The sequence below is a fragment of the Podarcis erhardii genome (genome assembly GCF_964252035.2).
Source record: "Podarcis erhardii genome assembly, chromosome: 13".
NCBI lineage: Eukaryota > Metazoa > Chordata > Lepidosauria > Squamata > Lacertidae > Podarcis > Podarcis erhardii.
Window position 1 is genome coordinate 17104017 of NC_138502.1, and position 69577 is coordinate 17173593.

At 47.3% G+C, this 69577-nt stretch overlaps 4 protein-coding genes across 15 annotated transcripts in view; 2 read left to right on the plus strand and 2 right to left on the minus strand.

Moving 5' to 3' along the window:
* Positions 1–2864: 2864 nt before the first annotated feature.
* LOC309327894 (suppressor of cytokine signaling 3-like) lies at positions 2865–11466 on the plus strand. The gene is made up of 2 exons (XM_081837515.1): positions 2865–3683; positions 10680–11466. Exon 2 carries the CDS (start codon positions 10731–10733, stop codon positions 11343–11345), a length of 615 nt encoding a protein of 204 aa, XP_081693641.1. The 5' UTR covers positions 2865–3683; positions 10680–10730; the 3' UTR covers positions 11346–11466.
* Positions 11467–13709: 2243 nt separating this feature from the next.
* On the minus strand, positions 13710–18291 carry RPS9 (ribosomal protein S9). Of its 3 annotated transcripts, XR_014150492.1 has the most exons (7): positions 18145–18290; positions 16549–16668; positions 16329–16451; positions 14920–15106; positions 14748–14772; positions 14578–14703; positions 13746–13979 (listed from the first exon to the last, which is right to left on the minus strand). XR_014150492.1 is itself a non-coding variant. In XM_081836471.1 (5 exons), exons 2-5 carry the CDS (start codon positions 16643–16645, stop codon positions 13802–13804), a joined length of 585 nt encoding a protein of 194 aa, XP_081692597.1. In that variant the 5' UTR covers positions 16646–16668; positions 18145–18287; the 3' UTR covers positions 13710–13801. The 3 variants fall into 3 exon arrangements, 1 of the variants encoding a protein (XP_081692597.1); XR_014150493.1 differs by having other exon boundaries at positions 13857–13979; positions 14578–14772; positions 18145–18291; XM_081836471.1 differs by lacking the exons at positions 14578–14703; positions 14748–14772 and having other exon boundaries at positions 13710–13979; positions 18145–18287.
* A 9594-nt stretch (positions 18292–27885) lies between these two features.
* On the plus strand, positions 27886–56684 carry LMTK3 (lemur tyrosine kinase 3). 7 transcript variants are annotated; one of them, XM_081837335.1, is made up of 15 exons: positions 27886–28949; positions 33000–33133; positions 34300–34450; positions 35342–35418; positions 36409–36527; positions 37522–37609; positions 37889–38037; positions 39403–39487; positions 39930–40051; positions 43307–43456; positions 44822–47280; positions 48273–48643; positions 49134–49245; positions 51526–51786; positions 52659–56684. In XM_081837335.1, the coding sequence occupies exons 1-15, from the start codon at positions 28862–28864 to the stop codon at positions 52673–52675; spliced, it is 4383 nt and encodes a 1460-aa protein (XP_081693461.1). In that variant the 5' UTR covers positions 27886–28861; the 3' UTR covers positions 52676–56684. The 7 variants fall into 7 exon arrangements, 6 of the variants coding, with proteins under 6 accessions (XP_081693461.1, XP_081693462.1, XP_081693459.1 ...); XM_081837336.1 differs by having other exon boundaries at positions 27888–28949; positions 37525–37609; positions 52659–56683; XM_081837333.1 differs by lacking the exon at positions 27886–28949 and adding an exon at positions 31410–32079.
* Positions 56685–61365: 4681 nt separating this feature from the next.
* The window catches only part of LOC309327844 (BAR/IMD domain-containing adapter protein 2-like), a 20724-nt gene continuing 12512 nt past the window's right edge, over positions 61366–69577 (minus strand). For all 4 annotated transcript variants that reach the window (XM_081837416.1, XM_081837415.1, XM_081837417.1 and 1 more), the window contains 8 exons: positions 67435–67587; positions 66722–66916; positions 66226–66454; positions 65383–65584; positions 63869–63940; positions 63303–63468; positions 62970–63010; positions 61366–61924 (listed from right to left, as the gene is read on the minus strand). In XM_081837416.1, the coding sequence (XP_081693542.1) occupies positions 61852–61924; positions 62970–63010; positions 63303–63468; positions 63869–63940; positions 65383–65584; positions 66226–66454; positions 66722–66916; positions 67435–67587 (1131 nt within the window). In that variant the 3' untranslated portion in view covers positions 61366–61851. The remainder of the gene's footprint in view (positions 61925–62969; positions 63011–63302; positions 63469–63868; positions 63941–65382; positions 65585–66225; positions 66455–66721; positions 66917–67434; positions 67588–69577) is intronic.

Here is a 69577-nt window from a genome sequence, read left to right on the forward strand (position 1 = left end):
CATGTGCACACAGCAAGGGGACACACACACACACATACGTACACCTTACATTGCAATAATATGCACAGACAAACCATAGGTATGCATTCGCATTATTTACCCTTAAGGAATGATCCACCCAAAGAGACACACACGAATAAATGGATACAAGACAGCACAGATTTATGCATGTCTACTCAGAAGCAAGTAAATGTGCATCGGAATACAGCGCTATGCCCACACTCCAGGGAAAATCCACAAGCTCCATGCACATGCCAATTTTGCACACGCATCCACCTATACATATGGGAAGGTATACACCTGCATGTCTGCACCTGCCCAAAATGTGTATACTTGGTACTGGTGTTACAATGGTTCTGTAAAATCGAGAGGTACAGTACAATAGAAATATATTAAATAAAACTAGCAAGTGACCCCCCACCTATATATTGCATTGATTTCTTTTTCACATTTGTATCATATCACGGTCAAGGTGGCAGACATGGGACTGTCGCTTCTACATCACAACAGCCCTACAAGGTAAGTTACGACAAACAGAAGAAACTGGCTTGTATAGAGTTGACCCACCTAGCCCAAGTACACTGGCTGGCAGTGTAGGGCTGGCAGTGGGGTGTCTAGGGTTGTGAACACAGGTCTCTTCCAGCTGTACCTGGAGATGCCAGGGGTTGAATCTGAGACCTGCTCAATGGAATGCATGAGCTCAGCCATGGAGTTTCAGCCCCTTCCTAAATTAGGCTCAAAACCAGCATTAAGCTAAGGATAATCTCCAAGGCTCATTCCAACCCAGGTATCTCCCTGGCCCAAGTGCACCGCCATATGTGTAAGACTTGCAGCACTATAATCCTATATCCAAAATCCACAGGACCAAACGTAATGTTGCTGCATAGTGAGCAAGCTTTGGAGCATTTTCTGAACCCTTTCATCAGCCTAGATGAACACAATACAGTTGTACCTTGGTTGTCGAACGCCTTGGTACAGGTATGCTTTGTCTCCCGAACGCTGTAAACCCGGAAGTAAGTGTTCCAGTTTGCGAATGTTCTTTGGAAGCCAGAAGTCCAACGCAGCTTCTGATTGAGTGCAGGAAGCTCCTGCAGCCAATCGGAAGCTGTGCCTTGGTTTACGAACATTTTCGGAAGTCGAAGCGACTTTCAGAATGGATTCTGTTCGAGAACCAAGGTACAACTGTACCTGCAGGTTATAACAAATAATGTATGTGTAATGTATATGGAGCTTTAGGGGCAAGTGAAGGCCAGCAGATTTATCCTCACACAAACCCTGTGAGGTAGGTTGGGCTGAGAAACGGCAAATGGCCCAATGTTACCTAGCCAGCCGAGCTTGAATTTGCACCCTGTACTCCCCAGTCTTAACGAAACACCAGACCACCACACTGTAAAGTACCGTTTATGTTAATCTCCAGCTTCACTGCTGAACAGGAATATGAACCCAGGTCCTCATTCCATGCTCTTCCCAGAACACCACTGTAAAAGTAGTAGTAGGTAAAAGTTAAAGAACCCCCGGACGGTTAAGTCCAGTCAAAGGTGACTATGGGGTTGTGGTGCTCATCTCGCTTTCAGGCCAAGGAAGCCGGCGTTTGTCCACAGACAGCTTTCTGGGTCATGTGGCCAGCATGACTAAACCGCTTCTGGTGCAATGGGACACCATGACAAGTGCCAGAGCGCATGGAAATGCTGTTTACCTTCCTGACACAGCAGTACCCATTTATCTACTTGCACAGGTGTGCTTTCAAACTGCTAGGCTGGCAGGAGCAGGGACAGAGCAACAGGAGCTCACCCCACCCAGCGGATTCGAACCTCTGACTTCTGATCAGCAAGCCCAAGAGGCTCAGTGGTTTAGACCACAGCACCACCAGCTCCCCTTAGTAGTAGTAGTAGTGAGTAGCAATAACAATAACACATTTGTATTATTTATTACATTTATGAGATGCTTCATTAAACATCCCTATAAAATTGCAATAAACTTAAGAGACAACCAGCCTACGAATTCAGAAAGCAAAACCAGTGCTGATATTCAGCAGTAAAATACTATCTATAGCACTTCCAAGTGTTCAGAGCGTTTTTCCGTGCGCCAAGCAGTTCTAACCCCTTTAACAACTGTTAGCCAGGTCAGTATTATTACCATCTCTCCTCTCTGAGTTCACAGCCTCGGCCTCTATTTTACAGGGAGCGATGGGGCGGGTGGAAGTCAGTGCCTGGGTAAGACCGCCTAGCGGTTAGCTCACGGCAGAGCCGAGATTCGAACCGGGTACTTGGTGGCCCGCGGTCCCGTCGCTTAGCCGCTGCGCTACACCGGCTCTCATTGGATGTTCCTCTCCATGTTCCGCGCACAAGACGCTCTACCTACACCGCCTAATAGGTGCGCACGCACAAAAACTCCTGCTCCGTGCACGCGCGTCAGTGCAAACTGCCCATGTGCAGAGAGCAACCTCATGCGCAAAGTGAAGGCGGCGGGCGGGTGGCCACGGGCCACTTGGGGGAAGGTTTTCCCACTTCGTCTCTTGGGACGCCCGGCCGCGAGGGGGTTAACCGGGTCTCGCGTGGCTGTTGTTTTTTTGCTTTTCGGCCCGCGGGATCTCCCTGCAAGCCCCTGGATCACCTTACCCAACCTCTCTTCCCTCTTCTGCAGCAGGGATAGGCGGGGACCAGCTCGCTTTCCCCTCCTCCTTACCAACAGTCCCCTCCACACTTCCAGGAATCACCCAGGAAAAAAAAAAAGGCAGGAGGGGGAGGGAGCCTAGCGGGGTTTACACAGCCACTTCCTGCCAATCAGGAGCCTGCCAGCCACCTCCGGCGGCCAATGAAAGTTCTGACCATTCATAAAAATAAATACTCTTGCCACACTCCACCCCAGCCACACACAGGCACCAGGAATCCAAGCCTCTCTTTCCCCCAGCGTGTCAGTTTCCCCGTGAAACATACAAGCTCCTCTTGGAACCGGAGCAGCTCAAATATTATTCTTGTAGCTCTCGCTCTCTTTCCCGCCCTTCTCCGCCCCTCCAGCTCCCAGCACGATGCAGCCAGCAGCAGCCACACGCTGACATGAGATGCGAGTTCACCGGCTCTCGCTCTCTTCCTCCTCCTCCTCCCACCGCCGACCAACCCCGCTTTACTCCGCTAACGGGAAAAGCGCTTCAGAAACGCGCGCGCACATTCACACGCACTTCCAGGAAACCAGAAAGACGCTGCGATTCTTGGCGAGAGGAAACGGATCGGTCGGCCTTTCTGCGCGCACACTCCTCCCCCCTCCTCCTCCTCCGCCCCGAGCAACTTCCACCACTTTCGACTCCTCTTGAGTAGTCCTAATCCGGGAGGTATCCGGTGTGTGTGTGTGTGTGTGCGGGGAATGTGGGGGGGAGAGAGAGATTAATTGGCCCAGCCTGGGAACAAACCTCCCATCCGGTGCGCCCCAGGCGCGCGGGGCGTTTGCAGACTCTGCTCGGCGCACCGTTTCCCCCTCCCGACCACAACCCGCCCCCCTCGCCGGCGTTGCAAGTATGGCAAAGGCAGGCGATCGGACTGGGCTCGGTTTCGGCAGAGGATCCCGCAAAGGGAAGAGCATTTTTAAATTTTGATCCCCCCCACCCCACCCGTTTCCTCCCTCCCTCTCTTTTCTTCCACTCTTGGAGAGACACACACAGGCACCTCGCTGCTTTCACGCCGCCAAAGGTAAGTGAGTTTAAAATAACGACGACGGCGAGAGCATTAATAACCCCCATCCCACTCCCTGTTTTATATTGTTGATGTCAGAAGTGGGGGGACAGGGCTGAGATTGCAAAGGTGGGGAAGAAGACGACGAGAAGACAGGACCAGCCCGCCCAGAGCTAGAAGCGAGGAGTAGTCAGTGCCAGGGTAACTTTGGCTCCTGCAGTATTGTGGTGGTTTTCATGTCAGGCGCTGGTCAGCCTAGGAGAAATAACTTTCTCCAAGTTTAATTTTGTTTCCTCGTCATAAAGGATTAATTATTATGACGGTTATTAATTATTTAGGGAAATAAGGGGAATCCAGATTATAGGCAAAGCAGCACGGTGGTTTAGGTTGGTTGTGGGGGGGGGGGGTAAACAAGGACTGGAATCTGTACAAATTGGAAATCTGACAAAAAAAAAGAAAAAAAAGAAAATGCAAACTTCCAAAACATTTAAGATTTTGCTTTTGAGAGCTGGAGGACATTAATGTTCTATCTTTGTGGCTGTTGTAATTAAAACAAAACAATATGCACAGCCAACTTGCTACATTCAGGACTTTTCCATTTCCACCACACACGCCTTAAGAAAACCTAGTTGGATTGCACAACTGGGAGTATTGGGAAGGAAGTGGAAAATCAGCAGGATTTTTAAATTCAGCTAACCCAACAGAAAATTTATTTAGGAGCTGGTTTTCGAACCATAGCAAAACCTTGCTTGGAAGCCCCAGCTTATTTCCACATATTCCCCTTGTAAAGATGAACAGTGTTTCTTTGCTATTCTGTGGAATTCTATCCCTAGTATCATCAACATCATCGTTATTTGTTATCACCATCATCAAAATAGGTATTGATTGCCTTTCCGTAAACCATCCTGAAGGCATTGTTGCTGCTTGAAAAATGAAGGAGACAATAACATGTAATTAAGAGCAGCGAGAAAAGGAGGGGCCTTTGGGGGTAAAGGCTGCAACTCAGAGAAAGAGCATCTACTTTGCGTTGCAAAAGGTTCCCTGGTTCAGGTGTGGCTGGGCATGTTCCGTGTCTGAAACCCTGGAAAACCACTGCTAATGGTGCTAATACTGAACTAGACGGACTAATTGTCTGACTGTGTTTAAGGCTTTTTACTGTGTTCCTACAGTCCAACCCAAGATGTGCATGGTATTTAAGTCCTGTCTATTTAAGTGGAAAACTTATGCCCATGCTTAAGCCTTCCGTTTTAAATGTGATCCCCTTTTCTAAAGCCTTCAAGTCCAAAGCGATTGCAAAAAAGTTTTGCTAACAAGAGAGAAAGAGAGAGAAAGAGATGCAATGAGGTGTGGCCAGCTTGGCAGGGTGTTCTGCCGTTGCGATGCCACTGTTGAGGAGACTCTTCCTTAAGTATAGAGGGAAAGGTGTGTGGGACTTGGAGTAAAACTGCCTTAGAAGATCACCAGTGCCAAGTATGCTCATATGTGCCTCTTGTTTATGGTTAACCATCAAGGACTTGATTTAAACCCATGCAGAGATTCAACAGGTAACCTCCACCAGGGGACCATTCTGCAGCCCCCCCCCCTTGGGAGTGAATTGTCCAACTGCACCCAAGGCAGAAGGAAAACCCAGAGCGCCGACTCACACAGAGATATGACAGGCAACACCCATCTGACATCTGACAGCAGCTTTTGTATGACTGGAAGCTGCTAGCATAGCTGATCCAAGGAGGATCTCTCTCCTCCAGCAAAGACTGGAAAGCTAGAGCAGTGACTCACAGAGAGGCAGCCTTATTGTGGATGGGTACTTCGGGCTCACAAAAACAGTCAATCATTTACCGTATTTTTTGCTCTATAAGACTCACTTTTTCCCTCCTAAAAAGTAAGGGGAAATGTGTGTGCGTCTTATGGAGCGAATGCGGGCTGCGCAGCTATCCCAGAAGCCAGAACAGCAAGAGGGATTGCTGCTTTCACTGTGCAGCGATCCCTCTTGCTGTTCTGGCTTCTGAGATTCAGAATATTTTTTTTCTTGTTTTCCTCCTCCAAAAACTAGGTGCGTCTAGTGGTCTGGTGCGTCTTATAGAGCGAAAAATACGGTACTTTCTTTTTTTATAGGGGGAAAAAGAACATAGGAAGCTGACCTATGCCTGGTCAGGCTTCTGATCCATCCAGGATGTAGATCTACCTACTGCCTTTCCCATCACCTGCTACCTGATGTTTTTAAGTGGGGGTCCAGGAGTTGACCCTGGGACCACCTGCATCCGAAGTTTATGCTTCACCCACTGAGCCAGTGTCCCCTTCCCCAGTTTCCTAATGGCAGGGCTTGCAGTTTCTTCATACTGTTTGTTGCACTTAGGTAATTTTAGACTCTGGACACTAATGGGCTCGCAGCCTGCCCCACTTTAGGCGGTCATGTGTTTTGCTTCCCTTTCTTCAGAATGTGGCAAGCCTTTCACCCCCTGTTCCTGCTGCCGAGGGAGACAGCTGGACCTCTGGCACAAAGACTTGCCCCATGGCAGCCACTGTTTGCTTGTGGCACCCAAGTTGGCAGGGACATTGATGGGTAACTTAACCGTTTCAAAGCCTGGACACAAAGGCAAACATTAGCATAACGTTTCCATGTGCTAATGTATATGTAGAGATGGGAACATCTCTAGGGATTGAATCTGAGACTCTCTGCGGGTGCTGCAACCACTAAGCTGACAGCCCTCCCCCCTTAAAAACAAAACAACCACCCACAGATTTCTCACTCAAATCATCCCAGATAAATTTTTCAGTTAATTTGGAGCAGAGGTTGCCTCTACTCAGTTCCTCTTCAGATTCATTTATCCCCATTGATTTCTCACAGGCCCTTCTCCAAATCAATTCTTTTTGCCCAAATCAACTCTAGATAAAGTAGTCTTAAATTAATTTATTTCCCCAGGTGATTATCCTACACAGTAACCTAGAGCTCTCTCACACGCATGCATTCAATTTCCCTTGAATTCATTACCTGGCTTCAAACACTAGGGGGCATTAGAAAAAGGTTTGAACCCCCGTATCTCATGGGCCCACCTGTATCAACTCTACAGTTTGGGAATTACCGTATTTTTCGCTCTATAAGACGCACCAGACCACAAGACGCATCTAGTTTTTGGAGGAGGAAAACAAGAAAAAAAATATTCTGAATCTCAGAAGCCAGAACAGAAAGAGGGATCACTGCGCAGTGAAAGCAGCAATCCCTCTTGCTGTTCTGGCTTCTGGGATAGCTGCGCAGCCTGCATTCGCTTCATAAGACGCACACACATTCCCCTTACTTTTTAGAAGGGGAAAAGTGAGTCTTATAGAGCAAAAAATACGGTACCAAATTCCCAATGTTCGCGTGTGGGTGTGGGGGTTTTATTTCTGCATCAGAACCTCATCACAGCCCTGCCAGCCTGTACAGGGTGCTTTGGTGGTGGTGGGTGTGATTTCTGCCTGAAAAACGATAGGTGCAGAAAGCACCGCTCAACTCATTTTTTTTTCAGGAGAGATTGGGGAACAGGGTACTGTACTAGAATCCTGCTGCCACATCCAAGCCCATGTATCTGAACAACAGAACTGTGCTCTAATGTAATATAAATCCCCACCCTCCCTCTCAGTATTATTCACAGATGCCTCCTTTAAAAAATAAGAAGAAGAAATTCCATATATTGTTTAATTTTTCTGGAGTAGCATTCGCCACGTCGATTCTGCTGTGGGAATGAAGGCTTCCAAAAGCACTTTTCTGGCAGAGGTTCTTTGTAAACACTGGCATAGCATAGCTTCCCTCCCGCCCCCCCCCCAAAAGCAAGTTAACCACACCCATCCCAGTTAGTCTCCTCCCCCTAACTTTTGCAGAGGGTCTTGGGAAGCAGCTACAGTGGGATGATAAGATCTTCCAAGATGGTGTCCAGCAGCAGAATGGTCACTGCAGCCTGATGTGTTCTTGGGGCTGTACCACTTCAATATCGAGGCAGGAGGAATTGAACGATGGAGTGTTTTCTCTTGCACTCTGACCATGGAAGCTAGTATGTTGGGGGAATGGTTCTTGATTTTTGAATGCAGGGATGTTTTGGTGTGGGGAAACTTGTCAAATGCGCAGCCTTCAGCTTCCAGTAGTACAGCCCTGAGGAGGCTTTACCAGGCAGAGCCTGGATATTAGCCCTAAAACGGGGGTTCAGACCTCGTTGTTGCTTTTTATGCTCACAAGCAGATACACATCGGGTGAAGTTTCCCTATCGCTACAGCTCTCTCAAGGAAAAGCATTACCTGTTGAATTTCTCCCCACACACAGCTGGCAGAGGTATATGACGCCTACCAGAGGGGAACCAAAAATATGGCAACCCTGGTCTAAGCCACACTTGAGTAGGCTTTGAGTCCTTATTATAGGAGACTATCAGGAGGTTCACACCTAGAAGGCACCAGCATATATTGTTCTGAGATGGGCAACAACTTTGGGGTTCTTAATGTGTGCAGTTTGCAAATCCATGGGAAATCCTAGACAGCTGGACAGTTCAAATTACTTGAGAATGTGCAATGAATATAACAGTGATTCCTTTCCAAAGTGACAAAAAAAGGTCTTTGCTTCCGCTTTCCCAGGAAGTAAGAAGTTGCAGGGTATGGTTCCTTTTAATGAAATATCAGTTACAAAGGCTTTGCAGCAGGTGTTTACTTATAAAAAGACAAAAACATTTTGGGAGCAAACAGGCTTATATTTATCAGGCCCTGCAAGTGCTATTTTGGGTAGTAGACTCTCAAGGTGGTACTAGGTGAACTGCTACAGCCCACCCCAAGACTTCACTGCCAGCTCTGTGAGATTCCTTGTATGGCTCCCTATCTCCACCCCAAACTCTGGTGGGTGTTGCATTCCAAAGGAAGGAGTGTTTTCCATCCATCAAGGATCAGTATGCTGTTTTGACTACCATAGGTGCCTCATACAAAATCATTTTATGACCAGTCATATCCATATCATTAAATGTTTATCACATTTAAAGCACCTGCCTTTCCCCAAAGAATCCTGGGGACTTTGGGGGAAGCCACCTGTTGAACAGCTGTAAATATGCTTTAAACGTATGGTGTTAGATGTGATGTCAGTAGAGGGATTTGAACCCAACTCTTGCAGGTCTGAATGCATTGAAGCAGGCCTGGTTCTAGGATAAATAGCACCCTGGGGTGAGGGATGCCTGCAGCACTCCCCTCTGTGGCTGGTTTTGTAGGGTTGCCAAGTTATGTACCTTGTGCAAGGTTGCAAAACCCAATGGTATAACATGCCCTTGTTGCTCCCAGGCGTTCCCAGAAATGCTCATGAAAAGATCCCGGAGCTACCTGTCAATGATTTTGCCCCAGCAGTGTAGACAGAACAGTCAACAAACTCTGAACTTAGCTGGACAACAACACACACACACACACACACACACACACACACCCCTTCTTCAGCTTGGCACCCAAGGAGAGCAATAGAGCTCATCCACCACTATGTTTGAGCTACAGCCATTAGTTCCAAGTAATCACACAACCAGATTTGCTGCGAGATCAAACAGTCTTCTATGCTTCTGTCCAGTTTAGTAACAGGACAAGCTTTGGAGATGTGTCAGCAGAACAAGGTGGGAGAGGGGTGAGGCAGTGGAAGGGAGAGTACCACTGTACACTGCAGATAAGAGATACAAGAGCATCTTCTCAACACTTCGTCCCTGCAGCCTGTTTTGGATATACAATCCCCTGGACTATGATACAGTGGGGGAAATATCATTGCTTCTTAGAATGATGGGATTGTAGAGTTGGAAGGGACCCCAGAGATCATCTCTGCAATGCAGGAATATCTGCTGAAGCATCCACCCAGCCTCCACTTAAAAACCTCCACGGAGAGTCTGCCACCTTCCAATACAAGGGAGTCTGTTCCACTGTTGAACAATGCTTGGTGTTAAAAAGTTCCTCCTGTAGAGTCAGGATCTCCTTTCTTGTCACTTGAATCCACTGGTTCCAGTCCTAATCTCTGGAGCAGGAGAAAACAAGTTTGCTCCATCTTCCATGTTAACAGCCCTTTAGATATTTGAAAATGATTATCATATCTCCTCTGAGTAGAACTTAGTTGGATACAAGTCATTGATTTTAATGGGTCTATTCGCTGTATGACTAATTGGATATCACCCAGGATCCTAATATGTCCTCCCTGCTTTGATATCTGGGCACCCAAATTTGCCTTTGTTCTTCTGGGTATAACTTTGATGAATGATTCCCATAGTGGCAAAGGTTTGTGCAAGAGCTGAGTTTGCTCAATCAACACTGGACAACATAGCTAAGGCTTCCTGCAAGAAGTTGAAAGCTGTGAAGTCAAGTGCTCTGACAAGCTTGGCGTACTGGAATGTCAACACAACATCCTTGGTTTGATCTGGTCAACCAAAGAGGTTTTTTTTCTGCCCCCACCCCAAGGCCTTACCAATTTTGATGACGTGGCAAAAAAATAAAAATTAGGTACAGCACTAGAGTGAGCAGAGAGACCCAGCACCCTGGTTAGGTTGCAAACCACCTCCTGCCCAGTTGGCAGATTGATCTGGTGGCCACAACCTCCCATCTCAGCTGATCTGCATGGAGTTGTGTGTCTGCAAGTTTGTGAGGTGGCCACACCCACACCCACACCCCACTGATGGACAACACCTGGAAGTTTTTGGCCAAGGGTGAATGTGGCTCTCAAACAAAAAAAAAAAGCTCTGCTTTGCATAAAATGCCAAAGCTACTTTTCAGACTAACTTTGCTAAACCTGCTTTGTTCAGTCGTGCCGCTCCGAGATCTTTCACAGCAAATGCACAGGAATAATATGAAGCATTTTTAGTTAGTGTGTCTCCATTTAGGCGCATATTGAAACAGACCTATTTCCCAAGTTTCTTGGTTCTGCTTTTATGCCTTGTCTCCAGCAAAGAAGACGCGAGTCCAGGGGAGAGACCTGCCCTGCACCTTTCAGCTGGAGTTTGAAAGCCTGCAGGTTCCTGCTGCATGAACCGTCTCTGTCTTCCTTTTCAGATGCTGCTCCGGTAACCGACTGAGCGTCTCTCCCGGCCAACTGGAGGCGCAATGGTCCCCCTGTGCTGGTGCTGCCCGCCAGCACCTGCACCAGCTGCGGCGGCCATGACGGGCACGGCCACAACCTCCTACCACTTCAAGAGTTTCTGTGGGGAGTTTGAGCGGGTGGAAAGCGCCCTGGAACGCCTCGAGGCCAGCGGCTTCTACTGGGGCAGCCTGTCTGGGGCCGAAGCCAAGCGCCTTTTGACCTCCCAGCCGCCTGGCGTCTTCCTCGTGCGAGATTCCTCCGACCACCACCACCTCTTCACCCTGAGCGTCCGCACCAACACGGGCATCACCAACCTGCGCATCCAGCAGCAGGGCTCAGCTTTCCACCTGGAGGCCTTGCCAGGCGCTGGCCACCCCCCGGCCTTCCACTGTGTGGTCCGGCTAGTAGAGCACTATCTGTGCCTGGGAGCAGTAGAAGGGGGGCCTTGCTACCTGGAGAGGGAGGGGCAGCCCCCAGTGCCTTTGGCCCTCGCCCATCCGCTCTGCTGCAAAGTGCCCACCTTGCAAGAGCTGAGTCGCCGGGCAGTGCGTGCCAGTATGAGGGGCAGAGGCGATGCCAGGGCTCAGCTGCAGGGGCTGCCAGTACCGCAGGGACTCTTGAACTCGCTGTGCACCTGAAAGGCTCTTTTCCTTCCCAACATTCCTTGTACAGTACATAAGCAGGCCTGTCTGCACAGTGTATTGCTGGGGGCGCCTGTTTATCATTATATTTGTGGAATAAACCAACTGGTATACTGGGGGCAGCCATCTCTTCATTCATCAAAAGCCTTCAAATTCATTCTGATGCTCTCAAGATGTCAAGTATCACCAGAAGCAGAGAAAAGGAAAAAAGCTGCCTATTCCAGGGCCTGGGTGGGCTTGTAACACAAGCCCACATCTCAAAAGCACATCCAGAGAAAGGTATAAAGAATTCCTGCTTTTGGGAGGAGTTGCATCCTTGCAGGTTCACACTTGTAATCTTGATGGCCTAAGATGTAACTGTTGCCCTAGAACAGGTAAGAGTTCTCTTCTTCACCAGAAAGTCACTAGGAGATGCACTGCTCAGTGTTAAATGAGGGGTAAATGCAGTAATCTAGCAACAATCAGAAGTGTAGTAATTTTGTCAGAATAAACCAGTCTTCTAGGTGTGAGCAACCTCCGTTCCTTCAGATGTTAAACTAAAAGCCGCCTCATCCCTGACCACTTCTCATGCTTGTTGGGCTGATGGGAGTTGCAGTTCAGCCACATCTGAAGGGACAAAAGTTCCCCATACCTGTTTTAATGTGCCACAAGCAAAGGTTCTTAAAACGTTTAGCTAGAAATTGTGAACTATGCTACAAATGAGAAGCCCTTGCTTCCCATAGTATGGGGGGAAGGATGTGGGCATTCCATGACCAAGGAAAAGGCATTCTTTGTACAGATCAGACTGGTGTTCCGTTGCAAAGGGATCCTTCTCTCCGCACCAGAGCCTTCTCCCACTCGCTTTTCATGTTTGACCACCACCACATCCCATTTTTCTACACATGACACAAATCTTTCCAGTCACTGCCCTAAGGGCAGGTCATTACTGTAACTTGACAGGCCTCAAGAATGTTGACACAGGAAACTAGTTGAGAGAAAGACGTTTTGAGGCAAAAAGAAAGTACAAGCTCAGCTAATCTGATGCTGCATCTGGCGACTCTTTAGCTTGTGTATGTTTTCATAAACAGCCTGGTGTGTGCAAAGGCCATGTCACTGGGGAGCCTGGAAGAGCAGAGGGGGCCACAGATCTGCAGCAGTGTTTAAAGAAAGCAGTGACTTCTAGTTTATTACTAGGGACTAGGCTATACCAGTGAGCATATATGCTCAACACTTGCCATGCACTCAAACCCTGTACAAACTAGCAGGAACAACCTGCCATACCAGATGTATTAAAGCTTTAAAACAAACAAAAAAAAATGTTTTAGACAAAGCTAACTTTGTCTAAAACTGCACCTGACCAATTAATAATTGAAGTTAATTTTTGTATCCTGTGCTGCTCCAGTTTACCCGAACGTTAACTCAAGCCACCCTGCCCCCATTTAAATCAACTGCAGTCAAGAGTTGTCTGATTTCAATCTTATTCTTGGGTTGTAGATTCTGCATTTCTTGTTGGCAAGCCAGATCTCTTACTGGAAACTCTGGGAGTCCCTGCCAATTTGTCTCCAAGGCGAGGTGACCCAGAGCTTCAAGCTGCTCTGATAAAACTTGAAGGCTAATTTAACTTCAACTTCTGTTTGCTTGGAAGTCTCCTTAAAAGCAATGAGACACAGCACACATGGGAGGTGCATGCAAAGTTGGCACCCAAAGCGCTCAATTCTGCTCCCGGACCCCGAATCTCTCACTTTTCCACCTGCCATCTGTTCCCGTAGATGCCTCCGGGAAAGATCCCAACTTGTTTCCTGCCAATTTCTTTACTCATCGCTCACCTTTATGCTATTTTCAGCAGCAATCGTTTCCATCTACTGGAGATAAGGGTTGCAATTCAGCTATACATATATGCATGCTAATTCCAGGAATAATCCCCCTTGAGTGTACAGAAAAACAAGGGGTAGTATTATGGGTCCAGGGAATGAATGACCCAGGCGGCCACTGGGAATGGCCTCTCCTCTAGATTTGTTTCGACTTTCCAAGGCAAGGGGGAGGGGGTTGGCGGAAGACAAAAAAACAACTACTGTTCCTTGTTTTTGGACCCTTCTGTGTGCAATGGAGTCAGCCATTTCATAGATGGAAAAGAGGCATGTATATATTAAGCGTACAGTATTGGCCTCAAATGCACTGTACCCTCCTCAGCCACACTCCACTACTAGCCCCATTCCCAACCAACAATTGGCTGCTGCTCCTTCCTATGCAGATGTCCTGTTTGCTAGGAACCAACCTCAACTGAGTTTCTCATCCGAACAGAGCGCCCCATGCAAGATCACTTGTTGCAGGTATTATCAGGTATTTTCGAGATGCACCCCCGACACTAGAAGGGCTACAATATTTTATCCACAAATATTTTTTATTGTGTAATGTTACAGTTAAGGCAGGCTTGATTCCCCACCGGCATGTGCGGAGGGGGGGCATCCCACAGCTTAATCTTCTTCCTCATCATCACCGCCTCCTGCACCACCCTGGCCCTTCTTGGCATTCTTCCTCTTGACGCGACCTGGGCGGCCACCACCATATGGTGAGCGGAGGGAGAAGTCAATATGCTTTTGGGAGTCCAGGCGGACGATGAAGGAAGGGATGTTCACTACTTGCTTCCTTACACTGAAGAGGGAGAAAGGAAGCAGTTACAGACGTTCCAGCTAAACCCGGCAGCATTCTTCTTAAGAACAGTTTTTCACAGAACTAGAGAGCTAAAGTGATTGACGGAAGAGAGCCAAGTGAGGAATCAAGTGATCACCCCCCAATTCCAGCACTCAGGGAGTTTAAAATTTAAAAGCTCAGCGTTTGGGAACATGGACATTAACATCCTGCTATTATCAAAGCCAGGGTTAACCTCAGCCCCTTCCTTAATTAACACTGCAATGAATTCCTAAACATGATGCTCGAAACTAAGTCCCACCATTCAATAGGCTTTTCTTACACATTAATAAGCGTTGAACAATACAACTCAATGCAACTATGCCCTCACAACTTCTTACTCGCAAACTGGTCACAGAACAAAGGTTCAGAACCAACCAACAACAGGAAATGCTTGGGAGAAACTGACTCAAGTTTGACATTTACTGCTGTTGCCCTCAGTATACAATGGCAAGATGAATGCCTGGTTATCCTGAAAACTGGGTGTAACAGCAGACAATTTGCTAACGAGGGATAATATTAACACTTTGTGCCAAGAAGGAGCAGAGTTGCTAGTTGTTACCTCTACTGCCCACACGCCAAGACCTTCGCAAGGTGTACGGCTGAGCCGCAGTGAACCTTGCCGAAATTGTTGGTGCTTTTGGCATACAGCCTCATTAGGCAGACTGCAGGGCTTTTAGGTTATCCAGGGTTCCAGTCCAGGGGAGGGATTGGTGGGGTAAAAAGACACACGGCTGGGACATGTCCACACATCTCCCTGCACAGGCCACACATAAGAGACATCAGATGCATTACTTCAGAGGTAGACCCTGTCTTTACAGCCCACAGCAACTCAAGTCATTGCTTCTGGCTTCATTCTGCTTAAGTGAAATGCCATTTCTAAACATACTCCAAGGCAACCTACCGGATGTGTCTTTGACGGATGAGCACCCGGGCATGGTGGATGGACTTGGCCAAGCCCAGCTTGAAGACCTGGGTTTGGAGACGCCTCTCCAGAAAATCCTCAATTTTCAGACCCAGGATGTAATCCAGCTTCATCTTGCCCTCATCCAGCACCCCAATTCTGACCAGACGGCGCAGCAGGGCATTACCTAGGGAAAGATATGGACATGTAAACAAGCTGAAGAGGCCAACACACAACTAGAGAAGTGGACACAAGATTCATATATTTTGGTACATCTTACGTGGCCATGTAAAAAGCATTCTCTATGAAATGCTAATGACGGGTGGGGGAGAGAAGAGGAAGAAATGGCACCAAGTTGACGCCAGCATTTGAAACTCCCTTTGTTCTAGGCGCATTTTGCGACAGGGAATTTCATTAGTGTGAGCAGTTTCTGAGCTCTGGGTGCAGTACTGCGCCTAAGATTTCATATTAAAATTGCCACTGCTAGAAGGAAAGGAGGACCCTTCTCTGCCTCCCCACTTTCAGCCATTCTGAAGACTGGAGAAGGGACCCTCATAAGATTATAGGGGTGGGCAGGGAAAGTATGGATTTGTTTTTTGCAGTCTTCAGATAAGGACCAGACCATGTGAAAACTGAATTTAAGATTTTACCTGCAGTTCATTCATTTTCAGCTTTGTATTCTTGTTATGAAAAAGTGAACCTAGAAACTGTTGCAGCACCCATAACCTAGGTTTAAGGTTAAGGTTAGCTCCTAGCTTTCATAGCTCAGTTTCTAACACAGGTTGACACGTTTAGTTACATACTACTAAGCAGCACTATAGTATATTACATTGACCTTGAAATCACAGTTTAAATCCCAACTCAGCCACAAATGGTGGGCAGTCTTTGAGAAGAGAGTCACTCTCAGCCTTAGTCTCTGATCTGAAATATGGGACTGATTTAAAAGATTCTCAAGACAATATATAAATATAATTACAGCAGGGAAAAAAGAACAATTCAACATAGGTAACTGATATTAATCCAATAGATATGGTCTATTCACTTAAATCTAACACAAGAAATAAGCACATCTGAAAGGCATTAAATACACACACACAGAGAGAGAGAGAGACCTGTATCATAAAGTAGTATTTACAATAATATCTATATATAACACATTGAAATCTAAAACCAGATACCATCAACTAACCATTATGGAAAGATGTAAACATTACAACTGTCCATAACAGTAAGTTGATAATCTCTGGTTTTAAATTCAATAGGACCAGATCCAAGAAACTGGTAGGATTCATAAAGGAAGTGAACTCACATCCCAGATCCCTTAATCTGCTAGCAACTGTTAAAGGGATCCGCAACAGCAAAAGAACCATTAAAGATGCCGAAGACTGACATGTCCAGCCCTAACATACCCTCAAAGAGACGCCTCTGATCCTTCTCATCCAGGGTGAGCAGCTCTCGGGCAGCTTTGCGGATCTTGGCCAAGGTGAACTTCACCCGCCACACTTCACGCTTGTTACGCAGCCCATATTCACCTAGGAGGGGGATATAAAAGTTCAAATGTAACATGCACCTGCCTTCGGAGCATAACTGCTTGTTTGAACAACTCTTTTTCATCCAGGATAAACTAACCAATCAGCTTCAGTTCCTGGTCAAGCCGGGACTTCTCAAAGGGCCGCCTTGGGGTGACATATGTCTTCCGACATACCCAGCTCCTGGCAACTGGCATGTTGGCCTAAAGGGAGTCCAGTCCTGTGGAGAAAAAAGTTGAGATCTATAGAAGTGGCAGGCAGATGAATCTAGTGAAGCAAATGAGGTTTTGATATATTTCACAGCTACTTCTCTGTATAATTTATTATTACAGTCTCTCATTTCATTTATACATTCATCCAAACATTCATCCAGGAATTTCAAGTCTAATGCAAGCCTTTCCTACTTGTAAGGTCAATACTACCCAATGAACCACACCACCCAAACTGAGTTCAGGGTAAATTCAATACAAGTTTTGTTTTTTGGAATCTAGACTGACCCTTAACTGACACTACTGGACACCAGAGGGTCACAATTGTTCTTTGTAAATTTGTGTTGAAGCCCTTAAGGTGATATAAATCATGGATGTTTACCCATTTGAAAGGGGAGAATAGTTTGTTGAAGCAATATGCCACTTTGGACCACTTGCTATATCTAAAAGAAAGCAGCTACTTGCAGCCAGTCAGCATTAAACACTGCACTAAATTTCAGTGCAGATACTGAATTACAGCAAGCAACTAAAGTACACTTTTTACAATAAACCAGCAATGCCCTTTGGCCCCTTTTAAAGTCCTGTCCTCCACAAACTAAGCTAAGCAAGACCTGTAATATATGTGGCACAATTTACTGCTACTTCAGTATTTTAATAATGGTCAATATTTTAATATGGATATAATTTGAGCAGGAAAAATAGTGTGATTCCATATAACAATGGTTAAGCCCAAACGCTCCCAACTGAGCAGGGAGGTATGAGAATTTGTGAAATGCTCAAAGATGTTATGGACCATCAGCAAAATAATCTCAAAGAAAGGCACATTCCCTACTCCTCATATCAAGGATGATTTTGCATAAGCAGCATTCACCCACCCAGCCTCTGGGAAGGAAACATTTAACACTGAATCAACTCACACTGACCAAAGTTTTGAAAACGATTCCACCAAAATTATAGAAAAAAGGGAGCACCTAGAAATAGCTGCTATTTTTTCAGCAACACGTGGGGTGACACCAAGTCATAGAATTGCAGAGTTGGAAGGGACCAAGAGGATCATCTAGTAGGAATCTTTATGGCCAACGTGACACTTAAGACAGGAAAGGCTAATTCCCCTTTAAAAAATAATTCAAATCACGTGAGACCGGCGGTTCGAGGGAGCGTGTTTAATCCCCACCATCCACGAATCCCCTGAATAGGCCGAGCAGCACCGCGGAAGCAACCACGCGACACGTGTGATCTGCGCACGCGGGGCTGCCCTAGTTCTATAACCCGCACATGCGCATTGAGCGAGTGAGGCGGGGGCCGCGCGAATAAAGGCTCCAACTCCCTGATTTGAAGTGGATTCGCAACCGCTAAGGCACTTCTAGCAGCTGCTTGCCGAGAGCAATTTATTTGGAGTCACTTAAAACGTCCTTCTCGGCCACCGGGGCGCTTCTTATTGCCCGACACCGCGCCTCGGGTCGTCGTGAAACAAAACCTCCGCTTACCTTCCGACGCGCTTGACGGCCACTACTAAAAGGAAGGGAGCGGCCTACGAAGGTTGCTTATATATGTCGTGCGGTGCTCCGCCTACCGTCTCCGCTAGCCAATAGCAAGGCGACGTCTTTCCTGCCTAACCTATTGGCGGAGGGCTGCTTCGCGGCGCGGTAACCAATTAGCGCTTGCTCCAAGGATGATAGAGAAGAAGACGTAGAGTGGTCGATGGGAGGGTAGCACGTTGCATTAACGGTCCAGGAGTCGGCAGCGTCTGTGTGCCGAGTGGAGCCGCCATTGCTTTGTGGGGGTTGGAGCCCTAACAGAGCTCTTCATTGGGGCCGGGGAGTTTCTCCCTCGTTGTCCGCGCCATCCCTGCCTGCGGTTTGAAGTTGGCTGAAGCGAATAAACAGGCGTCCCTGCTGCTTTCTGAAACCGACTGTCTCAACGGTTCCTTATAACGCCTCCCCCCCCCGTGCCCTGAACCATAGAGATGCCAAAGAACCCACAATGCGTTTCCGCTCCCTTTTCGTTATAGAGATACACACAAAAAATGTAGAGTCGAACATGCCTTCGCCGCTGTTTCTCACTTCCGGTCTTTAGACCTGGCGTTCTACTCTGTTTCTATCAAAAGAAACGCGTGGCCAGTGACGGCTTTTTCTGGTTGTGTGCGTGTGTAGTATAGGATGCGTGTCAGCTCTTAGTATTTTCTGTCTCCATGCTCTCACCCAGTAGTACCCTGGTATACAGCAACTATGGCCATTCAGTACCTTATGAGAGGCAGAGGGGGAAAGATGGTGCTTTAGTCACAGCCGCTCTGGCTATTGGGTGATGCCAAAGAGCGTGTGTGCAGCAAAAAGTGGCTAATTGATTTAGTAAATAATAAGGGGCGGGGCGGGGAGACATGGGCAGAGAAAGTGTTGGGAGCTCAGGCAGCTTCAGACATTTCTTTTTTTATAGGAAAAAAAAACAATTATTATACATCAGTTTACATAAACTTAAAGTACGGTATATTATACATACAATACATATATTACTTACCTACATACTCAGACATTTCTTTTTCCCGATTTGATGGGGGCAGAGATGGCATGCACTGCAGAGACCTGTGTGTGGGGGGGGGGGGAGTGGCCCATCTCTCTTTGCCCACCCAGGTACTCTGCAGAACCTGGCCAGGCCTGGTGAAGCAAGCAGAAAACTGCTTGGACCCATGCTTTCTTAGGCATGGGAAAAGCGGAAGTGTGGAAGAGGACCAAATGTCTTTGCGGAAAACTATTCCAGAGGGTTACTCGGCTGGGAAGTGGTTTGACGATAACGAGGTGATAATTCCAACCACCACTAACATCCCGACCATCCTCCCCTAACCCTGAGACAAATATGAAATCCAGGGTGTGCCTTCGCTTCTGCATTAGATCAGTGACAAGCTGAGACAGCCCCATGGTTGTCATGAAAGCCATGAAGTTCAGTGCTGGGTCTTGGCATGGATGTTGAAGAACGTCAGGAACAAGGCCTTAGGGTTTTTCAACACCACGCCCAAGACAAGCTCAGGCAGCAGAGATGTTGGGCAGCAGGGTGCATGGTATACCAGTAGGAGGCCCCTGTATGTCTTCTAGCCTTATGCCAAATGCAGGCTCTCATCGCCTGACCAAGGATAGAGGGGTTTCCTGGCTGGTCAAATGGTACTTGTGTGAACTATTTATTTTATTTACATCCCACACCTTCCTCCCATGGTGGCAGCTCCCCAACAACAGCCTGTAGTCTGTCTTGAAGCTTCACACTCACCCAGGTCTCAGTAATATGTGCCGGCACAACTTCCTTATCCATGATTTAATAGTAGATGGGGGAAATTTCATTTTAATGTGAACTGACCTGGTATTCACCAACAGCACCACCAGGCTAGAGGGCACAGTGGTTAGTCCACCAAGTGCCTGTGGCATGGGGAGGGAGTTTGAAAATCGGATCAGCAGTAGCTATCTTGGACCTCACCTCTCCACCATTAATTTAAAATACTTTATATTACAAAAATTACCGTATATATGGCTTGATTGTAGTAAAAACCCTTAAGCGATTTACAACAAATATGAAAATTATCAATAAAAACAGTTAAAACAATTAAAAACTTGTACAAATAATTAAAATTACAATAAAAGAAATTAAAATACATCAACGTCTAAGTGTCTGGCTCTGCTTGCCTATATTTATTTTCCTGTATTCTAATGTCCTTCAGTATTGCTGCTTCTGACAGTGGCAAACAGTAAAACGAACATGTTAGCAAGAAAATAATAAAGCATGTCATGAAGATAATAATATATATATAAAGCAAGGCAGCAAAAAATATAAATCCTAAAAATGCCATTGCAACTTTAAACGGCCTCGGAAAATGAAGCAGTTTTCATCTAGCATAAGAGAGATCTAACTTTTCTAGATAGCTTGGGCACTGTACTTGTGTAGCACCCTGCTTGTGGTTAACGCTTAGCTGGAATGAAATATTCAACGCAGCAATAGAGAAATTAAAATAATAATTTATTTGTCAGACAAATAAATGAGAGGCACAGTGGTATATGGTTACCAAGCTCTGGCCTGGCCTCCTGCCATTATGGCCAGCACGTATATTTCCTTAACCCAGCCCCCTTGCTCCTTCTGTGGCTGCCTCTGTCCAATCAGCCTGGTTGAAATTCCTATTGGCTGTTTGCTAGAACCAATCACAAAAGATACACCCATTTCCTTTTGCCTTTTATGGAAATCAAAAAGCTATATATTCTTCTATCTATAAATGACAAATAAGTAGTCATATATCTTACATTTGTCTCAACAAGGAACCTTAATTACCAGCTCACCTCTTGCCCTCCTTGCCCTATTGCCCTCCAAAACAGATGGTTAATCTTAAATTTTTATCTTAAACAGATGTCAAGGATCTTGAGTTCACATCATCATTGAAAGATCTCCTTCTTTTGGAGGTCTTTAAACAAAGGCCTGACAACCATATGTGTGCTCTAATGATGTTTCCTGCTTGGCAGGGGGGCTGGGCTGATGGCCCCTGTGATCTCTTCCAACTATATGAAATAAGAATCTAGGATAAGGATTTAACATTTCTTAGTTTCTAAATCCTTTGCATAATTACATTTAAGCCAATATATTTAATACATAACATAAATAACCTTTTAAAAGGAAAAGAAATCTTAAAAGGATCTCAGTTTAAGAAAGAAACAACTTTAGAAAAAGACTTCCCAAAATACTCCCTCCCTTTCTGCCAGCCAGATGCTTTTCCATTGCTCTTGACCTTTTAACCTTAGGAAAATATGGCTCAAGTTTAATGGGAGGCACATGGTTTTATTTTACTATTTATCAACTCTTAATTATGTTTTCTCAGCCTTTTTTATATTCTGTAATATGTAGGGTCAGTGTAACCTTGGCTCTTAGCCTGTAATTCCCTTTTTACGACTTTGAGAATTGTTTTCTGCTATAAATCAGGGGGCCCCCTTGTCCAGGAGGATAAACATCTTGCCAAGGTTCTTAGGCAGCTGGTCTTCTGCCTGGCATGAAACATTTGTGAATTTTTAAGCTCATTTTAAAATACAGGCCCTGATCGAAATATATAAGCTTTGATAAAAATGCAGGCTATGATTAGATGCCTCACTTGTAGCATTGCTAACTTTGGAAGTAGACTACTGCAACGAGTTTTGTTTGGGGCTTCCCTTGTGTTTCCCAGCAACTTGTGCAGAATGCAACGGCCTGGCTCCTGATAAGGGTTTCATATCAACAGCACAGAACCCCTCTCCTTAAGGATGTTTAGTGGCTGCCTATATACTACTGGAGCCAAATTAAAAGTCTTACTGCTAGCTAGTTTATAAAGCCCTGAACAGTTTGCTTGAGGGTCCGCCTGTCTTCATATCTAACTGTCCAGGTTTTATGTTTGGCAGGAAAGGCAGTCTCTGCAAGACGGAGGGCATTTTGTGTCAATGCACCTAGGTAGTGGAACTCCTTCCATCTGTACTTTTCTGCTTACACAGGGGCCTTATCTGTGCAACCCATCAGTTATTGTATATCATTGTCCAGCTCAGCTGCTGGCTAAGTATTCTTATGCTATGATGTGTTATGTTCAGCACCTGGGCACTCTGTTTACTATGTGGTATCTAAGCTGGTCAATCCTCCCCACTCACCTCAAGCCTCTTGGTTTGAAAAAAAATAAAAATATGGTAAAGTTAAAAATAGAATTCCCCGAATGGTTGGGGGCAAGTACTCTTTGGTGAGAGAGCCCCAGGAGAGATTTTAAATCACAAAACAAGCAGCAAAGTAAAGCGTGGAAATATAGACTGACTTTTAAAATTCTAAAGTTCCCCACTTCCCTTAGCTTGGAATGAGGCCACCAGTTTGGTAAGCTAGAAATGGTTTACTTACAAACTCTTCAAAGGTCAGATTCATGTGCTTTTCCATGCAGCAGCAAGAAAATACAGGCAGTACAGTACAACATAGATTCCAAAATGGCAAGTGTTTCTAAATTATTTTTATAGAAACGTAAAGATGGCTTTCTTAAGCCACATGGCTTGCAGCAACCAGCTTGGACCTCCTTACTGGTAGGGTTCACATGGTGCAATTGAGAAAGCAAAGAGTTTGATAACCCTTCCTCCCAAGGTGAGGTGGAGTGATCCAGCTAAGCCTGGCAGAACAGCTTACTCTATGGTCTTAACCTCTTCATACATTAATCAGAGTTAAGCATCTTGGTTATATGAGGCTGGATATCCCGCAAGGCTCTGGTTTCAAGCTGTGGTCTCCTCTCAAATTCATTTCTGTCTTGGGCTAGAATCAGTTTTGAAGAGAGTTGAAAATGGTCTTCCATGTATGTGATATTTACACTGAAATTAAGATTTCTAATTGAACAAATGGGAGCTTGCATTTCAAGGCAAATAACAGATGCACCCTCACCCCCCGCAGCCGCCACCTGCCACGCCTCTGATTTACTTTCTTTAATGCCTGAAATTGCTAATTGTATGAATGATGGCGTGTCTTGCTTGGCCCTGAACGACACTGAGAATGCTTGTACATAACTATTTCCACATTAACGAATGCAAATACAGCAGAACATATGGAACTCAGGAAGCATGAGACATAAGGCACTAACCGCTTCATATTATTTTTTCTTTAAATGAATGATTAGGAATGCTTCACTAAGTATCAGACCTGGACAAATATATCTTAGGGATAGACACATTTGGATGCCTCTAAGTAAGAGGTAAATACAGTCAAAGAACAATATGGAGCAAGAACCACACATTGGATGACTAGGATTTTAACTTGTTCAATGTAAAGTTTCTTTCTTTCTTTCTTTCTTTCTTTCTTTCTTTCTTTCTTTCTTTCTTTCTTTCTTCAGTGGGTGGCTGAATTTGCCCAGACAATGAGTTTCTTTCCCCTTTCTCCTGCACTGTTGTGTTCTGGGATTCTGGGATGTAGAAAATTGCTCTTGGCTCAGGGAGCCTGAAGGCTTGTAAATCACCCCCCTTTCATTAGACACTTTCATTTGGTAAGCAATAAAGTGCTGAGGAACAGAAAATGCTAGATAAATGAAGCTGCTAATTTACTGGGTGTCTTTTAAAGCAGAGGGGAAAACAATAAAGTTAGGTTTGTGTAAGCATTTGTTTGTGGCTCAGCCTCCTGTCCTGCTTCTATCCTTAAAGCTCCGCTTTTGCTCTCTCCCTCCCTCCCTCCCTCCCTCCCTCCCTCCCTCCAAATGATCCTCTCAGAAGACATGGCTCTAGGCATCTATTTGCCTTCAAGACAAAAGTATCCAGGATCCCTAACATCTTGTCCATTTCTCTCATGTAACTTCATGGCTGAGTGGGGATTTGAACGCAGGCCTCTCTGGTCCAAGCCCTAAGAACATTCAGCATATTACAGGACAACAAACCCGGGTTTACCACTAGGGGCTTAACTTTACATTATGTGCAAATGTGCACCAGAGCTTAAATTCCCTTTTGTTAAAAGAAGAAAAACGGTTTGAGGAGGGTGCAACTGAGAGTCAAGAAGTGGTATCGCGGGACGCAGGTGGCGCTGTGGGGGACGCGGGTGGCGCTGTGGGTTAAACCACAGAACCTAGGACTTGCCGATCAGAAGGTCGGTGGTCGAATCCCCGTGACAGGGTGAGCTCCCGTTGCTCGGTCCCTGCTCCTGCCAACCTAGCAGTTTGAAAGCACATCAAAGTGCAAGTAGATAAATAGGTACCGCTCTGGCGGGAAGGTAAACGGCGTTTCCGTGCACTGCTCTGGTTCACCAGAAGCGGCTTAGTCATGCTGGCCACATGACCCGGAAGCTGTAGGCCGGCTCCCTCGGCCAATAAAGCGAGATGAGCGCTGCAACCCCAGAGTCGTCCGCGACTGGACCTAATGGTCAGGGGTCCCTTTACCCTTCACCTTTAAGTGGTATCTAGGGAGAGAGGAGGGGAACATTCCCCTTTCCCCACTCCAGATCTCCTCTCATGCAGCTCTCTCTCTCTCCACCCCCCTTCCTGGATTTCAAGGGCGTGTTTGCCTAATAGTAAAACAAAGGCAAAACATAAGTGAGAACTGTACCTTTTAAACTGGCTTAACTGTCCTGATTTCCCCCCAGGAACTCTAGGTACTATAGCTCCATGAAGTGGTTTAGGGATTCCAAAGAGCAATTTCCCATCATGGTCCCAAAAGTACAACCCTCAAGTTCATGGACTGAAGCCAAGGCAGTTAAACGCATCTCATACCAGTTCAAGTATGATATGTAGTCATGGTCTTAGTGAATTTTCATGTGATTTTCATGTGGGTTTTCTGTGCAGCGCTGTGACAGTAACATGTGCTGACAAATTATGAAAGTTTTCCCATTGGAAAGTTTGAGAAGGCCGTGATGGCATACACACAATACATTTAAAGCACCCCTAAAAAGTGGAAAACTCAAGAATTACCAACAATAGAAGAATGGCAGATGAAGATGATGGATTTTTCGGAGCTAGCCGACCTAACCGGAAGAGTCCGCGACCAGAAGGAGGAGTAGTATCAGGAAGAGTGGAATAAATTTAATGATTATTTAGTTAAGTTTGTTAAGTTAAACTAACTGAAAACAGCTTGCAGATACGTAATGGGCTAAGGATTTTATTTATGTTAAGTGATGAATTAATATGTTTAATTCCATAAGGTGAAGATCTAAGGATGTTAATGTTTAAGTTAAATTTCATAAAAATTGGGATTTGGAAAACCGTTAAAAGGACATGCAATGAAATTCAACCAAGGGGAAGCGAGGAAGTCACTTAACAAAGTTAATAACTGTAATTTTCAATAAGGCTATGATTTATGTTTGTATGTTTTGTGTGTTTGTTTGTTTATAATATTGTGAAAACTAATATTTTTTTTTGGAAAATAATAATAATAAAGCACCCCTGAAAGAATCCTGGGAGCTGTAGCTTGTTAAGTGTGCAAGGAATTATAGCCTCTGTGAGGGGTAAACTAGAGTTCCCAGGATTCTTTTGCAGGGCGGAGATGCTCTTAAATGTGCTTTAAATATATGGTTTGCATGCAGCACATATTTTAAAGGCCCCATCTGCACTATACCTTTAAAGTGGTTTTCTACTACTACTTTAAATGGTCATAGCTCTTCCCAAAGAACTCTGGGAACCCTAGTTTGCCCATCACAGAGCTATAATTCCCAGCACCTTTAACAAACTACAGTTCCTAAGATTATTTGGGGAGGTATGCTTTAAATTTATAGTGTGCATGGAGCTAGCTGCACCTCCAAAAATCCTGTTTTGAGTGGCCAACCAGTTATTGCCGGAAAGCCCACAAACCAGTCGCACGATGGCAAGGGTCCCTCTCTCACTGTATGATTTCAGTACCTGGTAGTTAGAAGGCACAAATTGTGTGTCTTCTCACTCCATGGTGCATGAGGAATAGCACCAGGTATCTGTGCGCCACCATTTTGTGTGAGTGAAACACGGTGGCAACTGGGGTCTGCATGCATGCGATTATTTGTTTATTTACTTATAAAATTTATACACCGCTTGGCTGTAATAAAAAAAACAAACCACTCAAAGCTGTTTACGATAAAGTAAAAGAATAAAACCGATAATAATTCACAGCCAACATACTAAAGTTGAAAATGCTAAAACAGATTAAAATTACCTCAACTTTCTAAGCATCTGAGCAGACTTGTCTGAACAAGGATGTTTTTAGCAGGTGCCGAAAAGAGTATAGCAAAGCCACGTGCTTGATCTCAATAGGCAGGGAATTCCAAAGTTCTGCCACACTAAAAAATCAAATTCTCACTGCAGCTTTAATGGCTGACACTGTGAAATTCTTACTGTAAGCCCACAACTCACACAGGGGTTACATTCTCGGGATGGCAACTAAAGGCAAAATCACATCTAGTCAAAACCCACTGGGTTCAATGGTAGGCAGGATTGCCAAAGTCATTTCCCCCAGAACCTCAGAACCCCTTTTAGGTTTTTAAAAATTATATATGCCACATACGTAAAGCTAAAGGTGCACAAGTTAAATGTGTGTAAGTTGCAGGCTTACTGTATTATTTTTTAATTGACCACACTGCGTATGATTCCAAAACCGTTTCAGCATGTGTGGAAACTGCTGCCATTTTGCACTGGATTATTTATTCATCCTGTTTGCATTCTACCTCCAACAAACTAAGGGCAGAGTATTTTTCAGCATCCCATATTTTTCCTTTACAAAATCCTAGGAGGGGGCTTAGGCAGGAAGGTAGTAACTGGATCAAAACCATGCAATATGATTATCAGAGTTGAGGAAGGATTTGAACCCATGTTGAAGAGTGCCTGGCGTGCTCTGGTCCATGGGGTCACGAAGAGTCAGACACGACTAAACAACAACAACAATGAACTCATGTTTAAGGCTGTTCACCTTGTGGTTAGTGCACCCACTAACTCCCCCTTCTGACACCAATTGGCCACACTCCTCATTGGTCAGAATTGTGGAGGCCTGTCTGTACACAGGCCTCTTTTCAGACCAAAGCTGAATGAGTGGCTGTCAGGCAGATGTGGCCTCAGTGTCATCCAGTGCTGTGATTGTGGCTTGCAGCAGGTCCAATCCCCTGCCCCATATGTTTGTTGAAGGTGGGACATTTGAAGATTTCTTCTCTCTGATCTGAATGGGAATCTTTCTCTGGGATGCATGAGGCAACGTGTATGGATGACCTTGAGAAAATGGTTCTGTGTGACATAAAATACAGTTCATGACCCCATGGGAATGGAGTCTAGTCTGCCGTTGAGATGGAGCAGGGACTTTTCAGTGGCGGCCTCTAGGCTCTGGGATTCCCTCCTACCCATTCTGCGGTCCTTGTTCTCACATTCTGCCACCTCTTCCTTCCAGAGGACAGGGAAAAAATATATTTCATTCTGCCTTTCCTGTTTGGTTGTTTATTTGATATTTATGGGATTCTGGCACCACTGTTTCAGCAGCTGTTTCCCTTTATTCAGTGTTTTAATTTTATTGTTGTTTACGTAACAATTAATTGTTTTCACAGTAATATCGTTTTAAATCTTTTTATCACTGTTGGGCACTGCTTGGTGGTCGAAAAGCAGCATGCAGCTACTGTAAATAAATACAGCAACACTTCCTATCTACGTGTAAGACATTTGCTGCAAGCATGAAATATTGTGCATGATCTGTTATGTTTGTGTGTGTATGTTTGTGTGTGAGAGACTCTGTTTATGCCTGTGTGTGTGAGAGAGAGAAGGAGATTCTCCTTATGCTTATGTGTTTGTGGAATATGACACTGAATCTGGCAGATGCTCAGCGGCGTAGCACTACTTGTGTGCAAAATATCCTCTCCCCTTTTGCAGCCCTCTCTGCCTCACTGCCCTGAACCCCTCTTTTAATCACTCCATCCTTTCACCTTCTTGCTCCTGCACTCCCTACTACTGCTGCTGATGCTGTTGTCGCTGCTGCTGCTACCCAAGAGCAGGTCTCCATGGTGATAACACCCCCCCATCCATTCCTGCATCCTCCTCCCTTCAGCCTAAGTGACATGCCCATTGTCCAATCCACAACCCGGGCTGCATGGGAGGGCTTTGATCTCCATCAATTTCTCTGCTACCCGAAGAGCAAGGTTTCCGAAGGGGGGGGGGGAACACCCAGCCTCCTTCCCCCCTTTTTCTCTTCCCCTCTTTTTTCCCCCTCTTTCCTTCCTTCCTCCTTCTTCCTTTCAACTGGGATTTTAGGTTTTTCTCCTTCACCTCTTCCCCACCCCCCCTCCTCCCCACACATCTGCTTCCTCCTGTTCCCTCCCCCTCCCCATGTGAGATCACCTATTGTTACAATGGCTTTCTTCGCCCCCCCTCCATCCTTGCCGCCACTTCTCTTCAGCCACCTTTGACTATCCTCTGCCCTCCCCTCCCTCTTTATTTATTCCATTTCCCATCTCCTCCCCTTCTTCGGCAACGAGAGAAGATGATGCCTGGGGATGAGATCCAGGTAGCAGCCAGCCAAGCGGTCGCACATCCTCCGAAGGATGCAGGGGACACAACGATCTGTTGGGTACCATTGTTCTTGGCGTCTTCGGCTCTGCTCCATCCCTTCTGATGACTGATGCCCACCGTGTTTCTGCTTTTCTGTGCATTGCTGGGTGGCGGATCTCTCCCTCCCTCTCTCTCTCCCCCTCTCTCTCCACTCCCCACCCCCCACCCCGCACCTACGTCTTGAGACCTCTCCCCGCCTTCCTGATCCATGATCCCAGACTCCCCCTAAGATGCTAAGACAAGGCCCCTTCCTTCTCCTGGCTGCGTCCATGTCGTATTTCAACCCAGAGAAAGCTTTGGCAGCGCCTTCGGAAAACGGTGAGTCTTCTTGGCAGGTTGCGAGGGTTCCCATTCATCTGTGACAGTGGCCACCCCTCCTTGCCTTTGCCTCTCTTGCCTCCACCATCTGTGGCCACCTGTTTGTGTGATAGGTTACCTGCCCAAATTGGACAACCATCCCACTTTCATGTGTGCAAAGCTGGGCACGGCGGCAGGGCTTGCGGGATTTCTCGCTTCCCAAACAAGAGGCTGGCGGTGTTTTCTGGGTTAATAAATTCCATTCCGGTGAGAAGGCTGGGATTCCTGTACAGACCAAATTAATCATTGCTGGTTTTCCTCAGATGCCTATGCCGGCGGTGTTTGCTGGTTGACTGGATTCCCCCCACCCCTTCTTCCTTTCCGACCCTGGCGAGGGAAATTGAGTAGACCTGGAGGGGCTGAAGGAGTGGCAAACAAGAAGAGAAGTTATTTGGGTTGTGTGAGAACAAATATGTTTTTGTACATGGTGGGGCCCATGATTAGAGCACAGCAGCAAAGATCTGGGATTAGTGTGTGAAGAAAACAAGGAATGTGTGTGTGTGTGTTGTGTGTGTGTGTGTGTGTGTGTGTGAGAGAGAGAGAGAGAGAGAGAGAGGTGGGGAGGGGTGGGCGTGAGGTCTGTGGCATCTTGAATATATAGCATGAAGCCACATTTGGTCTGGCAGCCATCTGGAGAGAGCGGCGTGACTCACTATGGATGTGCCCTTGGCACAAGGGTCTGGTGGTGGTAGAGTTTTGTGGGAATTGGCATGTGCTGTGGGACTGCTGAAGTGCTGGGAGGGCCGGCATGCCTGAGATAGAGAAGGTACTTGGGGCCTGAAGGGGGGTTGTGAAGATGAGCTGAAAGAGAGAGGAAGGTAGAGGTGTGTGCGTAAGGGACGAAAAGCTGAAGGGAAGGGTGGGTGGATATGTACTGATGGATCGTACAGGTAAGAGTAAGTGACAGGACCTTATCCACTGCTTACCCTTCTGTAAAATGGGAGCAATAAAGACTTTACTCATAATGTTAGCTTGTGGGGTGTTTACAAGTGTGTGTGTGTGTGTGTGTGAGAGAGAGAGAGAGAGAGGGTGGGGGTGGGGGACAGAGGTCACACCCACACCATACATTTAAAGCATATGACTCCTCATAGAGCTACAATTCCCAGCACCCTTAACAAACTACACTTCCCATGATTCCTTGGGGGAAACCATGCTCTTTAAATGTATAGCGTGGCTGCGGCCAGAGATTAGGACAAGGGGACATTGCTTGTGGTTTTACTGGAAGTCACTGCCTGGCCTGTTGCGTGAAACAGGATGTTTGCATTGGATCAACTTTTGGTCCGATCCGATAGGGTTCTTGTTTTCTGCGAGACAGAAATAATCACAAAGATTAGTTCCTCGCAGTGAATTCTGAAACACTGTTGGATCAAAAGGCCTGTCAAACAGGCCAGGAGTTTTATCTTCCTTATACCCTTAAAGGACATTCAAAACACATTCTTTTCATCAAAGAATTCTAAGCTTTGTAGTTTACCCCTCATGAGTTGCAGTTCCCAGAAATCCTTAAGAAACTACACTGCCTCAAATTCCTTGAGGAGGAGGGGAATGTGCTTTTAATGTGCTTTAAAGTGTGTATGCAGCTTTGGACAAATTCAATGTTATTCTTGACAAAGTAGCTAATGAGTTTTATTTCAGGATCCTGTCACCCCTACTGTTCCAACAGCTGGAAAGTTTTTTCCTGAGTTATAATCAAAGCCCTTCCTCTTTCTCTTGCAAAGTCAGTGTGTTCCCTCATGTACAACCCTTCCAATATTTCCCTCTCTTTTTCACCTCTCGTTCTATACATGCTCTGGTGCCATACTGCAGGCTGGAGTGGTGGGACTCAGGCTACCATTGGCTTACTTGCCATGATGTCACCTGGAGGGTAGGGCGTCCTGGGTTGAGACCTTGGACCTTTTTGGCCCAGATGCTTTCTTCTGCAGACAAGGGCAGAAAAATCCATAGGGAAACAAATGATTGTTCTAGTAGCCCATTTAGGGACAGGCTAATCAAGGCCATTTGGGTGATGTCAGAAGAAGCAGTTTGGTGGGAAGTCCCATGACTTCATGATGGGCTCGGGACAGAGGATGTGACATTCCTCTTTGCTTCATCAAGAAAAAGTCTATGGGCTCACTGCAGACTGTTTGCCAGGCTTCTCTTAATGTAGGGATTCATATATTTTCCCTGGAAAATCCAGCTGGATTTCCATTTCTGGTATAACTTTTTCCATGTAACCACCCCCAAGCCTTTAGAAAAGAGACACCTCCAACTAGAGGATTAAACTGGTTTAACGGTCAATTCCCATTCCTACAAAACCCTGGGAATTGTAATTATTTTGGAGGAAGGGGCTAGACACCTCAGCATCTTCACCAAACTACAGTTTCCAGAATTCTTTTTTTGGGGGGTGGGGGGAGTAATGGCAGTTAGAGAGGTATAAAACAGTTTATATAGCCATGGCAGTATATTGACTGTTTTAGTTTTTTTCAGTTTTAGATCTGAAAAATACATCTGCACAGTTTAGAGTTCTGCTTCTGAGGCACCAAATGGACAGGTGGTTGGCAGTGAATGGAAAGTGGGATGGATAAAGTAATTGACAGGGAGTTGGTAAAAAGTTTCCATTGGGGAAGACCCGGCCTCAGAACCCAGCATGTCAGGGCAAATGTCAGGACCCTCCTGGATGGGTGCCACCATCCTTTCATATAAATTTTGCCTAAGCATTTTGATAGGCGAGCAACTGCTGCCACAGCCATCTTTATCACCTAGAATGTCTCTAGGCCTCAAGTCCATGGAACCCAAAGGCATTCTGAGGGGAGGGAAAGATGGTGGCAGCTATAGCTGCTTTCCTCAGCTGCTGGTAACCTTCTGGGGTGTCCAAGTGAGGTTGTGGGGAGTGAGAATTGGTAGGGATGGGTGGTGGTGCTGAGCCCAACACGCAGCAGAGCAAGTGGCAAGGCACTGGTGTCTTCATTTGTCTGGAAAGACCCACCGGCATGGCAGTGTGGAGGAATGGAGGAAAAGCTTGCTGAGCACCCATTCACACTGGGCGCTGTAGGGCTAGATGTCAGGAGGTCTGCATGTGGGGAAAAGAGGAGACTGGAGTCACGTGGCTGGGAGGGTAAGTAGTACTGTAGTTTGTTAAGAGGATGAGGAGTGGAGGATTGTTTATGATGATGAATGGAAGGAACGGTTTCTGCCCTGGTCTAGGGAAGTGTGTAGCCAGATTTGTGGTGGAACCGGATTAAACACGAAATAACAGATGACTGGAGAATGGTGCTGTAGGTCCTGAACAGATGTGTAAGGGCTGAAACCACAGAGAATTTGTTTACATTTGGGGGGTTGAAAAAAAAACACACACACACCTGACATCTGTCCTCCATTCTCTCTCACTGACTGCATCTCAGTCCCAAGATGTAGAATTCTGGAAGAAAATTTGAATGCTTGCTTATTTACTCTCACTCCCGGTCCTAGCGTTAGGCAGAGTGAGGCGGCTGCCTCAGGTGGTGGATGGTGGAAGACAGGCAATGGCAGCGAGGTGTTGGACAAAGCTGTGTGTTCCCTAGGGGTTTCTCTGCACCTCCTAAGCACGTACGCTGCCCTCAGGCAAGGTGGAGGAGGCTAGCCTGTCTCCTGTCTTCAGCTCTCAGGCTGCATATGCACCATGTCTTTAAAGCACATTGAAAGTACATTGATTCCCCCAAAGAACCCTGTGAATTGTAGTTTACCCCTCACAGAACTATAGTTCCCAGCACCTTAACATATTGCAGCGCCCAGGATTCTGCGTGGGGAAGCAAGATGCTTTCAATGTGTGATGTGTGTACAACCTAGTCTCATTTCTTCTATACAAGTAATAGGAGGGTGTCATCTTGTATTTTGCCTTGGGCAACGAAAAAAGTTTGGGTCAGCCCAGCTGCTTTGGCTGATTCTTATAAATGCCATATTATGGGTTGTGGACAAACCTAGCTTTTGACATTTTAAAATGTGCTTTAGAGAAAGACCCTGTCCCCTTTCTTCCTCTGCCTCTTGCCTCCCCTGCAGATGGTTTGTCCCAAGGCCGGGCTCCCCTGGCCCCTCCCTATGCTGTGGTCCTGATCTCCTGCTCAGGCTTGCTGGCCTTTATCTTCCTCCTCCTCACCTGCCTGTGCTGCAAGCGGGGCGATGTCGGGTTCAAGGTGAGCCTGGTTGTGGGGATTTGAGGTGGTCGTGGAATGCTTTGGGGAAGGGATGTTGTTGTTGTTGTTATTTGCTGAAAGGCATTTGTGGCTTGTATTCTGTGAAGCTAAACAGCATCATGGATTGGAGTGTACAGTTTCCTAAGCAAAACCTATAGCCATCCCTGAAGGTCAGGGATGATGGGAGGGACACAAGTTCCCCATCCCTCATGTTGGTGAGAAGACCTTGTACCAGCGGTTAACGACATTGGGCATTTCCTGTGGGCCCCATTACTCTAAAGTGCTCCTCACCAGCCTGATCTGCTGCCCACTAGCTCACCATTGGGTCCAGCTCCACCCCATAGCAGTTGGCTAGCAACCTCCACCTCCTTGCTTGGGCACTGAGAAAGGGGCCAAAGGGTCCTTCTTCTCAGATTCTGGCATTCTTGGTGAGATGGCTAGGCATTGCCTGCGCTAGTGCGGTTTGCTGTGATAGCTAAAAAGGCTTTTGAAAATCATTTATTTTTTTGAAAAAGTTAATAATCATAGACTTGTACAGTTGGGTCCAAGAGAATTGTCTAGTCCAACTCTCTGCAATGCATGATTCTTTTGCCCAAAGTGGGGCTCGAACCCACAACCCTGAGATTAAGAGTCTCATGCTCTATTAACTGAGCCGCAATAGTAGAAAGGAGCGCCAAAGGTCAGTCCTCTGTGTTTAAAAAGTCTTTCGAGCCGCCATGGCAAACCACAGAAGTGACGGCAGAGGCATTCTCCAGGCCACCACATCACCAAAATGCTTGTCTCTATAAAGGATGTCTTTGGCCCTTTCTCAGAGCCCAGGTGCTGAGGGAGGTGCCAGCGAAGCTGTTATTGTAGCCGTGAAGAATGTTTTTAAACAGGATTAAGAGAGACGTCAGGGCGGAAGGGAAGAGGAGGGCGGCAGTGTTGTCCCACAAAGGGGAAGATCAGGTGCCGCAGGGGTAACTCTGGTGTTGGTGGTGTTACATTGGCCATGCCAAGGTCCCCATTAAACCTGGCACCAGCCCTGCTGGTGGGTTCTGGCGCTTGGGGATGGCAAGGCCATGGGGAAACACTGAGGTTGCTAATTCAGGCAACAGACTGGGAAATAATGGGGAAACCAGCAGAATATCTTATCATCCTTACACTCACCTCTGCCCACCTGGCAGGAATTTGAGAACCCTGATGGAGAAGAATATTCTGGAGAATATACACCACCTGCAGAGGAGACGTCCTCCTCTCAGTCTATCCCAGATGTCTACATTCTGCCTCTCTCAGAGGTCTCTCTCCCGTCCTCCAACCAGCAGATGCCCAAAACAGGTAAGATTCCTTGGAGAGGGCATTCATGCACCTGCCTGCCTCTTTATTTGCTAGTTTCCTACTGGGTCAGGTTCAAGGTACTTGTGTTTATCCACAAAGTCCTAAACAACTTGGGCTCAAAGTGCCTTGGGGACCACCTGATTCCTCATGCTCCACCTTGATCACTGGGATCCTCTGATGGGGCCATTCTGGTGGCTCCCCATGGCCCTAAGGATCAGTTGGCCATCTCTAGGTCCCAGGCCTTTTGTATGGCAGACCTTGCCCTGTGGAACTGCCTACAAATGGAGGCTTGGCAGGAACCATCCCTCTCTTCCTTCAGACGTCGTTTGAAAACTTTTTCTTTTACAATATTCCCCCCTCCCCTCATAGCCAGCCAGTATTTATTGATATTTATTGCTCTTATTATGGCTCTTCTGATTTTACCCTTATATGTGTACTCCGCCTAGTTCTATTTTTATGGAAGTGTGGATTATAAATTTGGAAAAATAAACAAACAAATCCCACACCAGCTTGGCCCCATATAGATGGCAGACAAGCTAGAGGAGGAATGGGGAGCTTTTGGTCCTTCAGACGCTGTTGAACAACAACCTCCGCCATTTTCTGTGTTTGCTAGGGCTGATGGGAATTGTAGTTCAGCAACATTTGGAGGGCCAAAGGTTCTCCATTCTTGCCCGGAATGATAGGTGGCCTACAAAGGGAGAAGCAGCGCTCATTATATTTGCCAGGAAGCTGGTACCATCCTGCCTCATCAGCTGCTGCTGCCAGCTTATGTCCCAGTAGCTTGTCTATTAACTTTTGAACGTGGGGGGAAACAAAGTTGGGAGGTTCATGCTCAAGTCATCGGGTCATGACATTGACTTCTGTTACTGCCACGCTCTGTCTCTCTTTCAGATCTAGTTAAACACTTGGGACTCAGCAGACAACACCTCAGTTATTTGCAGGAGATTGGAAATGGCTGGTTTGGAAAGGTGAGCAAAAGCTTGTTGTTGGGGATGTGATTTTTGTTGTGGGACCCAAGGTTCTTTCCTGCGGGCTCCAGTTTTATTCTCAGGGAATATGAAGAGCCACTGTAAGTTTAAAAATAGCAATAATTTGAAATATTATTATGCAGCTATTAACAACAACAACAGAGTAACAGGACACTTATGTAATGCAGATGCACAAAATGAAACAACAGTAAATAAAACAACAACCATGGTTACATCCACGCCATATATTTTAAAGCACATGGCTTCCACCAAAGGATCCTGAGAAGTGTAGTTTGTTAAGGTTGCAGGGAATTGTAGCTCTGTGAGGGGTAAACGACAGTTCTGCAGATTCTTATGTCCTTTAAATGTCCGTTAAATGTTCTCTAACTGTGTAGTGTGGGTGTGACCAGTCAATTGCACAATACAGGACAAATAAATAAATCTCAATATTGGGTGGAAAGGATAAAAGAAAACCTACAGCCATCTTACATTTAAATAACCAGGATCGATAAGGTCCTCTCTCTCCAGTTGCCACCTGCCTAAATTTAGATTAGAGGGACATAGAGAGAAGCCTTCAAAAATGAACAGAAGGTTCAGTGAGTCTTGTGTGGTAAAAGGCGGTATCCGGACACAAAGCTGGGTAGGGCTTTATAGGTAATTACGAATTACCTTTGAATTGTGCCCAGAAATGAACTGGCAGTCAGAGTAGCCCTGTAACAACTGGCGAGATGTGTTCTGTTTAGTTGGTTCCAGGCTGCATACATATCCCTGGCTTAAATCGCTCCAGGTCATTCTTTTTCTGAACTCTGAAGCTAGTTTGGAAGAGAAAAAAAATGGATGTGCAATGTTTCATAAGAAATGACAGGATAGATATGGATCGTGGCCAATGTCGTGTGGACACCGCTTCCCTAAACCAGTGGTAGGATCACACTGGATGGGAGCGTGTGTTCACAGCTCTGGTTAGTAACCGTTTCCCCCCCTGTTCCACAGGTAATCCTGGGTGAAATATTCTCAGATTTCACCCCTGCACAGGTGGTAGTGAAGGAGCTACGGGTGAGTGCTGGGCCACTGGAGCAGAGGAAATTCCTGTCAGAGGCCCAACCATATCGGTAAGAAGCAGGAGAAACTGAAGTGGGAGGAAGAAACAAGGGGCAAAATATCCCCATATAAACAGCTACCTTATTTTGAGGCGGCTGCTGCAAGAGCTAAAGCTGTCCATGATTCCAGTAAGTGTTATAACTCATGCCAGTCTCCCCAGTAGCCCATCATCATGTAATAGGAGAGACTCCAGTAACACAATTGCAGTTGTACCTCGGAAGTCAAACACTTAATTCCCAAACGTTTTGGCTCCCGAACACCGCAAACCCAGAAGTGACTGTTCCGGTTTGCGAACTATTTTTGGAAGCCGAACATCTGACGGGGCTTCCGCGGCTTCCGATTGGCTGCAGGAGCTTCCTGAGCCCAATCAGAAGCTGCGCTTTGGTTTCCGAATGTTTTGGAAGTCAAATGGACTTCCGGGACAGATTCCGTTCAACTTCCAAGGTACGACTGTACTCCCTGCTCTAAATAAAAAAGCCTGGCGGAACATAAGAAAAGGGAGGAGCATAGGAAAGAAGGAATCTTTTTTAAATGGATTTATACTCAACCCAGTCGAGCTTTGTGTTAAGTTGTGGGTGAACATATCAGACGACACAGCGATTCTTCAAACAGCTCTTGTTTATTCAGAGGCCAGAACAGAACTGAACTGAAGGGTTCAGCCAGCCTGTTTATATAGAGCTCCAGTACAACGTAACTGTAACAACTTTTTGTAACTATCCAATCACTGAACATTACTTTCGATCCCTTATTTGCATATGTGGACCTGAACTATCTACAGTATCCCCCTGCTGGCCCAGGGTGAGAACTTCAGTACATAACACTTTGCTTACTTTGGAATGTAGTGTCAGCTCTTTTTAATTTTATTTGCTAAAATGCAGTTGGGGTACACTTTCAGCCCTCGAAAACTGAGCAGAAACAGGTGCCGCCTCTTTGTGATGAATGGAGCAAAACCTTCTTTTCCCCTCCTCTTTCTGCCCTTCTCTCCGTCCACCCACTTCCCTCAAGAAGCCTCCAGCATCCAAACATATTGCAATGCCTCGGTCTGTGCACAGAGACCATCCCTTTCCTGCTCATCATGGAATTCTGCCAGCTGGTAAGTATCCTTAAGCCGAGAGATGAATTTGGGTGGGAAAACACAAAAGGGATAGATTGCTCTTGCCAGGGGTCCAAACAGATCGCTGTGGGGAGTGGTGGGAAAGGTTATCCTAACATCACTCCATCTGTTTGGCCATAGCTGCCAAGTGTCCTGGGAAAAAAGGGACATTCTGTTTTTTCACGTGAGGTTGGGGAATTTGCTTGGGTCTGTAGGAAACTTTGTGCTAGCTTCACTGACTTTGCTCGCCAACCCTTTTCTCGCTCTGTGTTCCTCCAGGGAGATCTGAAACGTTACCTTCGAGCTCAGCGCAAAGCAGATGGGATGACCCCTGACCTGCTGACCCGTGACCTCAGCACACTACAGCGCATGGCTTACGAGATCACTCTGGGAGTGCTACATTTGCATAAAAACAACTACATCCACAGGTAGACCAGAGACCACAATCCTTGGGTTTTTCAGGAAATGTTGAGCTGTACGGAGCTGTGTATGGTTTAAGCTCTGGAATTCAAAAGGATTTTGCTGATGAATGTGAATTTTAATGATTTGAAATGTAGTGGGCCGTACTCCAGACACAGGTGGTGCTGTGGTCTAAACCACTGAGCCTCTTGGGCTTGCCAATCAGAAGGTCGGTAGTTTGAATCCCTGTGATGGGGTGAGCTCCTGTTGCTCCATTCCAGCTCCTGCCAACCTAGCAGTTTGAAAGCACACCAGTGCAAGTAGATAAATAGGTACTGCTGTGGCAGGAAGGTAAATGACATTTCCGTGCACTCTGCCTTCCATCAAGGTGTGAGGTTGCACCAGAAGCGTCATGCTGGCCACATGGCCTGGAAAGCTGTCTGTGGACAAATGTCAGCTCCCTTGGCCTGAAAGTGAGATGTGCGCCGCAGCCCCATAGTCGCCTTTGACTGGACTTAACCATCCAGGGGTCCTTTACTTTTACTTTGCTTTACCTCTGAGAGGCAAATTCAGTCCCATTGAGTATAGCTTGAGCAGGTCGGGGGCAGAACAGATGTGTGAACCTGCCTATCTGCTGAGATCTTCTGCTGAGGCCTTACTCGGAGTGTCTCACATTTGAAGATGAGGGGGGCATCTAAAACAGGACTTTTTCTCTGGTGCCACCCAAAGTTTGTAATGCTTTGTTGTCATTCAGCAGAGCAGTTGTAACTGGGGTGGGGAGTGATGGGTAAGGGCAAATTTTGTCTAGCTTCATCTCAGCCTATCTTGTTTTTCATTTGTTTTTAAACCCCTCCATAGGCTTCAGGGGTGGGAAATTAACTATGCCAGCTACAGGCTGGTATAGCTGATTAGCTTCATTCTGGGATTTTTTTGGGGGGTGGAGAAGCTTTGTATCCAGGGCCATTCCTGCTCTGCCCACCCCTGGCAAGAATGCATCATTTTACCAATGGAATTACTGCTTTACACCATGGGATTTCCCATGGCATACAGGGGGGACACTGGGTTTGGCTCCCTGCACCAGAAAAACTCCTATCCGCCCAAAGAAGGGCACTTCTGCCCCCCTCCCTAGCCCCCTCCAACCAGTGGACCTGGTCTTGTAATGGTGTCCATTACAATTTTTTTCTACTTATTTTTTCCACTATGTATCCAAGCTCTTGGTGGCACCTGATTAGTTAGTGCTATTCTGTTTATTTTGGGGCAATTGGCTGCATTAAATTAAATAAACAGGAAGGGAAAGCTGGTGAAGAAAGGTGCCCTTTACTCTCTCTCTCTCCATCCCCTGGCCCACCCACCTCCAAGCCACCCTTACTGGGTATTTTTCTATCCCTCCCTAGTGATCTGGCCCTTCGGAACTGCTTGCTGACCTCTGACCTCACAGTGCGCGTTGGAGACTACGGCCTGTCGCACAACAACTACAAGGTGAGGGGTGGGGCTATCCATGCCACAAGGCCCCTGCAGGTAGATTGAAATGTGTTTGCCTGTTTGCCTGTGTCTGGTGACATCAGGTTTTTTTGGGTGATCCTCCTGCATAATTTCCAATCAGCACATATATAGTAACTTTCTGCTGAAATCCCTTTTGCTATCACAAAGGATCTGGTTTATTTTTGTCCTGCTTTTGTTGTTCTGTAGCCCCTCTGGGCAGCAGTAAGATGGTAGCACTGAAGAAGCATCACAGAACTGTTAATAAAGCATACAAAACCCATCAGTAAATGCACCAATATTGTGTCAGGGACATATTGTGGAATATACCCACAGAAAGACACCTGCTTGGAAAGGCTCAACGCCCCTATTTTCATCTGTGAATCTTTGGAGAGTCTGCATCTCCAGCCCTGTTCCACCCATTCCTCATATCTGTTCATAGGAAGACTATTACATCACTCCAGACCGGCTATGGATCCCTTTGCGCTGGGTTGCCCCGGAACTGTTGGATGAGATGCATGGAAGCCTCATTGTAGTGGATCAAACCAAGCAGAGCAATGTCTGGTGAGTTGCAAAGAGACACCCCCCCACACACACCTGCGCTTGAGGGAATTCACAGCGCAACCCTATACAGTGGTACCTCGGGTTACAGATGCTTCAGGTTACAGATGCTTCAGGTTACAGACTCCGCTAACCCAGAAATAGTACCTCGGGTTAAGAACTTTGCTTCAGGATGAGAACAGAAATCGTGCTGTGGCGGCACAGCAGCAGGAGGAGGCCCCATTAGCTAAAGTGGTGCTTCAGGTCAAGAACAGTTTCAGGCTAAGAACGGACCTCCGGAACGGATTAAGTTCTTAATCCGAGGTACCACTGTACCTTGGTTCTCAAACTTAATCCATTCTGGGACTCCGTTCGACTCCCGAAACCATTCAAAAACCATGCCACAGCTTCCGATTGGCTGCAGGAGCTTCCTGCACTCAAGTGGAAGCTGCACTAGATGTTCGGCTTCCGAAAAATGTTCGCAAACTGGAACACTTACTTCCGGGTTTGTAGCATTCTGGAGTCAGTTTGTTCGGCAACTAAGCCGTTCGGGAACCAAGGTTTGACTGAAGTAAGCACCACCAAGTTTAATGGGGCTTACTCCCAGGTAACTGTGCAAAGGATTGCAACCTTAGTTTGCATTTTTGCACCCCTGGATCCAATAGGGCTAGAGCTGAAACAAACTTGGTTTTAAAAGCCTCAAGGGAATGCTCCGAATTTTGCTTACAAATATTAAAATTTATATCTACCATGTTCAGTGGTGGGGAACCACTGGCCAGTGGGCCTAATTAAGCCCAGCAGGCCTCATATGACTCATGAGTCACGAGTCTGCTGAGTCATGACCATCTGCCCTATGTCAGGTGTAAATACGTAGCAATGTGGGGTTTACAGGCACCCCACGCCAGCTGATCTGTGCTTTTGCAAAAGCTGATCATCAGTACTTTGCCTGGTTGTGTGCCTTCAAAGCACATTTACAGGCACTCTTTGGTGTCAAACCATACCTGCAAACTTGACATTTTCCCTCTTCATTTGCAAGTGCAGCCTAACTGCAACCCTCCCCTGTAAAGAAACTTCAAAGGGCGTTCTTTGAAGACGTACTGTCAGCCTCAAACAGCTGATTGGTGCTAACACCATGCCTTCAAAGGAGCTCACTCTCAGTACCCATCAGCTGATTGGTGCTGAGAGTGAGCCTTTTCCAAGTGGTTACCTGATGTTATGACATCAGGTGATTGACAGGTGGGCACCCACTGGTTTAAAAATTGACCAGCAGGGGGTGAGGGGAGATAAGGGATCCAGCTGGATCCAGTTCAATTCTGACCTAGTTGATTTGAATTTTTAAAATAACATGTCTAGTTTATGGATGCTCTTTTGGTTTAGGGATTTTGTGAGAGTCTGGGAGCCTTATTGCTGTTTCACTTCTGCTTTGATTTCTGGTTGTGTAATTTTGTTGTTGTGTGCTGCTGTGTGATAATGTACTGTCGGCCTCTCTGTGGTCCCACTGAGAGAAAAAGGCAGGAAACAAATACAAGAAAACAAACATACACATAAATAAACCAACCCAGGGTATAGAATTTTCAATCTGGTATGTTAATACAGTGGTGCCTCGCAAGACGAAATTAATTCGTTCCGCAAGTTTTTTCTTCTTGCGAGTTTTTCGTCTTGCGAAGCACGGTTTCCCATAGGAATGCATTGAAAATCAATCAATGCGTTCCTATGGAGACCGTCCGGGGACAGAGGGGAAGCGCCGTGCAAGGGGCGGCGGGGAGAAGATTGCTTCTCCCCATTGCCTGCCCCGCAATCTCCGGGGACAGAGGGGAAGGCGCGTGCGCCTTTCCCTCTGTCCCCGGACCTGTTTTAAAGCAAGGGAAGGGGCAGCAGGGAGAATCGCTTCTCTCCGTTGCCGCCCCTTGGTTCGAAAGGGGTCCGGGGAGAGAGGGGAAGGCGCGCATGCCTTCCCCTCTGTCCCCGGAGATTGCGGGGCTGGCAACGGGGAGAAGCGATCTTTTCCCCGCCGCCCCTTGCTTCAAAAGAGGTCCGGGGACAGCGGGGAAAACGCGCTGCACTTCCCCGCTATCCCCGGAGCTTGAGGGGCAAGCTTCGTTTTGCGAAGCAAGCCCATAGGGAAATGCGTCTTGCGAAGCGGCTAAGAAAACGAAAAACTCCTTCGTCTAGCGAGTTTTTCGTCTTCCGAGGCGTTCGTCTTGCGGGGCACCACTGTACCTTATATTATTTCATTTAACACTCTTAGAATTATTTATTGTTAATGCCCTTCAAAAACCAACATTTGTAATCTTGAAATTTCAGACTTCTTCTTCTTTTTTTTAATGGTTACATTTGTATTTACAGGGAAAATGGTGTCTAGTGCTACCATATAAGCTCTCAATACTGTCGTGTTCCTTTCCATCAGGTGTGAGGAACCTCTGGCCCTTCATATCTTGCTGAACTACAGCTCCCATCACTTCTGACCATTGGCCATGCTTGTTGGGTCTGATGGGAGTTGTAGTCCATCAGCATCTGGGAGGGAGGGCAAATATTTTTTACCACTGCTTTACCCCTAAGGAGTGCGAGAAAGGGGAAGTCCGTAGTGTTGCAGACATTTAGGAAACGTACTATGTGTATTCTCAGGGACATCTTAATCTTCAGATGTTCTAAGACTCAACCCTAGGTATTGTACTTCAGTGATAGAGCCTCAGCCATAGGAACCAACTCCTAGGGGGCGAGGTCCCTTTGTCCACTCCCAAATAAATTATTCTAAGAGTAAATAAATAAACTGAGGGAGCCCTTGAATAAATTATTTGAGGATTCCCTTAGTTGATGGGCATTGCCGTTCAAATGGTGTGTGATCAATTATGTGGGATGGGACTTACCTGAGCCCCCCAATATTTTATTCAAATTGGCACCCCTGGCTCTGCCTCGCATGCAGAAGCTACCAGGTTTGATCCCTGGTGTCTCCAGGTGTGAGCCTGGGAAAAGCTCCTCCCTGGCACCTGGAGAGCTGCTGCCAATCAGACTAGAGGATACTGAGCTAGATGAGCCAATGGTTAGACTCCGTATAAGGCAGCTCCCTGCTTTCCTGAAACAAATCCCTGGGCTGCTATTTCCTTTATTATCTGGGCTGGGGTTCTTGGTTTTGTGGGGCTAAGCAAGAAAGGGTAAAAGGGGTGGGGTTATAAGGCCTCACCCATGGCACCTGCAATGATTTTCTTCTTTGTTTTCTGCTTTCACTTCTTTGGAGTCCATAGTTCTGGGCTTAATCTCTCTGCTCCCTTTGTTTGCCAGGTCTATGGGGGTGACCATCTGGGAGCTTTTTGAGTTTGGCTCCCAGCCTTACCGTCATCTCTCTGATGAGGAAGTGCTGACCTTTGTCGTCAAGGAGCAGCAGATGAAACTGGCCAAGCCACGCCTTAAGCTTCCTTACTCTGACTATTGGTGAGTTGATTCCCCTGTTCTCCCACTTGTCCCCCATAAGAAAAAAGTATTTGTTGTCCAGGACTCTCCTCCAAAGAAAGCAAGGCCCACCAGCTGGGATACCTTCTTCCTGAGTCTCCTCCATCCTTGACATCTGTTTGGTGCCTCCTGAGCAGCTAGTGACTTGGGAGTGGCTGCTGCCCTGTGCATTAAGATTGTTCTTGTCCTCCTAACGTTCTTTCATTCTTCCCTCTCTGTGTTCCTCCAACTATTCCTCCGCCTGCCTGCCCATTTCCCTCCCTGCACTGTCATTCTGCCAGGTCTTCCTTTGGTTGTGTGACATACCTTTTCCTTGCCTGCTATTCCAGCTGCACTGGTGGTCTGTGAATCAAATTCCCTCCCAGATTTGTATTTTCAGACCATTCTTCTGGCAACTTTTCCAGTTGGTTGTCTGTTTTTTGGGTTATGGATCTCCTTTTGGATGTTGTTCATATCCGTATAAGGACATATCTACACCACAGGCTTATTTGTAACTTTTATTCAATATTAAGCAAAGTTATATATAGCGAAGAGAGAGAACCCCCACCATCCCAACACAAGACGTGTGCTCGTGAGTAGGGATGGTGGGAGAAAATAGATTCAGTTCACATTTGAAGGAGAATCTATCGCACTTTCCCAAAACAATATGTGAACTGAAACTCAGGCATCTTTTGAAGTTTGAAATTTTGCAATGCAATTCTCCAGCCAAACTATGTTTTACAAAATGCACATATTAAGAAAAGCTGTGCCTAAAAGTGAAAGTATTCGTGAAAATAATGCACAAAAATACATCATAACTGGGGGGAACGCTTGGCGAAAATGTGTATATTAGGCATAAATTGCATATGAAACATGAATGTATTAGGAGAAATTTGCACCAAAATGCTGATGAATTTTTGTGAGGATTAAAAAAAATCAAGTGATGTGGAAGTGGGGAAAAGTGAAGAATGGAAAAATGAGAAATTCCAACTGTTGCCTTTTCATGTCTGCTTGTTGTTCTGACTGTGTCTGCTAAGGCTTCCAATTGGCTTTCCGACTGTTCTCTGTAACTGCCCCACAACCTATCTCCTGACAGCTTCCCCACATATCACTGCCCATTCTAGTACTCATGCCCCCTTTAGCTTCTGCCTCTTTTTCTGTCTCCAACTCTATTCGCAGTGCCTGCGACCATCTTTTCTGCAACTCTATTATTATTATTTTTTAAAAATGTCCCCATTCCCTATCCCCACCCCCAACTGTTCTCTCAGGCTATCTCCCCCCCCACAACTGTTTTCCCCCTCCTGCTCCTATTTCTGCCTGTTTTTCCGACTGTTCCTCTATCCTTCCTCCGTCCCTGCCCCGCTGCAGGTATGAGGTCATGCAGTCCTGCTGGCTCCCGGCTTCCCACCGCCCAACCATGGAAGAGCTGCACTTGCAGGTGAGCTACCTGTTGAACGAGCGCTCCAACGCTCAGGCGGAGGAGAGCTTCGAGTGGCGCTGGAGCGCCCTGAAACCCAAGCGCTCCTCTTCGCCGCCCCCAGCCTCCTCTTCTTCCTCGGCGTGCCACCGCCGCCCCTCAGGAGAGATCTCAGCCTACCCGTTGCTGGACGGGTTCCACGGCGGCGACATGGACGACATCCTGACGGTGACAGAGAGCAGTGGGGGGCTGAACTTTGAGTACATGTGGGAGAAGGCCCGCCTGGGGCGGTGGAAGGGCCCTGCCTCGGCACCACCCGACTACCCCTCCAGCAATGGCGGGCTGGCAGTGCCGGGCAGCAATCCTTTCTACGAACAGGCAACGCAGCGTGGGCACAGCCTGGAGACACCCAGCGTCGTGCCCGTCATCAGCGCCCGCAGCCCCTCCGTCAGTAGCGAGTATTACATCCGCCTGGAGGACCATGGCAGCTGCGAGGGGCCTGTCTGCGCCCCCAGCCCTGGATCCCCACCCCAGCCTCTCTTTCCCTCCGATTGGGACTCCCACGGCGCCCCCTACCGGCCGCAGGAGCAGCCCAGTACCAACCCCTTCTTGGCCGGGGGCGGCGGGGACAGCAACCCCTTCCGCGTAGACGGCGAGATCCAGGAGACGTCCCTGACCGAGACCCCGACGTCGGGGGGAGAGGCCTTCCTAGCAGAGTCCCTGCTCACAGTGTACCGTGAGCTGGAGGACCAGCATCGCAGCTGGGATGCTGAGATGATGGAGGAAAGAGGGGCAGGAGAGACGCTGGCCGGGGACCCCTCGGAGTTCCAGGGTTCGCCCTCGTGGGAACAGGAGCCGTCGCTGATGGAAGACCAGAGCTCTGGCAGCAGCACCGACGGGGGCGGGAGCAGCATCGGGGGCGGGCGCCACAACCTTCTGCCGTGCCCGCTGTGCACCCGGGCACGTTGCACGTGCGCCATCCCTCGGGGGGACATGGTGAGCGGCTGGAGCAACCACGGGCCGCCCCTGCGGCGCCCTCACCGCGACAGCTACGGCACGGAGGACGACTCCTCGCTAAAAGTGGAGCGGGGCTCCCTATCTGACTGTCCAATGCTGCCCCCTAGAGACTGCGATGGGGATGGCGGGGAGCGCAGAGAATTCTACGACCCGCTGATGGGGACGGCGGTGAAGACCTATGAGCTCCAAGACTACCCGAAGCAGAGAGGCGGGGGGAGCGCTCGCCCACCTGGGTCGCCCTTCCCGGCCCTGCCGTCTGGCTGCTGCAATGTGATTGTTCCGGTGGAGATACCGCCATTGTCTACCCTAGCCGAAAGCAACGACGAGGAGACCATCGCGATCCTCCCGGAAGTCATCGATGGATTCTCCACTGGCCCAGTGACCTTAAGCCTCTCCCCCGCGGTACCAGACCGGCAACGGGGAACCCTAGACTCAGTGGATTCCTTGGACATTCCTTCCAACACCAGCTCCTCGGACGTCTGCAGCCCAGCATCCCACTACTCCTCTCCAGGGCAAAAGTTTGGCGACAGCGGCTACGAAACGGAGAGCACCTTCTCCCCCGAGTTCATCTTCAAAGAGGAACCGCCACCGCCACCTTCTGGAGAAGAGGAAGAAACAGAGGCAGAAGAAGATTCCGGCAAACTCCCGACAGCATCCATCTCTCAGTCCACTAGTGATCTTACCTTGTCAGTAAGTGAAGAAGGGGCAGAGCTAGAGGAGGAAATAGGGAGGAGCCTGGGGCTAGCAACACCTCACCGGGACTCAGCCTACTTCTCTGACGGGGAGGGAGAACCGGCTGAGGCACCAGCTGCTGCTGGGCCTGAGGGCAGGAAGCCCACAGAGAAGGTGACGGTAGATGGAGGCTTTGTGGTCCAAGTGTGCAAGGAGCAGCTTTTGGTCACACTGCAAGAGAATGTCACACGCAACCTACTCTGTAATCAGAGCAGGCTGCCGACTCTGAGGCTTTCTCCAGCGGCTCCCTTGAAGGAGCAGGCTGTTCTCAGGCTGTGGACCTTAGAGCCAGAGGAGGGGAAGGAGACGGAGGAGGAAGAGGCCAAGAAAAGCCATAATGGAGATGCAACGGACTCCCAGTGGCCAGAAGGTGTGGAAGATAAAGTGGAGGAAGAGGAGGAGGAGGAGAAGCAGCAGCAGCAGCAGCAAGAAGAGGGAAGAAGAGAGTCTGAAAAGTTGCCGTCAGAGCTGGAGGAGGAGGAGGAGGAGAAAAGGAAAGAAGGGGAGATGCCAAGCCAGATGGAGACCCAAAGTGTAGCAGTGCCCATCGTGGTCGAAACACAGGATGCTGCCCAGGAAGACAGATATGTAGCAGCTGAGCAGCCCAAAAAGGTTCAGGAACCTGGTGTCCCTGCGAACCAAGCCAGTGAGGATATCAAAGGTGAGGGTTCCATCTGTGATTGGTGTGGAAGTAAGAACAAAGGGTTGGGATGTTCCTAGAACAAATGGGGGAAGGAGAAGCCAGCTGGGAGACGGTGGCTTAACCTATAGTCTAATTGCTGATTGGCCGTTACGCTGAGTGTCTTCAAGCCCATCAGCTGATCGGCGGCACTTGCAAAGCCCTGTTGTGCCTTTGTACACGTCGACAACCAGCTGATCCATGGGTCCTTGCAAGTGGTGCCCACAAGCACTACCTCGCTATGTCTTTCCCTGCCCCACTCCTGGCACCATAGATGATCTCAGGAGTAGGGCAGATGGGTGTGGCTTAACAAAAAATGTCCCCATTGGCCAAATGGGAAGACCTGCCAGAACTAATTAGACCTACAGGTCAAGTTGTGTGTGTGTGTGTGTGTGTGTGTGTGTGTGCTGTTTTGGATGCTAAGGGTATCTATGTGCATAAACAATCAGTATCATAATGTATTCATATAAATCTGTGGTGTGGCTGCATTAGGGAATGCATTTGTGTACAGTATGGTAATGCTGACAATGAGAATACTAATAACAACAACTTTATTTATACCCCACCCATCTGGATGGGTTTCCCCAGCCACTCTGTGCAGCTTCCAGCAAAATATAAAAACATAATCAAACATTAAACATGAAAAAATCCTGATACAGGGTTGCCCTCAGATGTCTTCTAAAAGTTGTGTGGTTCTTTATCTCCCTGACATCTGATGGGAGGGCGTTCCACAGGGAGGGCGCCACTGCTGAGAAGGCACTCTGCCTGGATAGATACGTTTGGGTAGAAATTCTAGGGACGTGTTCTTAATGAAGTAACCCTCTCTTTCTGTCTCTCTCATCCCATTCCTTCCATCCTCACCTTGCTTCCGTACCATTTGGTCTTCTTGACTTCTGAATCTTGGCTCTTCGACCCAATCACTCCTCCCACCTCCTGGCCATCCTTCCATTTTGATGTCCGGCTCTTTCCTCCAGCCAAGCTCTCCCGCTTATCTCTGTCGCTTCCCCCTCTGGCCTTGCAGACGTTCCCCCCGCTTGGCGGGGGAAGGAAAGGGCCATTCTGGGAAGGAGCGGCTTTGGGGGAGGGTCCAGCGCTGGGAGGGAGAGAGGCTGCCATAGCGGCAGAGGATGAGGAGGAAGATGATGCTGAAGAGGAAGAGGAAGGAGGCCTGGCTGGAGGCGGAGGGCGGGGTGTCCCCATTGTGGTGAGCGAAAGCGATGACGCCCGTAACTTGCGTGGCCTCCTCAAGTCACCACGCTCAGCTGAGGAGGCGGCGGCTGAGCTCGACCGTAAGCGGAAGATGGTCTCCTTCTTTGATGATGTCACCGTTTACCTCTTTGATCAGGTGAGCTGTCAAGAGCACCAAGGTTGATGGTGTGAAAATTTGGCCACAGTGAGGTGAGAAGGGCTTCTTTCAGTTCCCTACTCTGTCATCCTCCCCTCAGCCATCTTGGCTCTACTCCCCTCTTTCTGTTACCACTCCTATTTTGAGCCCTGTCTTCTTACTAAGCACTCCACACGTAAGCTCCCTTGTCTACCCACAGAGCATTCATGCCCTCTTGGACCTGGTTTAATCCAAGCCATACTGACCTTTCACTTTCCCTCACAAAAACTGTTAGCCAACATTCCGTAGGCAACAGATTCCTAAATAATTCAGCGAGTTAGTGAATATTCGGTGATATCGAGCAATAGTGGAAAATATATTATGCACAGGTAGCAGGCAGCAGCCCATATTTATTTGTAGTAGGAATGTCAGAAACAAATTGAAAGTGGGAGGAGCCACAAGCGAAAGGATTGCAGTTCTACCACAATCTCTTGTCTTCTTCTGTATGCAGGAGACACCAACCAATGAGCTGAGTTCCCAGGGAGCTCCAGATGGTGATTCCCCCTCCCCTGGTTCAATGGCAGAACCAGGACTTGATGCCTTCCCTTCTGCTGATGGCTTCAGTGAGTATTGGGTCAAGGAGGAGAGAGTAAGTGGGAAATAGTCACCATCCCCATCAGGAATCTGAAATGCAGAATGAGCCCGTCCAGCTGTATAGCTAAAGAAACAGTAACCTGCTCACTTCAGTCAGTGTTTGGTGTGAATAAATGAAATGAGATTGCTTCTCGGCCTTTTGGCTAAGATCAAGTGTAGTATCTGTTCTTATCAGTTTAATAAATGAAATGAGTTTCAGGAAAATGTCCTGGCTTCCAGGTGGCTTCTAAGTGCGGAGGGTGAGGGGTAGGTTGTTATGGGGCATAGTCCAAAACAGACAAGGTCCAGTTCTAAAGCAAGGCCAGGATTTGAAGCATGAGGCTGAGCTCAAAAGGATGCTGATGGAGATCAAAAGGGCCAGAACAGGGGTAGCCAGTGCAGAGGCCTTTAGAGGTGGCTGGACTCCCAACTCCCACCAACCCAAGCCAACATGGCAGATGGTTGAAGTTGGTGAGAGCTGTACTTCAACAGCATGTGGCTGTCCAACTGTGTTGTTGGGCATGCTAGTCTGCCATTGGCGGGCTAAGGGCAAGGAGGTACAGCAGAGGCAATTTGGCTGAAGGCAGGCTGGGGCCATCTTGTTATTTCGTTAATGTACTTCAGCGTTGTGGAATCTGTGGCCTTCCAGACTTTAACTCTTTTCATTGGCCATGAGGGCTGGGGCTGATGGGAGTTGGAGACTAACTACATGTGGGGGTTCCTTATCCTTGATACATTTATTGTGGCGTTTTAGCAACCATGTTTAGTTTTGTTTAGTTTTTGAATTAAGGTTTTAACAACAGCACCAAAACCACTTTGTTTTCCATTTTTTAGAAATAAAAATAACCAAGCGATATATAAATTTTCTGAAAAAACAAACAAAAAGAAAAAAGGATTATAATTAAAATAAAAACCTGCAGGATTACAGGCTGTGGCTTTTCTCCCAGCCATTTCATTAGGATCTAAGTTCAACTAATGGGCTAGTATAGATTCCACCAAGTGTTTTGAAAGCAGGTGTTACCATACAGTGCGACTGCCTTGAAAGATGGTGGACCTCCCTTCTTTAGAGGCTTTTAGGCAGAAGCTGGATCAGGATGGTTGCAAAGGAGTGGTACAGTTGTGGGTTTCCCTCATTGGCAGGGGGTTAAGCTAGATGGCCTTTGAGGTGCCCACCAGCTTTAGGATTCTGTTCTCTTTCCACAACCTTAAAAGTAAGCCAGCTTCAGATGTATGAGTGAATTGTGTGCTTCCTGTATTAATTCTGATCCAGTGCAATTTGGCTAACAGAACTTTGGGAAATATTGCCAGGATGTGTTTTGTCTTGATTTTTTTTTTTTTATTGAATCCCTGAATAGTTTATTTTTAGGAGATAAACTCCTAAAAGATTCCTGCCTGAAAGCACACAGTCTAAAATTGTCACACTCAATAAGGCAGATGGTAGCACAGAGCCTTCTTGGTTATTAAAAATGGATTCAGGGCAGCTTTGTGCCGTAGCACAAATGAAGTGAAGACAGGATGCGCAAGTGATTCCATTTATTTTTGTTTTAGGACATTTCTACTCTGCTTTCTGTGGCCCTGCCGCCACACCCTGCAAAAGGCCTCCGAGGCAGCTTCAAGACTAAAACACACATGTATATACAAACAAATAAAAACGAGAGAAAACAAACAAATATAGTACATGAATTATCTCGTTGAAATAGCAGAACAGGAACATAGCAGACTGCCTTAAACCGAGTATAGTGGTAGCTCGAGTTAAGTACTTAATTTGTTCTGGAGGTCCGTTCTTAACCTGAAACTATTCTTAACCTGAAGCACCACTTTAGTTAATGGGGCCTCCCGTTGTCGCTGAACCACCAGAGCACAATTTCTGTTCTCATCCTGAAGCAAAGTTCTTAACCCGAGGTACTATTTCTGGGTTAGCGGAGTCTGTAACCTGAAGCGTATGTAACCCGAGGTACCACTGTAAGGCCTTTGGTCCATCTAGCTCACTAGTGAAGTATTGAAGTATTCCTATATGACCATGTTTCATTGTTTCCAGGGACTGTTGGGGGCCGGGGGAAAGGGGGGTGTGTGCAGCCTCATCAAGACTGCCTTTCTGCCATGTTTTATCCCTGTGCATGTCAGGACCGGAAAGCGTGTGTGTGTGTGTGTGTGTGAGAAAGAGAGATGATGCCAATCAAACCAAGGGAACAGGCTGGGAGAGGCTGTTTTCCTTATCGCTTCAATGTAGGCCGCCTCCCTCCCCTCCCCGTTCTTCCTTCTCCACTCAGGTGGCAGTTTTGAGTGGGATGACGACTTCCCCCTGATGGCTCAGAACCCATCCTACGTCTCCGTGGTGGCCGACCCCAACGCAGCCAAGCCCCACCCGGTCATGTCATCGCCTGTGCCCATGGCCCCTGCCTTGCTGCCAGCAGCCAAGCGGGTGGAGTCCGGCCTTGTGGATGCCCTGAGGTTCTCTCGCTTCACCGTCTCTCCTGCCCTTGAGCCACACCTTTCTTCATCCTGTGACACCGAATTGGGACCCACGGCTGGTAAGTGGACACATGGATGCACATGGTTCTTATCCGTGGAGCGGGGCAGATGGGCCATGGCTGCGTATGTGCCATATATCTTCTCCCAAAAGATCCTGAAAATTGTAATTTTCTAGCTGGCATTGTACCTCTGTGGTGTGGGACGTTATTGCAGTCAAACCAACAATTCATGTTTTGCCAGATAGGCACATGAAGGGGCAGAGGCTCACGGAGCTTTCATGTAAAATTTGCTAGAGAGAACTCTGTGAGATCACTTCCTTTGTCTGCCTTGGCAGGAAGCTGTAAAGCTACACACTTCCTTCCTGCCTGGGCAGCCTGCTTTTCTTCATCGTGCTTCCAAGCTGATGCATACCTGAGCTCTGCAGCTCAGACACCATTTGTGAACTTACATTTCATACTTTTGTAACTTAGTAGTTATAAACCTGCCTTCATTTTGCTACTATAATTGCTGCTTCGAGACCTAGATTATGTAAGTAAATACCACTTTTATTTGTTCACAAAACAATGTACGTGTGTGATTATTGTTGTTAAGGGGGAGAAAAGGGTATATTACCAGGGAAATCCAGTCAGCCTTAAAGCATCCTGGGTTATTGTTTCTAGGAGGTTAAATCAACCTTGTTTTAGTCTCCAAGCTTAAGCTGCAAAGGATGTGAATTAGGAAAGAATAATCACAAGCATATTATCCTCTCCTAGGGTTTAAATCCATTCTTACACGTGGTGGGCAAACTACAGTTCATCCACTGGTACAGACAGTGGGTGACTTTCATGTACAACAATGTGAAAATGTAATGTGAAATGCAGTAGGGTGGAGTGGGGTGACCTGGTTTTAAGTTGATAATGTGTTAAAAGAAGCTTTTTCTCCCTTCTCCCAGATCCCATTGAGAACTGAGACCAAGTAGAAATCGGACAACCCCGCCTCTTCTTCTCTCGACATTCAGGGACGGCGCCCAGTCATCCAGTTGACTTGCCCATGATGCCAAGATTTCACCCGCCAGTTCCTGTGGCGGATGGACAGACAGATGTGTTTGTGTGTGCGTGCGTTTGCGTGCATGGTGTGTTGGGGGGGCCATTGTTGCTAACTGGAGCCTGACATCATAGGGACTGTTTTTGCCCTTCCTCTCCTGCCCAACAACTCACCCCCACTTCTGGGGAAGGGGCAGAACTTTTTGTATAAACAATCATGAGCCAATGAGTGATGAGGAGGGGGGCATTTCCTCGATTTTAGGGGCCCCTGCCCAGCACTGGCTATTGAATGTATAACCCTTGTGCCCCCTCCTGGCTTCCCTTCAGTAATCTGATATGTCCCTTATAAGGACCCTCTGTGCCAAATTGAGAGGGTTGGGTTAGGAAACAGGGGTTTCCAGGAAGTGGTGTCTGACCTGCTCATGAGCCTTCTTCTGCAATTCCCCGAACCTCATCAGCTGCATCTTGGAATGTGGAACATGGCTGCCAATTTAAAACAACGACACCCTTTTTGTGCCAAATGGAACTGAATAGGGCTGGTGATCCTCCCCTTTTAACCAGCGTTATATACAAAAGAAAAGACCGTTGATTCAAACCTCGGGACAGAGTTTTGTGGGCAAAACATCATCACCAAGTCAGACACACGGCCTTGGAATTACCAGCGGACAATTGGACTCCACAAGGCAGGTGGATGAGATTTGGTTGGGTAGGGGCCCTTTGATCTGACACCTCTGCAAGGGCATGATCCAGAAGTATCGTTTTTGAGAAGAGACGCACATTGGCTCAGCACTCATTGGGATGAACCGACATGGGAGGATGTTAACTTCACATCACCTACTTAGTGGCCATATAATGGACAGCCATGGGTTAATTGTCCTAGGCTGGTTGGTGTGTCATACATGGGAAAAAAATATCCATCGCTCATACTTAGCGTTGACGGAGATGGCTAGCTTTTATTGGGACTGGCCTTTTCCTGACCTTCCCAGCCCTCCACTGGTTGATATTGGGAGGTTAATAAAGGCTACTGGGTCCTACTGGGATACAGTTGAAATCACTGGAAGTTCCAGGGATTTGCAGAGCCACCATTCAATTGTGCCAAAAGCACCACGTGAAGACTGAGATTGTATTAGGAGTGGAACGGGGAGCTTGGAGGGGTAGGGAAACTTTTGGAGTTATCTATTCCGTGAGCATATTGAGATGATGGATCTGCTCACTCCCTTCTATGCTTGTAGTGGCAATATTTGGATACGTGAAGCATCGGTGTGGGGCAGGGATGGGGAACCTGTGGCCCTCCAGTTGTTGTTGGATTCCAACGGCCATCACCCCTAGGGAGCATAGGCAACTGTCAGGGATCATGGGGGTTGGAGTCCAGCAACATCTGGAGGGTGACACAGGTTCCTCATCTTTTGTGTGAGGCAGTCTGTGGGTTGGTCTTGTGGAGTGGGCAGATATATGCATGAACCTGCCTTCCAGCCTGGGTGGTGGGATTAGATGTCGACTTCCTCCTGAGCTCTCGCAGCATTGATTTCTGAAGTAAATACTCACTGGACCACAAATGGCAAATTGCTGGTTTGGGTCGAGCCTACAATAAGAGGCAGTCAGTTTTTATTCAGCAGTTTGATACAAGCTCATTCTGCCCTTCTGGGGGAAGGGTTGATTTAGGGTGCTAGCTCCTTCCTTCCCCCACCCCTCAGAAAGATTTTTTCTGCCCAGATAAGAGACAGGTATTTAATTCTGAACTTGGGGTGGATGTGTATGGGAGAGAGATAATAAAGGAGGGAAAGAAGGTGAACAGGGACTCAGAATTACCTACGGGGAGGCAAGACAGATGACCAGCCAGATGCCACAGGGCGGTGCCAAAGCAAGGCATGCTGGGAACATCCATTGCTGGTTTGTGGCAGAGATGCGCTATCTTTGAAACTAGAGCTTGCACCTGCTGGCTTGCAGAGCTAGCAGCCACAAGGAGACCCATCCTCTACTTGCTTAACCCAAGAGGTCTGGAGAGATGGTGAAGCAAAGTCAACAAATGCACTTGACAGAGAGGAGGAGAGACGGTATATTTCCAAGCGAGCTGATGTGCTTATGAGCATGTGAGCTGAGAGGCAGGAAAGCAAGTAGCTGCAAACTGGCCTTTATCCTGAAATCAAATTGCTTTATTTGGTCAGCCAGGCAGAAGTGTGTCCTCTGACCTGCAGTGAACTAGCAGCTGCCACAGTGCCCTCTAGCTATATCGAGTGGCTAAGGTGGCAATCCTAACAATCCCTGCCTGGGAGTAAGTCCCTTTTCATTCAAGAGAGCTTACTTCTGAGCAGGCACGTACGTGTACCTAAGAGCGGGCTAGCATGTGCTTCTTTTGTCAAGCTATCGCAGTGTGGCAAGGAAGATAAGGCCCTTCAGTCTGGCTACCAGAGCCTCTCATTTGAGCCTCCTGCTGCCTTAGACCAGCCAATCCCTCCCCAAAGGCATTTAAGGCACTCTGCCCTCCTGTTAGGTCATAGAATCAGAGAATTGACGACTTGGAAAGGACCACAAGGATCATTTAGTCCAACCCCCGGCAGTGCAGGAATCTTTTGCCTGACATGGGGCTCGAACCCATGGGCCCGAGATTAAGAGTCTTGTGCTCTATCAACTGAGCTATCCCATTAAATGTGTGTTAAGAAGTCCGATGCCCATAGGAGGAGTTGCCTGGAAGCACAAAAGCTCGCAACTCTCTTTTCTTACCTGCTCCTGCAAACCTCCAAAAGTTGCCCCTGTGATCTTCACCCCTGGCAACACTGGCGGGACCAAGCCACATCACTTCTGGCCCTAAACTCACAAGCAGGGCTCTGTTGGTCCCCTGACTCTTTTTCCCCAGTCTTCACATGATATATGGCCACCCTTGGTGCCTCCATCAGGAGACCTGCTTGTCCACTGTGAGAACCCCTTTGCAGGGGTAGCCAACACAGCACCCTCTCTAGATGCTGTGGGGCTCCCAACTCCTATCAGCCCCAGCCATCTAGGGCCAATGGTCAGGAATACGATTGGAGTTGTAGTTCAACAGCATCTGAAGGGTGCCCTGGCAGCTACCCGTAGATTAAGGGACGATGCCTCTGAGCTAAGATGTTTCCCCTTCCCCCAAAACGGCCTTACCGATGGCATCGCATTCCTAACCTTTTTCAGGCAGTGCTAGGGAGAACAGGAAGCAGAAGAATCTAGAAAACATCCAGATTGGAAATCAGCATCCCGCTTCAGGTCTGTCAGGCTGGCCATCTTGGTCCTGTGTCTTGTGAGCCGATTTTAGATTCCTCACCTGCTGAGACTAAAATGGCCGCTCTGACTCAGGGTAAAGGCTCTCCCACATTAGTACCAAGTTCCCTCTTTGTATATTCTGAGGAAAGCAGGAGATTTAAAAACAACAACAAGCACCACCGACCAGATTACCACATAAAGGGAGGATAACCATTGCCAATTCTTCTGATCTGCCAAAATGAAAGAAATGTATAAACTAAAAAGGAAGAGTAGGTGTGGCAGGGTGGGGTAGGGAAGAGGAAATGATCTTAAAAACAAAAACCCACCACTGCACCCAACTCTCCGTCTATGTGGATGAGTGATTCTTAGGGTGGGGGTTGAAAGTAAGTAAATAGCGGTGGGTGGGTAGATGGATGAAAGGATAGGGAATGTGACTATTCAAGGAATGGGGGTGGGAAGGGTGGCAATAGGCTGCGTAAGGATGCATTGGGGAGGATGGACTGAGGTGTCATGGACTGGGGGGGGGGAGTGGCTGGTCAGAGATGTTACTGTGGGCTGACTGTAAGGGGTGATACTTTAATGGAAGGGATGTGGGAAGAAGTATGTAAAGATGGGGAGAGCATTTAAATATCAGAACTTAAAAAAAAAAAAAAATCTCCAAAATTCTGCAATGGTAATAAATTGTGCATATTTGCATACATTGAATTAATTTGCCTGATTTGCCACTGGGTTCCTCCAGAGTCCGAAAATGGATGTGGAGGAGAGCTGTACGAGCAACAGGAACATTGGAGTGTGGCCTACATGGGTGTCACAGGACAGCCGTCTGAAGGGAATAAAGGGGAGAATTCAACGTAGTGCTAGCCCCTTTGCAGCACATTAGTTGCACCAGCGGAATGGCTTGCGCAAGAGAGGGCACACGGAGTGAGCATGGTGCTCGTGGCTAGTTGCGTAAGAGACTGCTGTAGCGCTGCTGCTTTTTGTTGCGCAACAAGCACTAGAGCAACATGGTTGCACCGGAATTTGTACTGCACATCCTTAATGCTTGCGCAGCATGCGCTGTGAGCCAGAGAAAGGCTGAACCTGGGCTACACTTCCTCTCTGACTTTTGGCAAGGGAAGGCCACGTTGGCTGGCCATTTCAAAAGTCATATTAGTCCTAGGCACACATTAAGACTCCACATGCTGCAGGGAGCTGGGGCCTATCGCAACGCTCTCTTGCTGCCTTTTTTCTGTGGTATGCACACAGCGGATGAAAGGCATGCTTCCACTTTGCACGTTGTGGGGTGGCTTGGTGGCTGTGCCCATGCTTTGATTGTAGATGGTATCGGGTTCATCTCCAGGTAAAAGGATCGGATGGTAGGGAATGTGGAAGGACTTTCCTTGCCCAAGACCCTGGAGAGCTACTGCCAGACGGAATAGATAAAAACACAATTTCCTAAGTGAGCAAATGCTAAATTATTTTCTTCATTTATGCATTGCATTTAGCACATACCTGCTAGAAATGGAAGAATCTAAAATTCCCATTAATGAATTGTGCTTTTCACAGTTTCCCCCTGCTACCCATGCATACTTTGACCGGCCCACTGTGAGATTTGGTTTCCAGAGAATGAGAAAACCGAGCAGGAGTAGGTTTATATTAAACTTTATTAATATTAGAATTAGGAAGTATCAACACAGAGATATATACATAGCTAATGAGAGACTCCCCCACACGGCCATGGATAGCTGTACACCTCATGTGTCCCTATGCAATGATGCTTCTTATACACACACGCATACAAGCCCGATACCCCCAAATGGAACACATCATATCCTTTCCACACTTTGTTCAGGGCCATACCAAGCACCCAGCTATGTACACATGTACATATTTAGAGTGCATGTGTGCACACACCAACACAGACTCATTAAATAAAAAGAGAAAGCTATTTATTGATGGGTAGCTTGCTGTGAGGTACACTTGCTGAACTAATGGCCTTGTATTATCCTACTGAGAAGGAGGATAATTTTACTACCCAATGCTTCCCTAGATTTCTGATCAGATGCAGCAAGCAGACTCCCTCTTTTTCCACCACTTAGAAAGACAAAAAACCCTCCCAAAAATCCATTTACTCAGCTGTTACACGCACATCAAGGTAAGTCACCACCTTGTAACTTAGTCACCAGCACTGACCCATTTTTGCCCTGGAAATATGTCAACCGAACAAAGCAGTGGGACAGGATGGATTCTTTCCACTTGGGGGCCACAGATCACACACAAACTGGAATGGAATTCAATTTGCTTTCCCCTCTAAAAGCAAACACCAGAACTCTGATTTTGTTTGAGTGTGTTACAATGAGCGCTCCTGCAAATCAAATGCTGCCATCTCTGCCTTTCCTTCAAAGCAGAATGTCCACAAATAAAAAATTCCACATCATTTCCACGCTCAGAATTAGGAAACTTTGATCTCAGGTATGAAATTCTGCAATTTGAATTCACACTACAGGCTTTCCAAGTAGAAATATCCAGAATGCAACCCCCCCCCAACTGACTCTACAGAAACATGCAAAACAAGAAACACGCATACATAAAACCAACGTGGGGATTGGGGTCATTTCTCTCTAGTGGAGGGGGTTCTGCCCCCCAACATAAAGCCTGCCACCCCTAACATAAATCCTGGCTAAGCCCATGGCTGTGAGTAGGGTGAAATTAGGCATTTGCTGTTAATAAGGCACACTTCCCAGCTGCATAGGTTTTAGATAATGTATCACATTCTGCGATCAACAATCTGCTACAGAAAATTCTGCAGCTGGTTATTTCATAAAGGACATTTGCAATCACATATTCACACCAAAACCCCACATTTGATTCCTCTTCCCCCCACCCCAAAAAAGCATTCTGTATTTGGCTGTCCATAGTACAAGAAGTAGTTGTCCTGGCAAACTGGTGACAGCTATCCTACTGGGAATCTGTGAAGGAGAGCAGCTTCACACATTACACGGAAATGGAGGGCAGAGGGGACACACTTTCGCTTTCCACACTTCTGGTGCCATGTCCCAAGGAGGAACTGCAGCACCCTTCTTGCCTTGCACCTGTGGACTTCCCCAGCATCTGGTGAGCGCACATCTCATAGCAGAGGAGATGAGCAAGTTTCAGTTTTGGATGACACGCCAGAAACATAAAAAGAAGGCACAAAACCAGTTAGATGCCTTCACACCCTTCTGTTCAGCACCTGAAGCCACGTTCTCGTGGATGCAATTTGGCCTTATCCAATGCATATGCCATTTTCCTAACCCTATCCGAGCCAAACACTGGTCTTATATACCAGTTTTTGAAAATGTATCACACAGATGGGCAGCTACTTCTCTGTAGCTCATTTTGCTGACCTTGCCATTTTAACCACCTGATGTAAGTTTTAATGCTGGCCAGTTGCACCCACCCTGAATGTAAATCAGCATCCGAGGACACCCAATATTGCAAAGTAAAGAAAACAAAACAAGGGGATGCAACAGAATGGCTGAGGAGGGGTCCTTGCCACCCCATACGGAACCCATTTACACAGCTGAAGCATTTTATCTCCTGCGTTGACAAGCTCTGACCACATGTCCAAAGGGCCGTGGTTCTTTCAACCCTTCCTGGCCCCTTTGGCAAAGGCCATTGTTTTGCTACGGAGTTGTGAACATCAACAGAAGTAACTACCCTGTATATTGCTTTCGTGAGTGCTTATCCCGGGTCTGAAAGAGGGATGGGCCATGGACATTTCCAGAAACTGGGGGAGATGGAGGCAAGGTCAAGGACTAGGACAAAGTGGCCATGGCAGGGAGTCTGCAATAGCACATCTTTGCCCACAGAGGGCAGCATGCCAGTCGTTAAAACGAGTGGCTTGCTGGTGTGGGGGCACCGCCTAGGAAATGGGACAACATGCCCTTTTCTCAAAAGAGAAATAACTGCTTCAGACAAAATATTTGCAGCTGAATTAGTCAGCTTGGGCTTTGACCAAAATGCCTGCATTTTGGTTCCCCAAGACATGTATATTGCTGCAGATTGTTTTCTTCTCCCAGCAACTGAAGTTAAGAAACATCCTCAATTATTTTAACATTTCCCAGCTGCCTTTCTCTAATTGGCTACCTCTCCCAAAAAACTAAGGAGTCCTGACTCCTGAGTTTTCTATCTATGTCTTATTACATTACTGGTTCCCCCAAAATGTTGGGGGGACGACAAAATCTATTCTCGCAGATGGCCATATATCCTAGTGTGGTGATGTTATGGTTAAATCTGCTACACAAATCAATATAAATTACACAGTGAACATGTGAGGAAAATTGGTGGCCCATGTTTCATGAAGGGGTCTTGGGGAGATGGTTGGTGTTGTTTTTCTGTGAAAGTATTGCAACTTCTGTTTGAAGAGCAGTCAAAGCTCACTTCACACGGCTAGTGAAGGCGAGGTCTGTGGACTACCCAGCCGCCCACAGAGAATAGCTCAGCAACCACTGCACTTCCAGAAAACCCAGGAAACCCAGTTCCTCATTAAGACACCACGTTGCCCTGCACAGATTATAACAATGGGCTAGTTGTCACATGCATAGCATCACTCAGTAGTGGCAAGTCTCAAACAGCCACTGTAGATCAAATGCCAACATACGGTCTGTAGTTATTAACTTGTCAGTGGAGACTGCTCATATATTCACCCTCAAGTAGCCAAGGGCTGTTGCAAGTGGGTACATTTACTGCTTGAAGAAGGCAGAAATTCATATGTATTAGTAGGCCAACGCATACCTAATATATTGCAGAAACAACTTTCATATCCCTTTCAATTCAATGCTTTTCAATGGAGTCAGTTCACACATTCAGCTGCCAAGTGATGTATAACCACATGTTGCGTAACTGGTGTGCTGAAAGTGAGAATCAGCCTTGAATTCAGCCTTTCCCAAATTCCATTTGCAATGATCACCCATTTCTTCTCTCTCCCAAACTATTCTCCCCTTCTCAGTCCTGAAATCTCTAAAGTCTATACTGCAGGGGTAGACCTGGGGAACTTCCTGCTAGTGGTCCCTCTGTGGGATGAGCTCACCATAGGCAGCCTTTTTAACCACAAGGGATACATCCCTTACGGGATGTTTATTGCCATTAAGGGGCTAACATTTCAAAGGACCAGGCTATCACAACTGCAGCCATCAAGGGAGCCACCTGGACAGTTGAACCCATGCCCTCTACACACAAATTCCAGAGAAAGTGAGGCCAATTTAAGGCTCAAGGAAGCCTTAAATGCCACTGCTTCTAATGAGATTTAACCATGCCTCACTTTCAATCTGGTCTCAAACGCCTTGCTTAGGAATACATACCACTGAAATGATGGGGCCTTACTTCAAAGTATGGGGGTGCAACTTGGATACAAGTTTTTTTTTAAAAAAAGGGAACTTTGCCACTGAGTTCCAAGGAACATTAATTGCATCCACACGCCCAGATCTAGTGGCGCGCCTTCCTTAAATAAATTTTGCAATGTAAGAAGTGGCTCCGAGTCCTCCTCTATCCCACCCTAGTTTTCTTCTCCTTCCATCTGACCTCCAGTCCCACATCCTCGATCTTTCTTCTGCCTCTGTTCCTCCAACCATTACACCTGTGCTTGCATCCTAGTGCCTTCTTCTGTCCTGTTCTCTGTCCTTCTGCTGTTGGCTTGTGTCTCCTGCAGGAAATCGCTGCCACCGAGCGCAACATGCAACAGTCCGTGCCCAGTACTCTCATTGGCAACTAGAGGGGGTGATGAGGAGGCAGGCCCGGCCTGGCCTGTAGCGCCGACTCCAAGCCAGGAATGCTTTGTTAGGTAGGAAAGGCCACACGGTGGGGTCAAAAGAGGAAGTGGGTGCCGCGACCTGGCTCCACCAATCGCCACACCTCTCACTGGATAAGCGGAGCGGAGCGGTCGTTGGTCACTGTACGTTTCAGCTTGATGTGAGCAAATGGGTTGGTCCTGCAGTGGGAAAGGGTAAGTCAGAGAAGGAGAAGTGTCACCGTGGCAGGAAGGAAGCACCAGATCATGAAGGATGCTTTCAGGGAAGTTTTAAATGTGTGATATTTTAGTGTATTTTGGTTTCTGTGGAAGCCGCCCCGAGTGGCTGGGGAAACCCAGCCAGATGGGCGGGGTACAAATAATAAATTATTATATTATTATTATTTCTGAAGCTCTGGGTAGGGAGTTGTGACTCTCAGAACCATAGAACCACAGGATTGTAGAACTTGAAGTGACCACGAGGGTCACCTCAAAGCAGAAACCTTTCACTCAGCCTGGGGCTCAAACCCACAACCCGGAGATTAAGCGTCTCATAGGGGTTAGCTCAATATGGCGGTAAATGAGGTGACAATGCAGAATACAGAGAACAGACAATGGGTGGGGAAGCAACACTTTTTAATGCTCTTCCATTTTAAAACAAAGAAGCTCACTTTGCAAATATAAGACTCACATTTCAGGGACAAAGACTCTAGCCTGGCCTTTTGCCCACAGTGATAGTTTCCTGTTTGCATGATTTATTTATTTTTAAATGTATAGGAGCATTGAAAAGCTGCAGTTTTCCCACCTGTAACCTGAAGAAGGGAATCCATTCTACCACTGCACTCTCCTGAATGCGTCAACTAGGCCTGAATCACAAGGCACGGCACCCCAGAAGCTTTTGGGCATGGTGCCCTGTGCCCTCTGAGACTCTTAAAGCACTATATGCAAAATTATATAGTGGTACCTCTGGATGCGAACGGGATCTGTTCCGGAACCCCGTTCGCATCTTGAAGTGAACACAACCCGCGTGATGCATGCGTGTGACATCATTTTGAGAGTCTGCGCATGCGCGAGCAGCAAAACCCGAAAGTAATGTGTTCTGTTACTTCCGGGTCGCCGTGGAGCATAACTGGAAAACGCTCAACCTGAAGCATATTTAACCCGAGGTATGACTGTATCAGAATTGGGGCACTGGATGTCTCACAGGAAGAAAGACGGCTGTGGAAGCCACAGGAGGGTTTCTTACCTTGACGGGGAGCCACTTGGACTGCCAAATTCATTTGCTAGCTGGGAAGCAAAACAAGAAAGAATTTCATTTAGAGAATCCTTTCAGTTTAGGCAAAAGGCCCACAGACTCAGAGATCTAAACCCCAGAGTAGCAGACGAAGCCACAAAACTGTAAAAACTTTGCACTGCAGAATTTGCAACTTGAATTTTGAATTGTTTCTGCTAAGAAATGTTTCTTAGTGGCCTTTGACCACTGGGTGGCAGCACATGAACATTAAGAGGACAGACGTGGCTAGGACCCCTCTAGCGCTCTCCAGCTCCTTCTCCACACACAGCCACCCTGCAAACTCACCTGCGACAGGTCTGGGTTCAGCATGCTGTAAGGGCGCTGGCGGGATGCACTGGCACGCGGTGAAGGCCCAAAGCGTGGCCCCTCACCACCGTCGGGGCCAATGGGTGGAGAGCCGGCTCGGTCCAAATTTCCTGTGCTGCTACTGTTCATCTTGCTAAGTGGGAAGCTGCTCAGGAAAGGGAAAGGAGAGAGTTTTATGCCAATTCATGCCAAACGACTTTGGCTTCCTAGATCTGATGCAGGATTTCCCCTTCTCTGTGCTTTTGAGGAAACCCTGTAGCCTGGGCACTCAGCACACCCTGCTTGATCCACCTATCTCTTTACCTATATATATCTGGCAGTGGGAGAGGCAGGTGAGCCCAAAGCCCACTGCAGTACAAGGATGGGAGACCCTATTCCCACATAATCCCTTGCCGACTGGCAAGTATTAAAACATGAGCAGCTCCCGCAAAGGTCAGCCGCTGGAGACCCTTAAGGCAATCCGTCTCAAAGGGTCAAAGTGACCTGCCCCTCCGCCACCAGCCAAATCTCCCTCTGAGGCACTGGGCCCCCATCTCCCACCTTACCTGCTGAACGGTTTGTCAGACCCTTCGGCTGGGGGGAAGGGCCGGGTGTAGGAGAAGGGAAACCAGCCTTTCCTGTAAAAGGGGAAATGGGGAGGGAGAAACATGGGAAGCATACGTTTAAGACCAGAAAGGAAAAGGGCCAAAAACTGCTTCCTATTCTTTCTGCGTTTGAGGTGGGGCTTAAGAAGGGTCAGTGCTAAGCGCAAGAAGCACAGATGATCAGGGTTCTCAAGAAAGGGGAATGAGCTTGGTTTAGTCACAAAAGCAAGAGGCTGATAGCCAGTGTTCTTTGCAGAGGAGTCACAATGGCCTCACCACCAGAGGCAGTACCCCTCTGAATGCCTCTTGCTGGGAACTGCAAGCGGGGAGAGGGCTGTGAGGCCCTGCTTTCCGAATTCCCGAAGGCACCTGGATGGTTGCTGTGAGAATGGGTTGCTGGACCAGATGGGCCATGCGATGTTCTTGAAGGATAGTGCCTCCTAGCTGGGGCTGCATCCAACCAAGAGTAGACCCACTAAAATTAATGAACCTAAATTGGTCATGTTAACGAGTCTACTCCGAGTAGGACTCCCAGACCCTTATGCAAGGGAACATAAAGGTAAAGGTACCCCTGACCATTAAGTCCATTTGCAAAAGACTCTGGGGTTGCGGCGCTTATCTCGCTCTATAGGTCAAGGGAGCCGGCGTTTGTCCGCAGACAGCTTCCGGGTCATGTGGCCAGCATGACTAAGCCGCTTTTGGCGAACCAGAGCAACACACGGAAACAGCGTTTACCTTCCCACCAGAGCGGTACCTATTTATCTACTTGCGCTTGACATGCTTTCAAACTGCTAGGTGGGCAGGAGCAGGGACCGAGCAACGGGAGCTCACCCCGTCACAAGGATTCGAACTGCCGACCTTCTGATCAGCAACCCCTAGGTTCTGTGGTTTAGACCACAGCGCCACCCGCGTCCCCCAAGGGAACATAGGAAGCTACTTAACACTGAGTCAGGCCATTGGCCCATCAGTGTATTCTCTACACTGACTGGCAGCAGCTGCTCACGGTTCCAGGCAGAGGTCTCTTCCAGCCCCACATGAAGCTGAACCTGGGACCTTCTGCATGCAGAGCAGATGCTTTGCCACTGAGCTACAGCCCTTCACCTCAAGGGAGCTGAGTCGAGCGGTTGCTGGCTGTCAGGTCCACAGAAGTCTATCTAGTCCAGTATCCTTTACTGCGGCTGGAAGTAGCTCCCCAAGGTCTCAGATGGAGGTCTTTCACATCACCTGCTCCATAAAATGTCAGAGACTGAAAATGGGACCTTTGAGTACTATTGCCCTACAGGTCTTATCCAAGCTGAACAGGCCTCCCTCTCTCCCTCCCCCTGCAGAGGTTGCAAGAGAATCCTCATACCTGGTCCCTGCAAACTGCACACTTGACCTGGACCTACAGAGGTAAGGGTAAATTCCCACCCATCCAACAGAGAAAGCCTACCAGTTGTGTTTGTATGGGGCAGAAAGGGGAGGACTTTGCTTACATTTTGGTAGCCTCATTTTCCCCATAATGCCAGCCATCCCGTGCCTCGGTCACTAATAAAAGAATGACGTCTCCCTCTTGGAAGTTGAGCAGGGTGCTGTTCTCTCCTGCCGCATGTGAGAATATCGCCTGGACCCTCCGCCGTTCAGAACGTGGAGGCAGGACCGACAGAGGATTGATGCGGGGCAGGGTTTTGTTCTCCACTGTGAGGAGACGGGAACACAATTGGGATAAGGAAAAGGCAGTAGTGTTAGTGGCTCTCTCTGTACATATGTATATTTACTTTTAAGACTAGAAGAGCTGTATATAGCTGTATATAGTTTAGCGTCTGGAGACAATAAACACTGAACTGTATGAGAGGAGTTTTCCCCTTAACTGGAGACTCTGGAAGAAGCTGTCTGATGGGAGCAGGAAATCTCTGAAGACTCTGCTAGGGCTCCACATCCTCTGCTGATGCATCACTCAGGTGGAGGTGTGGCAAGCTACCAACTGACTTCTACAAGTCACCAACAATTCTTACAATCAGTGCTTAAAAGGTTTTATGGCTTCTTTTTAAGTTCTGCATCTCATCCTCCCTCCTGGCCAGTCCCCAAATGGTGCAATGGTGAAAAAGTGGCCTTGTGCAACTCCAATATCATCATTGTTGTTTTAAGGGAATGGGCAGAATTTGTTCTGCCCTGACACTGCACAATCTGGAATTCTGACAAGAATTCAACAGAAACATGACTGATCAGATGACATAAATTACAGAGTGGAAATCCCATTCCATTCATCCCGGTTTTGAACTGGTGCTGGCTAAACAAGGAAGATGGGCTGCAGGTCGAAACCAACCTGGGGCACTTACCCAGCGTTGCCAGGCGGGTCTCCATTGACATTTTGCGTGGCATTGGCAGGGTGCAGGAATAGCTGTCGGCAGTCTTGGTCTGTGGAGGAGCCTGAGTGGTTTGTGTGGGTGGCAGACCTGATGTGATGGTGAGGGGTTCGGTGACCGGCGGGTGCCCCAAGTCCCGAGATCCCCGCCCACGATGTGAGTCGCCATTTGGTAATGGCATCACCTCCTGGACTGAGGCACGCTGTGGGGGATTGGTGGGGGGAGAAGGGAAGAGAGAAAGCAAAGAACGGATAGGGCATTATACAGGTGAACCCCGATGCATCCTATTGCCCCACCTCCCCGCCGCACAGAGAACTTATAACCTTTGGGCGAGTGTGGCCCTTCTTCATAGTTGGCTAAAGTGCCACATTAGTAGTTTGGGAGCTGCCATTTGAATCCTGGCAGTAAAGAGGGAGGTTGGGGCCCCCAGGATGAGCAGCCTATTCACCAGTCCACCCCATGGACTCACGTGGTTTGGCCCCAGCTCTGAGAGCTCTTCCAGGACCTTGGAGCCAGGGAGGGCATCATTGGCTGGTATGGGAGTCCCACCAGAGAGGTTATTGGCCGTGAGCTTGACCAGGGCCAGGGCCCGCTCTGGTAAACGGGTAGGTTGAGTGCACGATGTCTGCCAGATGGGCAACTTGGCTGCCAGCAGCTCCCGTACCTGCAAAGGGATGAAAAGAAGGTCCATGTTGCTTGTTTTTGCTTTCTTTTAGCCAACCAGCTTCCACCCCGTGCCTCTTAAGCTACTAGCAGTTGTCTGTTAGCTCCAGACTGCAGGAAGTTGTGCTGATTTCTCTTCCCCACCTCTAATTCCCAGATTTCACCTAGACTTGGCTGTAGAGGAGCAGACAGCATAGTTGGGGGGGGGGCAACACTTACCTTACCTTCCAACAGCTGCGTGGCTGCTGTTTACTGGGAAGGAGAGGGACAAGTTGGCAGGGAGGCTGGCACAGTCCAAAGCACTGGCAGTTCTATTATTCTAATATTCTCTAACCACAACATCACCCTGGCTCAGAATGATAAATTCCGCGCCAGTGCCAAATTCTGCAGTGCAGTTGCGGAATCGCAGAATGCAAATGGCCCTTCCTGATTCACTCTCCTGAAGCCTACATTGCAGAGAGGGAAAGTGAAACAGGGGCTTCTAATCCCTCCTTCTGTGGTGGAGAGGGCGCAGCTCACCTTAGTGTGATAGTTGCTGAAGTGTTTGGAGACTGCACACTGGCGGTCCACCAGAAACGAGTACCGGCGCCTCTCCTCCGTCAGGGCCGCCTTGTAGCCTTCAGCCACGAACCGATCCAGTTCGCTCTGTTTGGTGCTCATGATCTCCACATACTAAGGCAAAAACCACCATGAGAAAGGAAGGAACCATCATGTTGTAATCTGAGACCCAACTGCTTCACAGCCAGGCCTGCATAGCAGCTCTGTACACCATTACGTCTCTCCTATATTACGTAGCACACTTCGTTTAATTTCATAAATGTATATCCCACCACCCTTTGACGGAAATCATTCAAGCGGGTTACAATTAAAAGGATGTTTAAAACTGGGGTGATTTCTTTAGGAAGCCAAAAGGTGGAGAGGGGAAGGAGGTGAAACGTGCAACATCATACTTGAAGCAAAATCGTTTTCTTATTACACTTTGTGGAAACATGTTTTGACATGTCACCTTCTTCAGGAGCGAGTGCGAGAGATGTCAACAATGATTATTAAACTGACGATAATAACCTTGCATAAAAAAACACACTTTGCCTCAAAATCATACCAAAACAGGTATATTTAACTTCCATTCTCTCTCTAAAAAAAAAAAAAAGTGAAAAGGAACTGGTGTGTAGAGGAGAATTCTGAATACATTCTGTCTATGTCTTCTAGTCTCTAAACTTTTTGGTTTGACTGAGTAATAAAACAGAGAAACTTAACCAGCAACAGTAAGGGCCAAATTAGGCACGACACCACTCATGCAATTAGCAATTTCATGATTTCTTTTTTTAAAAGACAGTAATAAAATAGCAGCAAAGGAGTCCCAATTCCAATTGAGAGCACAGCAAAAGAGGCTCCTGCACCCACCTCTCTTGCTTCCTTTCCCTCTAAGCAGCCAGTACTAAGACAGATCACACCCCACTTGCCTACTATTTACTTTTTGAAAACAGAACGAAATGTGTGATCGTTCATTGGACGCATGGTGCTATGTCGAGTTTAGCCTTAACAGCACAATCTGTGCATGTTCACCTGGAAATAAGTCTGACTGTTTGATGGGTCTCACTCCCAAGCACATTTAGGATTGTGGCCAGAAACGCTTCCAAGTATTTTACTCAGTACTCTTTTCACGCATTGCTGTTATCATCTCTCCTAGTGCCCTTGAAGAATGCAACAAGTCAAAACATGTTTGGGGAGTATCACATCATATAATAAAAATTCTTTTCACTTCAAGCATCATTTTGTGGTTTCATCCCCGGCTTCCTCCTGCCTCTTTCTTGTTGGCTTTTTGACCTTTTGATGCTCTGGGCTGTTCCCTCCCCTCTCCCCTGTTCAAGGTAATTTCTTCCCTACTCTTTGAAATGTTGCCTGTGGGGTGAGATAAAACACCCTGTTATTTTATATTCTATATCAGACATTTACCCAATGCAGTTTCTCCCTGGCTCATGACTGGAACTGCTGTTCAGCATTTAGAAAGCTGCACAGCTCACAGAGAGATATTATTACAATCAACAAATACATTAGCGTTCAAATGTACTCCTGTTCGCATGCACTAGGGAAAAACATTAGGCACCGTTTTGTTTTGTTTGCACCGCTCATTCTCCTAGCAAAGGACACCTCCATTGCCTCAGGGCAGTTTCTAGAATCCCTTGGCACATTGTTCTGGAATAATTAATGTGGAGTAATTGCCACTGCCTAATTCCACACTCACACAACCACCAGTGTGAATTAGGATCTGAGCTCTATCCATACGCAAGCATAGAGAGACGATTGTGGGGAGAAGTCAGTGCTTCCTTACAATTTCAGCCCAATTGTGAGTACAAAAGGATGGCAAAGGTGCTCTGAAACAACTAATCTAATTTTAGGAAACACAGGGCTTGTACTGATTTTATATCCTGGGAAGCTAGGGGCAGGGGGCAGTCTTATAGGATCCAGGAGCTGAAGGGTTATCTCCATACCCCATTCCCTACCAGCCCCCTCCTTGCGGCCTCTAGCCTGAGCAGGCCTTGATCCTGAAGTAATGGTTGCCGCGGCAACAAGTTTGACAAAAGGGGCCTTTCCGGAGCCAAATGCTGCTGCTAGGATTCACAGGATGGGGGTAGGTGGCGGATGGTAGATAGGGGAGACA

What these genes read in the sequence shown, in the direction of transcription:
- LOC309327894 (XM_081837515.1), top strand. Translation starts at nt 10,731, where the DNA reads ATGGTCCCCCTGTGCTGGTGCTGCCCGCCAGCACCTGCACCAGCTGCG.
- LMTK3 (XM_081837333.1), top strand. Translation starts at nt 31,971, where the DNA reads ATGGAGGAAAAGCTTGCTGAGCACCCATTCACACTGGGCGCTGTAGGG. An exon ending in GGAGTCACGTGGCTGGGAGG is followed by an intron (nt 32,080 to 32,999) that starts GTAAGTAGTACT and finishes CCTCCCCTGCAG; the next exon opens with ATGGTTTGTCCCAAGGCCGG. An exon ending in CCAGCAGATGCCCAAAACAG is followed by an intron (nt 34,451 to 35,341) that starts GTAAGATTCCTT and finishes TCTCTCTTTCAG; the next exon opens with ATCTAGTTAAACACTTGGGA.
- RPS9 (XM_081836471.1), bottom strand. Translation starts at nt 16,645, where the DNA reads ATGCCAGTTGCCAGGAGCTGGGTATGTCGGAAGACATATGTCACCCCA. An exon ending in CCAGGAACTGAAGCTGATTG is followed by an intron (nt 16,452 to 16,548) that starts GTTAGTTTATCC and finishes TCCCCCTCCTAG; the next exon opens with GTGAATATGGGCTGCGTAAC. An exon ending in TCAGAGGCGTCTCTTTGAGG is followed by an intron (nt 15,107 to 16,328) that starts GTATGTTAGGGC and finishes ATCTTTCCCTAG; the next exon opens with GTAATGCCCTGCTGCGCCGT.